The sequence below is a fragment of the Molossus molossus genome, unplaced genomic scaffold (genome assembly GCF_014108415.1).
Source record: "Molossus molossus isolate mMolMol1 unplaced genomic scaffold, mMolMol1.p scaffold_m16_p_17, whole genome shotgun sequence".
Lineage (NCBI taxonomy): Eukaryota > Metazoa > Chordata > Mammalia > Chiroptera > Molossidae > Molossus > Molossus molossus.
In genome coordinates, this window is record NW_023425352.1 from 60,381,337 (window position 1) to 60,453,425 (window position 72,089).

General features: G+C 41.2%; 2 protein-coding genes and 1 pseudogene across 4 annotated transcripts; 2 read left to right on the plus strand and 1 right to left on the minus strand.

Moving 5' to 3' along the window:
- Positions 1-9,946: 9,946 nt before the first annotated feature.
- On the plus strand, positions 9,947-10,887 carry LOC118632577 (annotated as a pseudogene).
- A 5,004-nt stretch (positions 10,888-15,891) lies between these two features.
- DYDC1 (DPY30 domain containing 1) lies at positions 15,892-55,757 on the minus strand. 3 transcript variants are annotated; one of them, XM_036265531.1, is made up of 6 exons: positions 55,601-55,757; positions 55,053-55,154; positions 49,133-49,225; positions 42,743-42,799; positions 41,902-42,006; positions 15,892-15,979 (listed from the first exon to the last, which is right to left on the minus strand). In XM_036265531.1, exons 1-6 carry the CDS (start codon positions 55,745-55,747, stop codon positions 15,962-15,964), a joined length of 522 nt encoding a protein of 173 aa, XP_036121424.1. In that variant the 5' UTR covers positions 55,748-55,757; the 3' UTR covers positions 15,892-15,961. The 3 variants fall into 3 exon arrangements, with proteins under 3 accessions (XP_036121424.1, XP_036121425.1, XP_036121423.1); XM_036265530.1 differs by lacking the exon at positions 15,892-15,979 and adding an exon at positions 35,961-36,041; XM_036265532.1 differs by lacking the exons at positions 15,892-15,979; positions 42,743-42,799 and adding an exon at positions 35,945-36,041.
- A 9,357-nt stretch (positions 55,758-65,114) lies between these two features.
- Positions 65,115-70,666, plus strand: DYDC2 (DPY30 domain containing 2). The gene is given in 6 exon segments (XM_036265706.1): positions 65,115-65,133; positions 66,108-66,259; positions 66,604-66,668; positions 66,670-66,716; positions 68,656-68,663; positions 70,186-70,666. Coding segments are annotated over 5 exon segments (462 nt in total). The 5' UTR covers positions 65,115-65,133; positions 66,108-66,115; the 3' UTR covers positions 70,384-70,666.
- Positions 70,667-72,089: the final 1,423 nt, after the last annotated feature.

The window sequence follows — 72,089 nt, forward strand, 5'->3', positions numbered from 1 at the left end:
GTCTTCCTCTCTCTCCCTCCCACTCTATCTGAACAAAAAATAGAAAAATGTCCTCGGGTGAGGATTAAAAAAAAAGAAAGAAAACAACCCCATTAACAATTGCATCAAAAAGAATAAAATATCTACGAATAAGTTTAACCAACGAGGTAAAAGACCAGTACTCAGAAAACTGTAAGACAGAAATTAAAGAAGATACAAGTAAATGGAATCATATACCAATTTATGAATAGTATTAATTGACATCATTAAAATGCCCATCCCACCCAAAGCAATCTACAGAGTCAAAGCAATTCCTATCAAGATGTCAATGGTATTTTTCATAGAACTAGAACAAATAATCCTAAGGTTTATATAGAATCACAAAAGACCCCAAGTAGCCACAGCAATCTTGAGAAAGAAGAACAAAGTTGGAGGAATCATGCTACCTGATATACAAGGCCATAGTAATCAAAACAGCATGGTACTGGCATAAAAACAGACACATATGTCAGTGGAAAAGAATAGAGAGCCTAGAAATAAACCTATGTCTAAGTGGTCAATTAATCTATGACAACGGAGACAAAACATACAGTGGGGTAAAGACAGTCTATATAGTAAATGGTGTTGGGTAAGGTGGACAGATAAATACACAAAAAAATGAAACTAGGGACTTCTGGTCAAGATGGTGGCGTAGGTAAACACGGTATCACGTCCTCCCACAACCACATCAAAGTTACAACTAATCTACAAAACAACCATCATTCAGAACCACCTGAAATCGAGCTGAATGGAAGTCCTACAACTACGGAATTAAAGCAGCAGCCACATCCAGACTGGTAGGAGGGCGGAGGCGGATGGGCTGGTCCCACACCCACGTGTGGTGGATAAAATCAGGAGGACACCTCGGCTGGGAAGGTCCTCCCTGAGGAGTGAGGGGTCCCCGTCCCACACCAGGCTCCCTGCTCAGGGTTCCAGTGCCAGGAAGAGAATCCCCATAACTTCTGGCTGGAAAAACCAGCGAGAACTGAGGCTCAGGGAGGCTGAGGCTGTGGGAGCCCCAGGTAGCTCCTTAAAGGGCCCACGCACGGACTTATCGGACTCTCTCCCTCTAAGCTTGGAGGGGAGGCAGATCGAGGGGCGCCAAAGACATACAGGAAGAACTGAGCTGTTTGGCATTGGAGCGAGGGCTGGAGAGGGGACTTTCTATGGGACAAACGTGCTGTCAGAGGCCTTTGTTCCTTTGGTGAGCCCTTCCCTGGGATGGCAGACGGCTGCCATATCTGGGACTCCAGCAACCTGGCTCACACTGGTTGCCCCACTCTGGTGATTCCCTGAGGCCCCACCCCACCCAAATTTCAGGCCCACCCAAGCTGTTGCCACTTGCTTAACCATAGGATTGATCTGTCTTGGATCCTGCTTCAGGTTTTCCTAAATTCTTTCAAACAAGCAGCATCTGGTCTCAGCTAGCCCCATACCTCTCAATAAGTAATACATAGAAACAAACACAGGGAGGCAGTCAAAATGAGACAAAGAAACAGGTCCCAGATGAAAGTACAGAAAAAAATCTCCAGGAAAAGAACTAAGCAAAATGTAGATAAGCAACCTAACAGATTCTGAGTTCAAAATACTACTTATAAGGATGCTCAATGAACTTAGTGAGAACTTCAGCAAACTTAGTGAGGGCCTCAAGAACATAAAAAAGGACCAGTCAGAAATGAAGGAGGCACTAACTGAAATAAAGGATAAGTTACACAGATTCAATAGTAGAGTACGTAAAGCCAAGAAGCAAACCATCGATTTGGAATATAAGGAAGCAAAAAACACCCAATCGGAACAGCAAAAAGAATTCAAAAAAATGAGGATAGTGTAAGGAGCCTCTGGGACACTTCAAGCGTGCCAACATTCGCATCTTGGGGGTGCCAGAAGGAGAAGACAGAGAACAAGAAATCGAAAACCTGTTTGAAACAATAATGGCAGAAAACTTTCCTAACTTGGTGAAGGAAAGAGACAAGTCCAGGAAGCACAGAGAGTCCCAAACAAGATGAACCCCAAGAGGCCCACACCAAGACACATCATCATCAAAATGCAAAAGGTTCAAGACAAAGAATCTTAAAAGCAGCAAGAAAAAGGCAGCTAGTTACCTACAGGGGAGTTCCCATAAGGCTGTCAGCTGATTTCTCAAAAGAAACTTTGTAGGCCAGAAGGGAGTGGCAAGAAATATTCAGAGTAATGAAAAGCAACAACCTACAACCAAGATTACTCTATCCAGCAAAGCTGTCATTTAGAATCGATGGCCATATAGTTTCCCAGACAAAAAAAAGTTAAAGGAGTTCATCACGACCAAACCATTATTATGTGAAATGTTGAAGGGTCTTTTTGAAGAAAAAGATAAAATATATGAACAAACAAAATGGCAATGAATACATATCTATCGACAATGGAATCTACAAACAAAATGAACAGGCAGAACAGGAACATTCTCATAGATACAGAGACATTTTGTTGGTTGCCGGATGGGAGGGGGGTTGAGGGAATAGGTGGAAAAGGTGAAGGGATTAAGAAGTACAAATTGGTTGCTAGACTGACAAACCTCAAAGAGAAGGGTTTGGGGGGTGGGAAGAAATAAACCAAAGAACTTATATGCATAACCAATGGACACAGACAATAGTGTGGGAAAAGGCAGAAGCGGGACAGGAGGAGGGAGAAGGGGGTCAATGGGGGGAAAATGAAGAATATCTGTAATACATTCAACAATAAAGATTTTAAAGAAAGGAAAAAAAATGAAACTAGACTACCTTCTTATACCATATACACAAATAAATTAAAAATGGATTAAAATCTTAAATGTAAGACCTGAAACCATAAACCTCCTAGAGAAAAACATAGGCAGTACAACCTCTGACATTGCTCTTAGCAATATTTTTTGGATATGTCGATTTGGGCAAAGGCAACAAACAAAAATAATATCTGAAAAAATCTAGAATACTAATTCAAAAAGATATGTGCTCCCCTATGTTCATTGCATCATCATTTGCAATAGCCCAAATATGGAAGCAACCTAAATGTCCACTGATAGAGGAATGGATAAAGGAATGGTACACACATACAATGAAATATTACTTGGCCATAAAAAAGAATGAAATCTTGCCATTTGCAACAGTATGGACAGACCATTATGCTAAGTGAAATAAGCCAGATAGAGAAAGACAAATACCATATGATTTCACTTATATGTGGAATCTAAAATACAAAAATAAACAAACTCAGATACAGAGAACAGCCCTGGCCGGTTTGGCTCAGCGGTTGGAGTGTCGGCCTGCGGTACAGAGATACAGAGAACAAACTGATGGTTACCAGATGGGAGGTGGGTAAAGGGTGTCTAATCACTATGTTGTACACCCACAAATCTAATATAATACTATATGTTGACTGTAGTTGAAAATTTTAAATTAAATAATAAAAAATAAACTGTCACCACCATCCCCACCAAAAGAGTCAACTTATGTTCTTGGTGATTATACATTTTGCCACCATTATTCCATAATGAGTGCTTATTAATTACATTATTATTATAGATTAGATAGACAAAACTGAGTCATATAAGAACCAATGAACAGTGTTTATAATGTAACAGGATTATGATTAAACAATTTTCATGTAAAGTCCAAATCAAAGCTATTTTAAAAAATTGTCTAGTTCCATAAAGGTCTAAGGGGCTAAGGAGGCTGAGGACCACTTGATAAATGGTGCTGTGCTTCATATGATGTTGTAGCCACAGCACTAGCTCTAGGCCGGACTTACTGTCGGTGAGGCAGAAAAGAGACAGTGAGGGTGGGCACAGGTAAGGATTCATGGTTCTGGACAGTCTTCCAGTCCAAGTGAATTGGCTTCCAGAGCCAAGGGCAACCTTCCAAAACTGGAAAGTAAGACAACATCCCCCAAATCTCTGGGTTTTCTTAGGCTGGTTTCTCACATAGAAATAAAAGCAAAATGTTTCACATTAAACAGTGCTATGAACTTCTAATCATAATATTCAATTGTGTTAGGATTCTTTTTATAAAGAATATTTATTAGATTTTATTCTGGTATAATTTATGGTGACTGTGAAAAAAATTTAGAAATAACATAAAAGAAAAGTAATATACTCTGTTCCTGCTATTCATAGATTGATAAGCAAAATTAATATGTTGGTGTATTTTCCCTTGAACAAAATATATCCATTTGACTATATAGGTAAAGCCCCCTGTAGATATTACTTAGATAAAAATGTGAAAGTTAATTTAACATATAGAGTTCCAGTTCCAGGCGAGACAGAATAAGCAAATAAGCACAGTCCACCCTGTCTCTCCCATTGAATGCAGCTAAAAATCTGGAGAGAATGCATGGAGTAGCTCTTTGAGGACTCTGAAAAGTAAAGAGTAGCAAATGGGAGAAGACCAGAATTCAAAATACTACTGAAAAAGCAATGAGATTCCCAGTTTTTTCCTCCTGTATTCCCTGGCCTGGACCCAAGGCAGCACAGAACTTGGACGTGGGGACCAGGTGCACACAGAGAAAACCCCAATTTTCACCAGGTGCACACAGAGAAAACCACAGGCACCCAAAGAGGTGAGTGAGTGCTGACCTTCTTATTCTGACTCAGGAGCAGGAAAGGGATTCCTAACACTATGAGGGAATGGAGGGAAATCCTCTATTTCTTTCTCTTTTTTCCATTTTCTCAAGCCCCAGTGGGGCCCTGCAGGCACTTTAAATTCTGAAGAAGAGGAAACTTTCTAATTGGAGAAGCTGTGACCAGAGGAAAGTGGAGCCAAAATCCCTGTTGGTTTTTCTTTCACTGTGTCTTCTGCCACTTGGCCTCAGAGACAGGCACAGTTGTGGGAAGTACACAGCAGAGTGGGGTCACTGAAACCCAACTGTCTGGACAGAGGACCAAAAAGGGGAGGCCCAGAGTGGGGAAACAGAGAGAAGATCACAAAGAGAAGAGACCCCCTAATGTTGTGCTATACTAATGTAAGATGCTACTAGTAGGGAAACTGGGTTCAGAGTACACAGAAACTTTGTGTACCACCTTTGTAATAGGTAAGCCTAAAGCCGTTCTAAAATTTTTTAAAAGTTTAAACTAAATATTTACCCCAGCTGATTCATTCATGTAGTCATTCACTTCACTCACTGAATTATTTACTGAGCACCTACTATGTTCCAGGTACTGTCTCTGGAGATACAAATGGCAAAAAAACAAAAAAAACAAAACCCACAAAAAACCCAACAGGATTCTTGTCATCAAGGAGCTTACTGTGCAGTGGAAAATGAAACACCACCAAGGGGCTGTTAAATCATAGAAGGGAGATGTCACATATTTCAAAATTAAAAATTTTGAATTATAAGCATGCCCGTGTCTTATTGTGGAGGGCCTAGCCTATTCCTGACAATTCATGTTTAGGGACTGAATGAGTAGAACATGAGAATGGAAGGATGAATGGATGGGTGGATACATGGATCCCTGTGCAGCTGGAGTGGACCTGTAACAGGTAAGTCACTACTTTCAAAATGAAAAATTATCTCCTTGAGTCTTTGTTATAGAAGGAAAAATCTTTGAGAAGTTAAAGGCCTACGCTGGAGACCATACAATCTGGCAATTTGACAGTCAAGGGGCAGGGTTTCCCAAGAGGAACAAAAGGCAGCTCTGGAACCACATACAGCAAATTGACACCACGAGGCCCAGCCATGTAGCCCCAGCAGGAACAATGATCTGAGTCTAATCTTACAGCAGAGGACCAGGTTAGCTGTTGGTTTCTCTGCAAGCCAGATCTGTGCCGGGGACAAGATACGGATAGGAAGCAATGTGCCTTATGGGGGGCTGTCTCAGTGGCGGCTGTGCAGACAGAAGGGTAGATGGGCAAAATGACTGGGACAGGCTCCGCTCCAGCTGCACAGGGATGCACGCACCACCCTCCTCCATTGTCCATTCACTCATTCTCAGAACATGAACTAAACACCTGCTATATGCCTGGAACAGGGTAGGCCCTCCACAATAAGGACAAACACAGGTACACCAGGTGACACAGGGAGAAAATGTTCCAAGCGGTAAGAACATTAACTGAGGCTCACAAGACAGAGAGAGCAGGAAACCTTCATGACATTGCAAGTGGTTCAGTGAATCTGGGGTGTGGAGAGTGGGCTGGGGACGGCAAGAGAGAAAACTGGAGGTGGTGGCAGAGGCCAGATCATGAAGGGCTCCATGGGTCCTATAAAGACTTTAGACTTTTTCCTGATGGCAAGAGAAGCCAAGAAAGGGTTTTAGGCAAAAGATGTTCATGGGGCGTATGATCAGATGTAGACATTTACAGAAGCCGTCTGTCTAGCAGCTGCTACTGTTGTGTGGACACTGACCTAGGAGAGATACCCTGGAGGCAGGGAGATTACACAGCATAGTCAAAAAGGAGAAGTGGAATTTGTTACTTCACTGGATGTAGGATGTAAAGAAGTAGGAGCATTCAGGGATGACTTTCGAGTTTCTGGCCTGGGTGAATACACAGAACGCCAGAGTAGACTAATAACAACAAACACAAACGCTGTGTGTTCCCAGGATGTGTTAAGCACCACCGAGAGGTGAGTGAGTGCTGGCACTCTGGGGAGAAGCGGGTGCTCAGTGACCTATTCAAGTTTCCTACCCTGCAAGTATTAGTGTTGCCTTCCACACACGTGCTGCTCCAGGCCTTCTTCCACGTAAACATCTTGCTCGACAGGTCAAGGTATATTAAATACGCATCCAAAAAGTTTAAAGGAAATGTTTTTTAGATATAAAATATGAAAACAATTCCATGCCCTGATCAGTAAAGCAATTTCTACAAGGATTTTAAAAATAAATATGTGATTCTATATTAAATAAGCAATATTCTGAAGGCTGTGGTTATCACTAAATAAATAGTTCTCATTTTACATAAGCAAACACACTCACTAAGGTAAATTATCCAACTGAAGTAAAAATGGAGCCAACATGGGTGTGTTTAAAACTAGCCAGTAATTTCAGAGGAAAAATCAGGAAGTTGGGTGGAATAGAAAAGCAGCATATGATTGGCTAGTTGATTTCCCAACAAAGGGTAACCTTGGTGGAGGGAAGAGAGGAGGAGGATTACATAAGCCCAACTGTTTTAGACAGGGAATCACAAATTGAGTGCTACTCTTAAATTTTCTACTCAGCTAATAATTGCTGCTCTAGAATGACTTTTAATATTTTTTAAATTAAAAAATTTTTCAATTACAGTTGACATTCAATATTCAAAATAATACAATATTATTTTCAAGTATACAGCACACGGTGATCTTCCCAATAAGTACTGGACCTACCTATAGTTATTACAATATTATTGACTATATTCCCTAAGTTGTACTTTACATCCCCATAACTATTTTGTAACTGCCAATTTGTACTTCCTTATCCCTTCATCTTTTCATCCAGCCCCCCAACCCCCTCCCATCTAATAATCATTAGATTATTCTCTATCTATGGGTTTGTCTTTCTTGTTCATTTATTATTATTATTTTTTTAGGCTCCACATATAAGTGAAATCATGGTATTTGTCTTTCTCTGCCTAACCTATTTCACTTAGCACAATTCCTTCTAGGTCCATCCATGTTGGTGTAAATGGTAAGACTTCTTTTTTTATGGCTGAGTAACAGTCCATTGGTATACATGTCCTTTCTCTTTATTTCACATATATTTCTGTATATTTTTGGTTTGTGGTTACCATGTGCTTCATGTATACCAACCTATGTTTACAGCAGGCTATTTTAAGCTGATGGTTGCTTAAGTTTGAACACATTCTATAATCACTACCATTTTTACTCACCCCCTCTACATATGTTTATGTCATTATTTGTGTTAGTGTATATCCCTAACTTACCTTTGTAATTACACATGATCATCCTACTTTTGCCTTTTAACCTTTGTACTAGCTTCATCTAATGTATTGATTCCCTCCAATGTAGTCTTCATTTCTGACTGGTTTTTTTTGTTTGTTTTCTATCTTCATTTTATCTTCTCTATCTCTTAATTAAAGTTCTCACTGAGATAATATATTCTTCCCCTAAGTTCATTGAGCATCCTTATAACCAGTATTCTGAACTCTGTATCTCATAGATTGCTTGTCTCCATTTTGTTTAGTTCTTTTTGTCTTATTTTTTCATTTGGAATATGTTTCTTTGTTTCCTTATTTTCACTTCCTCTTTATGTTTGTTTCTATGTATTAGGTAGATATGCTGTGTCTCCCAATCTTGGCAGAGTGACCTTATATAGTAGGTGTCCTATGGGGCCCAGTGGCTCCCTGATCACCTGAGCCAGGTGCTCCAGAGGTGTCTCTTGTGTGGGTTGTGTGTACTTCTCCTGCTGTGGCTGAGTCTTGATTGCTATTGGTACATCAGTGGGTGGGACTGACCCTCAGGCTGACTGGCTGTGAGGCCTGGCCATGACTTCAGCAGACAAGATGTCATGTGGGGGCTGACCCCATGGAGCAGGATTTGTTTTAGTGGGGCTCAGGAGCTTGCTATGTCTACTCTTTGGATGTATCATTTGTGGTACTAACTGGGTGGTGCTCTGGTGTGGTTTGAAGCTAGCCACTGGGTGTGTTGTTTCTGGGGCCTCTTGAGAGGTGTTCTAAGTCAGCTGCTGCCTATGTCCAGCCTAGGGCCACTTGGTAGGAGCTACAAAATGATCTTCAGTTAGTTGATCATGGTATTGGGCTTGGAGGCACCTGGGAGTGGTAAACTGTGAACAAGGCCAGCTGCCACTAGTGCCAGGCTTGGGGCTGCTTAGCAGGAGATGCAGGGCATGCCAAGGCCAGCTGCTGCTTTTGCGTGTTTGTGGACCTTTGAGAGATTTTAGAAAAGCCCATTGCAAGGGCCCAAACTGGTCCCTTGTGTGGGTTAGCCTTCAAAATAGGTTCTGGCTGGGCACATGACTGGGGCTGGGGGATCTCAGAGAATCACCAGGGTAGCATGAGAGTGGTATTAGCCAGATTAATGGAGATTCAGACTTGGTGCCCACCTGCACCAGCAGGCTGAAAGGATGGAGAGCTCAACAAAGAAACAATGGCATCCACAGGCACTGGAGAGAGCTGCCCCTCCAGTCCTCACCCTGCAGCCAGACAATTCAGTTCCTCCCCATATGTCTCTTTGTTCTCTCCTCAAGCTGCGCTCCCTTCTCTGGAGCTTAGGGCAATTGTTATGACTGAGTGACTCTGCATGTGGGCCCTTAGTTTAAGAGGCTGCCTGGGATTCCAGCTGCCCTCTGCCTCACCAGACTTTGTTCCCACTGGTCTTCACAGCCAGCTGGCATGGACTCCTCTTCCTAGCACCGGTACTCCAGGCTGAAGGGCTCCTCAGTGAAGAACTCTGCAGCCGAGATGGCTCTACCGATTCCTCAGCACCACATATGGGTGTGGGACCAGCCTGTTTCATGTCTCCATTCCTCCTATCAGTATTGATGTGGCTTCTTCTTTATATCCTTAGTTATAGGAGTTCTGTTCAGCGAGGTTTCAGGTGGTTCTCAAGGGCAGATGTTCCATAATTTAGTTGCAAATCTGTTGTAATCACAGGAGGAGGTAAGCACAGCATTCACCTACTCTGCCATCCTGACTAGAAGTTCTTAATTTTTAATATTTTTAAAGCACAAAAAAAAATACTGATTCAAACCTATCCATTCATAGCCATCAATATGAATGTTAAATGTACATGGTTTCAAGGAATTAGCCATCACCTCTCAACTCTAAACTTCTTCACTAAGACAGCCAGGATGCAGACATCTGTCAGCATCTCTAAAGACCACATGTACACACATGACTTCCATTTTAAAATAAAAGCATAATGTCCACAGCCAGTCAGCAGCAGTCAGTTTTATCTTAAAAACTGAAGGTTGCAGTCTTCGTTGGATCTACACGCCGTCAATGCCACTGCCCTTCACCTCTGCACCATGGCTTTCATGACCAGGCAGTTTGTGCGCTCCGTGTCCTCTTCGTCCAGGGCCTCAGCCTCGGCAAAGAAAATCATCGTCAAGCACGTGGCGGTCATCAGCAGCGGGCTGATGGGCGCCGGTATTGCCCAGGTTGCTGCCGCAACTGGCTGCACAGTAGTGTTGGTGGACCAAGCAGAGGACATCCTGGCAAAATCCAAAAAGGGAATTGAGGAAAGCCTTAAGAAAATAGCCAAGAAGTTTGCAGAAAACCCCAAGGCAGGTGGTGAATATGTGGAGAAGACCTTGAGCAGCACATCGACCAGCACGGACACAGCATCCATAGTCCACAGCACGGACCTGGTGCTGGAGGCCATCGTGGAGAACCTGAAGGTGAAGAACGAGCTCTTCAAGAGGCTGGATAAGTATGCCCAGAACACACAATCCTTGCCAGCAATACTTCCTCTTTGCAGATCACGAGCATAGCCGATGCCACCACCAGAGAGGACCACTTCACCGGACTCCACTTCTTCAATCCAGTGCCCATGATGAAGCTCGTGAAGGTCATTAAAACACCAATGACCAGCCAGAAGACATTTGAATCTCTCATAGACTTCAGCAAAACCCTGGGAAAGCATCCTGTTACTTGCAAGGACACACCTGGGTTTATTGTGAACCGTCTGCTTGTGCCATACGTCATGGAAACAGTCCAGCTGTAGGAACGAGGTGACGCTTCCAAGGAAGACATCGACGTTGCTATGAAGCTGGGAGCTGGGTACCCCATGGGCCCATTTGAGCTTCTCGATTACGTTGGGCTGGATACTGTTAAGTTCATCATGGATGGGTGGCATGAGATGGATACACAGAACCCCCTGTTTCAGTTCAGCCCGTCCTTGGACAAGATGGTTGCAGAGAATAAGCTTGGCAGGAAGACTGGAGAAGGGTATTACAAGTACAAGTGATGTGCAGGTCCTGTAGCTGCGGGAAGGCCCTGCAAGCCCGCACCAGCAGCTGCCCATGGGCCGAAGGGACGCTCTTGGGTCAGACGCACTCCCACGCAGCACAGTCCTCGATGGAGAATGAATTCCTTTTCCAGTCTGTTCCTTTCTGTGGATTTTCCAAAAAGCTTTACACCCTCAGTGCCTTGGAGCGAACATTTCTTTTGAACCTCGTCACTTTCATAAAGCATTGCCGAGCTGATTCACTCATGGAGGGGAAACCCTTCCTCCGAGGGTGCTGGGCTCCGGGCTGCACGGAGGGCCCAGGCCGTTGGCTTGTCCGGGAGGTGCTGTGAGGAGCTGCCTGCCTCTCACCTCGTGAGAAGGTCCGCTCCTGCAGCCTGGAGCCTCACCTGCCTTCTGAGCTCTAGTGTCATGTGTCTGCTCGCCTCATCATCTGGACGCGGCTGCTGACTGGGGGACCGTCTGCACCTGCTTGGTCTGCAGGAAGAGGCTCCCTTCGCACCCGAAATCTGAATGAGTATGAATGATGAGTATGATCTTTTTCTTAAGAAATCATCACTGCAGACTGTATCTACATCAGCTCTAATAAAAAACAATCTTTTAGCCCTGGCCGGTTTGGCTCAGCGGTTAGAGCATCGGCCTGCGGTCTGGAGAGACCCGGGTTCGGTTCCCGCTAAGGGCGCGTACCTCGGTTACAGTTTGTCCCCGGCCCTGGTTGGTCGTGCGGGTGGCAGCCACTCGATGTGTCCCTTCACATCGATGTTTCTCTCTCTCTCCCTTCCTCTGTCTCCCTCCCACTCTATCTGTACAAAAAATGGAAAAGTGTCCTCGGGTGAGGATAAAAAACAAACAAACAAACAAAAAACCAATCTTTTAATCTGTGAAAATTTAAATTGAAATAAATCTGTATAATTTTAAAAAATAAATAAAAAATAAAAACTGAAGGTTATCTCAACTGACCTCATTGTGTGTGTGTGTGTGTGTGTGTGTGTGTGTGTAAAATATCATGTCCTTCCTCTAAGTCAAACTCAACATAAAAACAATACAGGTGGGAAATCCAGGAAGTGTACAGATTGACAGAGAACCATATGCACTCAGCCCACACTTTACATAATGGGACCAATCCTTGACCTAAGGTTTCACAATAAAGTTTCACAAAAGCTATGGCAGAGACAGAAGTCAAGTCGCCTCCTTCCCAGAATACAGTTTCTTTACCAAACAAATCCCTATCCCAAACAACTAAACAGGGAGTCAGAACATTTTAGAAGCAAAATTTGTAGAGAAAGAAAGTTATAGTCATGAAGTAATCTGGCTCTAGTTTTCTCTTGATATTATGTCTTTTCTTTACTTACCTAGAAAATATTTTGATAACAATAAATAGTGTTTTTAGGGGTCTAAATATTTTTAATGAAATAGAAACTAAAATTGAAAAGAAAAAGCAAAACAGAATTATTTTGGTAATTTTGGACAAACTGACCCTCCCATCCAAGCTTTTATTCCAAAAATAAACAAAATTTGGTCAGAAGTGTTTCAGTTTTAGGAATGCCTGTATCATGGACTCATTTAGGGGTTTGAGAGAGGATTCCTAAGTGGAGGAGACACAAAAAGGTGGCAGAGTATGTAAAAATTACACTCACTTCCTCCCAGGAACAAATCGGAATTACAACAAAATTATACAACAAGCAGCCTAAATAACCAACTGAGGACTAGTTGAACAGAAGTCTTATAACCAAAGATTTACAGAAGGAGCCACGTTGAGACTGGTGGGAAGAGTGGAAATGTGGGAAGGGCTGGCTCTGCACACGTGTGGTGGTAGAGAATCCTGAGGGGTAACTCAGCTGCAAAGGTCCCCCATGAGGAGCAAGGGGGTCTCAATTCCATGCTGGGCTCCCAGGCCAGAGCCCCAGTGATGGGAAAAGAAACCTACATAACATCTGCTGTGAACATCAGCAGGGGTTTCATCTGCCAGGGTGAGATGGGAGACTGCTAGAAATGCAGGTACCTTCTTAAAGGGCCAACACACAAAATCTTGCTTGCATGCTTTACCCAGCAGAGGGATGGCAACTCAGAGAAGACTGGAATCATACTTGGAGAGACGGGGTTGTGTGGGCTCAGAGAGAGGGCTTAAGGGACAGCCGCCCATTTCTCTGTGCTGAATCTCTTCTCATATCACCTACAGGAGCCATCTTTCCTAGGTCAAGAGCTCCTCTCTATAAGGCATTAGCCTGGGAAGATGAATTAGGCCCACTCTCCTGCCTACCTGTGGCTGCACCCTGCCAAGCTCTCATCCTGTGGAGGAATCAGCTAGCTTCCGCTAGCCTAGTCCTGCACTCCAGTCTTTCTTGAAGGGCTCTCAAGAAGGTAAGGGCAGACTCAGGGGGTGTCGCAGATGCACATGGAGAGACTGAGCGAAGTAGTTTTAGGGAGAGGGCTAATTTTCCCTTGGACACCAGACTGATGATGCCCCCTTACAACATCTGCAAGGGGAGATGTACTAGTCCCATCCTTCTGACTCCCTGAGGTCCTACCCTGCCAAATTTGCACCCCGCAGAGGGATCTGCTGGCTGCAGCCAGCCTGGGCTCACATTTGATCTTTCTTAACAAAGTCATGAGGAAATCCAGACAAATTCAGGGGGTGCCAGAGACACACAGAGAGAGACTAAGTTGTTTGGCTCTAAGGTGAGGGCCCCCCCCCCCATGAGCCCTGACTGGCATCACTGCTCCTGTGCAGAGCCCTCCTTCCACACAATCACATCTCCATCTGTTTTAGACTGATGAATTCTACTGGCCTCACCCTGATGACTCCCTGAGATCCTGCCACACCACAACAGTCAAACAGGCCCCAGGCAGGTGACAGCTGGCCTTGGTATGCTCTGAGACTTTTACAGAATGGCCTCAGACCTGGTACTGGCACTGAGGGTGAATCAGTATCAACTTGGTGAACAACACTCACTCCTACCTGCTGACTCACTGAGAACCTGATGCAGTGCCAGAGGCTCTTTCAGTGGCAGAGCTTAACAGGCAGTCAGTAGACAGAGGCAAATCTTGGGGTGCCTTGGGCCATTTGCTGAACAGCCCCAAACTTGTTCCTGGTGGAAGCCAGCCTTGGTACACAGCTCGACCTCTCCCATGTATACCCAGGACCAACAAAGGCAGCCACAAACCATGGATCACATTTTAGCTTCTAATAGGTAGCCTAGGGACAGTCACAGGCAGTGTCTGACATTGGCCTGCCCCAGAGTCCCTCCCAAAAGGCCCCTGAACCAACACACCCAGTGGCTAGCTTCAGACCACATCAGACCATGACCCCAATACCTCAATAAGTGGCACAGCCAAAGGGAGAACTTGGCAGGCACCAGACCCTACAGGGGTGAATTCCACTTTGTGGGGTCAGTCCATGCACAGAAGCTCATACACTGTGGTTGGAGTCAATCCTCACACTCAGCCAGCCTAAGGGTCAACCCCACCCACAAATGAGCCAACAGCAATCAAGACTTAACCACAACAGGAGGGTTCACATAATCCTCATAAGAGACCTTCCTGGAGCACCTAGCTCAGGGGAGCAGAAAGACTGCACCACTGAGCCCCAGGACACCACTGCGTAAGGCCACCCTATGAAGATTGGGAGACACAGCAACCTAACTAATACACAGAAAAAAAATACAGAGGGGCAGACAAAATTAAGAGACAAAGAAACATGCCCCAAGTGAAAGAAAAGGGGAAATCGCTAGAAAAAGACCAAAATGAAATAGAGTCAGGCAATCTACCAGATATAGAGTTCAAAACAATGGTTATAAGGATACTCAAGAAACTTAGGAGAAGAACAGATGAACTCAGTGAGAATGCAAACAAAGAGATAGTAGGCATAAAAAGGTACATAGAAACCATACAAAAGAACCAGACAGAAATGAAGAATACAATTTCTGAAATGAAGAATACACTAGAAGAAATCAACAGCAGATTAGATGAAGCAAAGGAGCATATCAGCAATTTAGAAAACAAGGTAGCAGTAAACACCTAAATAAAACAGCAAAAAGGAAAAAGAATTTAAGAAAATAAGGATAGTGTAAGGGACCCCCAAGATAATATCAAGCATAGCAACATCCATATCAAGGGGTAGCCAATGGAAAAGAGAGAGACCAAGGAATTAAAAACCTTGAAGAAATAATGACTGAAAACTTTCTTAACCTGATGAAGAAAAAAGACACACAAGTTCAGGAAGCACAGACAATCCCAAACAAGAAGAACCCTCTTTATCATCATGAAAATGCCGAAGTTTAAAGACAAAGAGAGATCTTATAAGCAGCAAGAGAAAAATAGTTACCTACAAGGGAGGGACCTTCCATAAGAATATCACATGATTTCTCAACAGAAAATATGAAACAAGAAGGAACTGGCACAAACTATTCATAGTGATAAAAAGCAAGGACTTACAACCAAGACTATGCTACTCACCAGGGCTATTATTTAAGATTGAAGGAGAGCCTTGGTATGGTAGCTCAGTTGGTTAAAGCACCATCCCAAAATGCCAAGGTTGCAGGTTTGATCCCTAGTCAGGGCACACACAAAAATCAGTCACTGAATGCATAAATCAGTGAACAACAAATCAATCTCAATCTCTCCCCCACCCCCACCCCGCGGTCTCTCTCTCCTCCTTCCTCTTTCTCTATAAAATAAATTAAAATCAATAAATCAATTAGGAAGAGAAAGAAAGAGTTTCCCCGACAAGAAAAAGCTAAAGGAGGTCATCAGCAACAAATTAGTATCACAAGAAATGTTAAAGGTTCTTCTTGGGCCATTTGCTGAACAGCCCCAGACTTCCTCTTGTGGAAGCCAGCCTTGGTACACAGCTCGACCTCTTCCATGTATACCCAGGACCAACAAAGGCAGCCACAAACCATGGATCCCATGGTTTGAAGAAGAATAAAGAAAAAAAAAAGATGAACATAAGCATCTATAATAAATTGGCTATAAATACATACCTATCAATAACTTTAAATGTAAATGGATTAAATGCTTCACTCAAAGACATAGAGACCCATATATATGTTGTCCACAGGAGAGTCACTTCAGATTAAAAGACACACAGAGACTGAAAGTAAAGGGATGAAAAAAGATATTTCATAAAAATGAAAACAAACAAAAAAGCTGGGTTAGTAATACTTATATCAAACAAAATAGATATAATTTTATTTATTTATTTATTGTAATAAGTTTTTATTGAATTTTCTTATTTTTTTTAATTTTTTTATCCTCACCCGAGGACATTTTTCCATTTTTTACTCAGATAGAGCGGGAAGGAGAGAGAGGAAGAGAGAGAAACATCGATGTTGAAAGGGACACATCAAGTGGCCACCACCCACACGACCCAACCAGGGCCGGGGACAAACTGCAGCCAAGGTACATGCCTTTAGCGGGAACCGAACCCTGGTCTCTGTGGACCGCAGGCTGACGTTCTAACCGCTGAGCCAAACCGGCCAGGGCTTTATTGAGTTTTTTTAGAGAGACAGGAAGCGAGAGAGAGACAAAAACATCGATGTGAAAGAGAAACATTGATCGACTGCCTCCTGCATGGCCCCCACTGGGGATCGAGCCTGCAACCTAGGCATGTGCCCTGACTGGGAATTGAACTGGGACCTCTCAGTCCATGGGATGATGCTCAATCCATTGAGCCACACTGTCTGGGCAGACAAAATAGACTTTTAACAAAAGGCTATAATAAGAGACAATGATATATAATAATAAGAGACATAATGATAAAGTGATCAAACAGGAGGATATAAACCTTGTAAACACTTATGTACCCAACACAGGAACACCTAAATAAATAAAGCAAATATTGATGGACATAAAGAGAGAGAATGACAGTAATACAGTCATAGTTAGAGACTTTAACATCAACGAATAGACCTTCCAGACAGAAAATCAATAAGGAAATAGCGTTCTTAAATGACACACTAGATCAGACAGATTTAATTGATGTCTTTAGATCATTTCACACCAAAGCAACAGAATATACATTATTTTCAGGTGCACATGGAACATTTTCTAGGATAGACCATATGTTAGGACACAAAACAAGTCTCAATAAATTGAAGAAGACTAAAATCATATCAAGCATCTTCTCTGAACATAATCATATACAACTAAAAATCACAAGATAAACGTGAAAAACACACAAAGGCATGAAAGCTCTGTCTGGACCGCAGGCCGACACTCTAACCGCTGCCAAACCGGCCAGGACGAGACAGGAAAGCTAAATAACACATTACTAAACAATGAATGGGGTAAAAATGAGCTCAAGGAAGAAATCAAAAGATACCCTAAAACAAATAAATATGAGGATATAATGATCCAAAATCTATGGGACACAGTGAAAGCAATCCGAAGAGGGGAATTCATAGCATTACAGGCCTACCTCAAGAAACAAGAAAAGTCTCAAAGAAGCAATCTAACTTTATACTTAAAGAAACTAGAAAAAGAACAACAAATAAAGCCCAAAATGAGTAAAAGAAAGAAAATAATAAAGATCAGAGCAGACATAAACAATATAATCTAAAAATCAATACAAAAGATCAATGAAACCAAAAGCTGGTCATTTGAAAAGATAAACAATATTAAAAAAACCTTTAACCAGCCTCACCAAGAAAAAAGAGAGGACGTAAATAAATAAAATAAAAAATGAAAGAGGAGAAGTAATAACTGATACCACAGAAATACAATGGACTGTAAGAAAATATTATGAACATCTGTATGCTAACAAATTGGACAATATGTTAGAAATGAATAAATTCCTAGAAACATACACTTACAAAACTGAATCAGGAAGAATCCGAAAATTGGAATAGAGTAATTATAACTAATGAAATTGAAGCAGTAAAAAAAAAAACAAAAAACTCCCAACAAATAAAAATCCTGGACTGGATTGTTACACAGGTGACTTTTACCAAACATTCAAAGAAGAACTAACCCCTCTCCTCAAACTATTCCAAAAAATTCAAGAGTAGGAAAGACTCCCCAGCTTGTTTAAAAAGACCAGCATTATCCTAATTCCAAAACCAGACAAGGACACCACAAAGAAAGAAAATTATAGGCCAATATTCCTGATGAACATAGATGCAAAAATTCTCAACAAAATATTAGCAAACCAAATACAGGAATACATTAAAACAAATCACACAGCATGATAAAGTGTGATTTACTCCTGGGATGCAAAGTTGGTACAGTTATTGGCAAATAAATTAACATGATACACCACATTAACAAAATGAAGGATAAAAATCATATAATCATATTAATAGATGCAGAGAAAGCATTTGCCAAAACCAGCAACCATTTATGATTAAAAAATATCACCAATGTGGAAACAGAGGGAACATACCTCAACATAATAAAGGCCATATATGATAAACCCACAACTAACATCTTATTCAACACAGAAAAACTAAAACCATTTCCCTTAAGATAGGAATAAGACAGGGATGTCTACTTTCACCACTCTTTCTCAACATAGTACTGGGAGTCCTGGCCACAGCAATCAAACAAGAAGAAGAAATAGAAGGCATTCAAATTCGAAAGAAAGAAGTAAAACTGTCATTGTTTGCTGATGGCATGATACTGTACATAGAGAACCCTAAAGATTCTATTAAAAAAACTACTAGAAGTGATAAATGAATTCAGTAAAATAGCAGGATACAAAATAAATATTTATAAATCAGTTGTATTTTTTACACCAATAATGAACTATTGGAAAGGGAAACTAAAAAACAAAATCACATTTATAATTGCCTTAAATACACACACACACACACACACACACACACACACACACACACCTAGGAATAAGTTTAACCAAGGAGGTAAAAGACCTGTACTCAGAAAATTATAAGACAGAAATAAAAGAAGATACAAATATGCCCGACCGGTGTGGCTCTGTGGATTGAGCGTCGTCCCATGGACTGAGCGGTCCCAGTTTGAGTCCCAGTCAGAACACATGTCCTGGTTGCAGGCTCAATCCCCAATGGGGGGCATGCAGGAGGCAGCTGATTGATGTTTCTCTCTCACAATGATGTTTCTATCTCTCTCCCCCTTCCACTCTCTCTAAAAAAGAAATCAATAAAAATACATGTATATAAAAGAAGATAAAAATACATGGAAGCAATATTTTTTTTGATATGTCTCCTCAGGCAAGGGGAAAAAAATAAAAAAATAAATAAAAAAATGGGACCCTATCATACTAAAAATGTGTTGCACAGCAGAGAAAACCACCAACAAAAAAGAAAAGACAACCTACTGAATGAAAAAGAAATTTTCCAATGATACATCTGGTAAAGGGTTAATACCCTTTAATTTGGTTAATACCAAAATTCATAATCAGCACCAAAAAACAAACAATTGAATTTTAAAAATGGGCAGAGGACCTGAACAGAAACCTTTCCAAAGAGGACATAAGGATGGCCTAATAGACATATCAAAAGATTCTCTAAAAAAATAAAAAAATGCCCTGGCCGGTTTGGCTCAGCGGTTAGAGCGCCAGCCTGCGGTCCTGAGAGACCCGGGTTCGGTTCCCGCTAAGAGCATGAACCTTGGTTGCAGTTTGTCCCCGGCTCTGGTCAGTCGTGCGGGTGGCAGCCACTCGATGTGTCCCTTCACATCGATGTTTCTCTCTCTCTCTCTCTGTTCCTCTCTCTCCCTCCCACTCTACCTGAACAAAAAATGGAAAAATGTCCTCGGGTGAGGATAAAAAAAAAAAGATTCTCAATGTCACTAATATTCAGATAAATCAAATTAAAACCATAATGAGGTATCACCTCACACCTGTCAAAATGGCTATCATCAATAAATCAACAAACATCAAGTGCTGCAGAGGATGTGGAGAAAAGGGAACCTTGATGCACTGTTAGTGGGAATGCAGACTGGTCCAGCAACTGTGGAAAACAGTATGTAGGGTCCTAAAAAAATTAAAAATGAAACTGCCTATGACCCAGCAATTCCACTTCTGGGCATATATTCGAAGAAACACAAAACACTAATTCAAAAGAATATACGCACCCCTGTGTTCATTGCAGCATTATTTACAATAGCCAAGATATAGAAGCATGGTGATATAGAAGATTTGGTGGTACATATGTACAAAGAAATATTACTTGGCCATAAAAAAGAATGAAATCTTGCCATCAGTGACCAAATGGATGGACCTAGAAGGTAATATGCTAAGTGAAGTCAGACAGAGAAAGACAAACACTACATGATTTCACTTATGTGTGGAATTTCAAGAACAAAATAAATGAATAAACAATAGAAACAGCCTCACAGATACAGAAAACAGATTGATGGTTACCAGAGAGGAGGGTTTGGGGAGATGGGTGAAAAAGGTGAAGGGAGTAAGAAGTTACAAAATAAAGTATAGGGAATGTGGTTAACAATATTATAATAACTATGTAGGGTGCCAGGTAGGTACTAGAAATACCAGGGGGAACACTTTGTAAAGTATGATCGTCTAACCACTATGTTGTATACCTGAAACTAACAAAAAATAATACTGAATGTAAAATAAAATTAAAACACAAACTTTTAAAAAAGAGAATAGGTATAACAAGAAAAAAAAAGGTATTTAATCAATGTTGAATGAATAAAAAAATAAATCTATGTGGAAGCAGTCTCCCATCCCTACTTCGTCTCCAGATGCCGACTTCCCACATTAGTCAATACAGGGTGTCCCAAAAAATGTACACCGGTGTCTGTTGATTTTATTACATTTTGAAAATGAAGTGTATTTTAATAAACACTGGATTTATAATTATTCAAAGTTGTGTATGCATTTTTTGGGACACTATATATATATATACATATATATATATATATATATATAGAGAGAGAGAGAGAGAGAGAGAGAGAGAGAGGAGAGTCGTGCAGTTTGCAAAGCACTTCTATCATTCAGTTCTCACAATGACTCAGGCAGGGTATTGTTAACTTAACAAAGGAGGAAGCTGAGGCCCAGAGAGAACCTGTGATTTATTCTGGTCACACAACTAGTAACACCACACTCCATCCAGTTCAGCACTTCCAAATCAAAGTATTATCTCCTTTTCTCACACTGTGCTCCCTATTAAAACTGCTTCAATTTTTTTCCTAATTCAAATAATAAAAAGTAATTGCCAATAAATTGTTGTTACCCATTTACCTGCTACCAGCTATTCTAATGCTTTCTGCTCGCAGAGTTTAGAAAAGGGCCTTTCAGAGCCTCATTTGCAGAAAACTTGCCACTGAATGTTCCAGAACTGCACCCAAAGGGTTCTTGGGCAATGAAGCAAACCCATCTCTAATGCCACTGCTCAGTGTGATCTGCTTCCACTGGCTCTTGAGCCACAGGATCACTTGTACTACAGTTCTGTCCAGTGGATCATCAGACACCATGAGGAGAGAGGGACACTTCTCAGCCTGGGCTCCGAATGATAGCATGAGCCAAAGGCACTGCCAGCACTGTGCCCACCACCCACCTCCCCTACCACCACCACCCAGGCAGCCTTCCCTCCTTTCCTTATAACTGCAGCACTAACCCAGGTGTCTTCAAACACTTTTTCTTTCCTCTCCAATTCATTCTCCACCACACGCACCTCTGTGTGTACTTAGGGCCCTTGTTATTCAGTACGATACTCTAATTAGGAGGCTCAGCATCACCTGCCCACTTGTTAGAGATGCAGAATCTGGGCTCCACCCTACACCCAGGAATTATGATCTACACTGTAACAAAATCCTCTAGTAATTTATAAGAAATTAAAATTTGAGAAGCACTACTCTAGGAAAAAGGCAAAGTAAATGAACTTATTCCTTTCTGATTGCCACCCCATGCTGTCCTTGGGTACCAGATCTTCAGATCAAGTTTAAACCCTCCAGTACTAGCTGTACTTGTTGGATAGCAGTTCTTCAGGTCAAGTTCAAACCCTCCAGTACAGTCCACCTGCTCATCTATTTCTCTAGGATATCCTATTCAGCTAGTTTTTAGCAAAACAGCTTGGGCTACTTTGCACTAAAGTATGAACAGCTAACAGTGCCTGCAAACAGTGGGCTCTGAGGGAACGTTACTGAGAGAACACTGGTACCAGGAAAGTTTTAAAGTCAGGAAAAGCTGGGTTTGCATCTCAGGCCTCTCATTGATCAGCTGTGAGACTCTCAGAACCTTAAATACTCTCTGAGTTTCCATTTCTGCTCTGTAAAATGGGATAACATCTGCTTTACAGAGGGAGTAGTCACACTGCAAAGTATCTTCCACACCATGCCTGGTACATAGAAAGTGTTCTCTCTTCCTGTTGAATGAATGAGCTATAATATCAGAAACAACTGAATTTCAAAATACTGTTGATACAAATGAATACCTAGCTGGTGTCACCCCAGTCAGTGTTGCCACATAGAAGACATTTTGGAGAAGGTAAGCATTTCTTGTGACTTATAAAATTAATTTCACTGCATACCTCCTGCCTGATAACTTCTCTTGCACTAACTTATACTTCAGAGTTCTCTGATTCAAAAGTCCTTTATTTTCCTCCTTGAAAAAAAAGTGTTTAATCATCAAATTAAAATGCCAAAAATATTAGCAGTAGTGGAAATAGGTTGAGATGTTTAAACTGCAATAGATTTGTTTTTAGCACTTAAAATATCATTTTAGCAATATCATCAATGTAAAAGTTATGAACTACAATTGTTTTTATTAGTCAGTGTAACTGGTAAAATTACGTTTTACCTGATTTCTTAAAATTTCAGTTTGATTACTGACTTTACTTAAAGGAAATTAATTTGAAAAAAAATCTAAATTAAAATACATGAAAATAATTTTTAAACAACCATATTGAATATGTTGTAAGAATGAATGTTTAATTTATTAAAAGACGAAAAGTCACAAAACATGAATGAAAAAGTACATTCAACTAAAGTAAAAGTTAATATTTTTGCCAAATAAGAAACAGCATGAACCAAGCTAAAAGGCAACCTACCACCTGAGATATTTCCCAACACATATAGCCAACAAAGAAAGTCAATAAGAGGACAAATAAATCAATAATGAATATAAGCAAATAATAGGAACATACAATTCCCAGAAGAGCAAACCCATTGTCCAGTAAACATGAAGAGATTTGTAGCCTCACTAATAATCGGGGAAAATACAAATTAAACAACAAAGAAGCTACCACATTACACTCCTATAATGGGCAAAAATATTGAAGCATGACATTACCAAGTACCAGAAGGAAATAGCACGACAGGAACCCACATCCCGCTAATAGAATTGTCTAGAATAACTCACAGGGCCACTTTGGGAAGCACCCAAACACTGTCTGGCAGCTTGAGAACAGGCACTGGGAGCTGCACAGCTGGGCCTCGTTTACCCTGCAGCAGTGTTTTCCAAAGTGACTCTGAGCAATAGTGGGGCCCCTGGGAGCTTATTAGAAAGGCCAATTCTCCACCCCAGAGTAGACTTTCTGCCTTACTGGGGTGCATTTTAAGAAGTCCTCCAGCTGATTCTGACTAGTGCTCAAGCTTCAGAACCACTGCCCCAGAGAAACTCTCTCACTTGACTTCTCACCTGTTTGAACAGGGCATTGTGTCAGGATATTAGGGACATGGTCCTTGACAGTTTCTAGAAAGGCCATCTGACAGACCTTGGTTCACTAGGACAGTGTCACTGAGAGTCAAGGGACAGTGTGCTGACAGTCAGATTTCCTCAATATGTACATCTGCACAAAGAGGTACATACATACAAGAATGTAGGTATAAATATAAAACATTTAAAAGTCTAAACAGCTGCCAACAGAAGAATGGGTACAATGCTACATTATACAGCAGTTAAAATAAATGAAGTAGATATACATGAATCAGCAAGGGTAAATCTTGAAAATATAATACTGAATGAATAAAAACAAGTTGCAGAATGCCACCTATATAGTGATACTATCCAAGTTCAAACCTCACCAAAAAAATTGATGCTATTTTTAAATAAACATTTGTATGAAAACATTAGGAAGTCCATTTACTGACCTCTAGATAATGGTTATCTGTGGGTGGGAAATGAAAGGAATGGGATGGAGGAGTACAAAGAGACTTTAGTTTTTAAAAAGCTATCACACATAGGTACAGACTGACAAACCTCAGAAGAGGGGGTGTTGGGGGGGAGAGATAAACTACAGAACTTATATGCATAACCAATGGACATAGACAACAAAGCTGGGGATGGGGTGGGGGGGATAGGGAGGAGGGTGTCAATGGGGGAAAAAGGAGAAACATCTATAACAAAAACAAATTAATAAAAATAATTAAATATATATATATAAAATTTTAAAAAGCTATCACACATATGGTAAAAGGTTAATATTTGTTGGGGTAAAAGATATTGCTTATATTATTGTGTACTCTTGCATATATTTGGAGAATTTCATAATTTTACATTACAAAAGTATTTTATTATATTTGTGAATGCTAAAAAACCTTATTTCTGTACAAAAGGAAATATTTCAAAATCACAGTCTCAAGAGGTAGGGACATGGTCCTTGACAGTTTCTAGAAAGGCCCCCACCCCAGCTTTATTGAAGTATAATTGACAAATAAAAATTGTACATATTTAAGATGTATTTGATGTTTGATATACATATATATTGTGAAATTATCACCACAATCAAGCTAATTAACACATCTATCACTTCACATATTTACCTTTGTGTGTTTGTGTGTGTGTGTGTTGAGAACACTTAAGATCTACAAGAGTTAGGGCTTTTAAAGACTGAATCTTTGTGACATCTAGTGGTAGCAGAAATAGTTACAATTTAGTACAGAAAAACAACCTTGATTCAACGTATCATTAATATCTGAATTCTAGGTTTAATTAAATTGCCACAAAATTTAAAAGCCTTGTGCTTTTGCTTTTATTTGTGTTTTCAGTGGTCTGTACTTAAATATTTTTAATGAGGATGAAATTTTGGAAAAGGTTATTATCTTGCATATATTATGTGGTTCAGCCACTGGTCTCCTGAAAATGTATTGTCAGTTCTAGAGTCACCCAAATAGTGTCCCCTGCCCTGCCACCCTACTGTCTGGGCCAGTGAGAGCAGCAGGAAGAAGCTTCCCCCTTACATCCTGCTATACACCCAGCTGGCTGGGTGTCCCTCCTTACCCCAGACCTGCACTTCTGCATGATCTTTCTAAACCACATATGGCCCCCTCATTGTTCCAGGTCTCAGGCTCTTCCTACGTCCTTTAAATCTATACAATCAGCTCCCAAGTCAGTCTGTGGAAGGTGTCACATTCACCATTGTTTTATTTATATCCCTACTAAACTGAGAATGACTTGAGAATAGGAACCGTGCCTTGCACACAAGTTCCCCCTAAAAACCTAAACAGTTTTTGGCATGCACTAGGTACACAATAGATGTTCATTAAATGGATTTTCATTGCCACAGCCCAGGTTCAGACCTTTGTAACCTGAAGCCTAGACAATGGCAGTAATGTCCTAAGCCAAAACCACTTTTTTTAAAATTATTTTTTCTTTATTGACTTTAGAGAGAGAGAAAGGAAGAGGGAGAGAGAGATTGAAACATAAACAAGAGAGAACATTGGCCACCTCCTGTATGTCCCCCACTGGGGACTTGGCCCACAACCTGAGCATGTGCCCTGACCGGAAATCGAACGAGTGACCTCTTGGTGCCTGGGTCGATGCTCAACTACTGAGCCACACTGGCTGGGCCAAAACCACCTTTAATACCACCAATTAAGCATCCTAAAATTATCTCTTTGCAACATAACACCATTTTCTCATCTCCCATTCCCAATAAAGTTTTTCAATGCGCAATTCTCATTTGCAATTTCATTGTCAGCAGATGCTGTCTAAACTTCTTAGCTCAGAAATGAATATGCTTTGCAATCTGATCCAGCTTAGCATTGACTCTGCCCCTCTCTGCATCCCTGCACGGATCTGCTGTTTTCAAGAATCCTGCAGGCATTCCCACCTTTGTTTCTCTGCTCATAGGCCGCCTCCTGCCCACAATCAATTTTGTACCTTTGTTCTTTGTTTGTTTGGGGGTGGGAGTCGTTTCCATGAAACTCTAAGTGACTCATCTCCATGTACAAAGTTAGAAGCACTAACTACCAAACTGGTCATTTGGAGCCTGCACCATTATTTATCTTCACTCCTCACCTGGAACTGCTTCTCAATGGCACTGACCACTTCTGTCACCAGTGTGTGCACTCAAAACCAGCTAAACCCTATGGGACATGGTGAAAGCATGCCTGACAGGGAAGTTCACAGCATTACAGGCCTACCTCAAGAAATAAGAAACATTCCTAATAAACTATCTAATTCTACAATTTAAAAAATAGAAAGAGAACAAAAAGAAAAACACAGAATAAGTAGAAGAAATATTGCCTGGCTGGTGTGGCTCCGTGGTTGAGCGTTAACCCAGGCACCAAGAGGTCACCGATTCAGTTCCTGGTCAGAGCACATGCCCAGTGGTGGGCAAAATCCCCAGTGGGAGGCATGCGGGATGTTCTCTCTTATCAATGTTTCTATCTCTCTCTCCCTCTCCCTTCCTCTCTAAAATCAACAAAGAAAAAAACATTTCTTTAAGAAAGAAATAATAAAGATCAGAGTGAAAACAAATGACAATGAGACTAAAAAAATACAAAAGATCACTTAAGCCCTGGCTGGTTTGGCTCAGCAGTTAGAGCATCGGCCCATGAACCAATGAGTCGTGGGTTAGATTCCAATCACGGGCATGTACCTCAGTTGCAATTCATCCCCGGCCCTGGACGGGGTCACTTGGGAGGCAGCCACTCGATGTGTCCCTTTCACGTCGATGTTTCTCTCTCTCTCCCTCCCACTCTATCTGAACAAAAACTGAAAAAATGTCCTCGGGTGAGGATAAAAAAAGAAAAAAAAGATACCTAGGAATAAGTTTAACCAAGGAGGTAAAAGACCTGTACTCAGAAAACTACAGGACATTGAAAAAAGCAATAAAGGAAGATAAAAAAAAAAGTAGAAGCAGTCCGGCCAGTGTGGCTCACTGGTTGAGCGTCGACCCGTGCACCAAGAGGTCGCTGGTTCGATTCCTGGTCAGGGCATATGCCCAGGTTGTGGGCCAAGTCCCCAGTGGGGGTCATGCAGGAGGCGGCCAGTCAATGCTCTCTCTCTCATTGATTTTTTATCTCTCTCTTCCTCTCTCTCTAAAATCAATAAAAGGAAAAAATAATAATAATGAATTTAAAAAAAAGTAGAAGCGTATACCATGTTTATGGATTGGAAGAATCAACATCATTAAAATGTCCACACTACCCAAAGCAATCTATAAATTCAATGCAAATCCCCATTAAAATACCAATGGCATAGTTCATGGATCTAGAACAAATACTCCAAAAGCTTATATGGAACCAAAAAAAATCCCAAATACCCACAGCAATCTTGAAAAAAACAGCAAAGCTGGAGGGATCACAATACTAGATATCAGGTTATACTACAAAGCCATTGTAATCAAAACAGCCTGGTACTGGCACAAGAACAGGCATATACATCAATGAAACAGAACAGTGAATCCAGCAATCGACCCAAGACATGCTCATTTAATATTTGACAAAGGAGGCAAGAGCATACAATGGAGTAAGACAGTCTCTTTAATAAATGGTGTTTGGAAAACTGGACAGATGTATGCAAAAAAAAGAAATTAAACAACCAACTTACACCATACACAAGAATACACTCAAAATAGATAAAGGACTTAAATGTAAGTCATGAAAATATAAAAATTCTAGAAGAAAACATAGGCAGCCTGGCTGGTTTGGCTCAGCAATTAGTGCATTGGCCCATGGACTGAAGTGTCGCAGGTTCAATTATCGGTCAAGGGTATGTACCTGGGTTGCTAGGATCAGGGTCATACAGGAGGCAACCAATCGATGTGTCTTTCTTACATCAATGTTTTTCTCTCTCTGCTTTCCTTCCACTCTATCTAAAAATCAATGGAAAAATATACTCCAATGAGGATTAACAGCAACAAAAAAAGAAAATGTAGGCAGCAAAATCTCAGACATCTCACTTAGCAGAATTTTCACTGATACATTGCTTAGGGCAAAAATTAATAAATAGGACTACATCAAACTAAAAAGGAAACCTTCTGCACAGCAAAAGAAATCAGCATTATATTGGAAAGGAAACCCACTCTATGGGAGAATATACTTGCCAGTGATAAATTGGATAAGGAGTTAAATTCTAAAATATATAAAGTACTCATACAACTCAACAAAAGGAAGACAAACAATCCAATTTAAAAATGGGCAGAGGACCTGAATAGACACTTCTGCAAAGAGGATATACAAATGGCCAAGAAACATATGAAAAAATGCTCAATGTCACTAATCATCAGAGAGATGCAAATTAAAATGACTATTAGGTATCACCTCACACCTGCCAGAATGGCTGCCATCAATAATTCATCTAACAACAAGTACCGTCAAGGGGATGTGGAGAAAAAGGTACTCTATCTAGTACACTGCTGGTGGGAATGCAGACTGGTGTAGTCACTATAAAAAATAATATGGTGTTTCATCAAAAAATTAAAAATGAAACTTCCATTTGACCCAGTGATCCCAATTCTAGCAATATATCCTAAGAAGCCTGAAACACCAATCAGGAAGAATATATGCACCCCTCTGTTCATAGCAGTGCTATTTACAATAGCTAAGATCTGGAAACAGCCCAAGTGCCCATAGTAGATGAGTGGATTAAAAAGCTGTGGTATATTTATGCAATGGAATTCTATGCAGCTGTAAGACAGAAAGATCTCTTACCCTTTGAGATGATGTGGAAGGACCTGGAGAGTATTATGCAAAGCAAAATAAGCTAGTCAGAGAAAGACAAGTATCACATGATCTCACTTATTTGTGTAATAAACAAAATAAGCTGTCAAACAAAATAAATCCAGAAACATAGAAGTAGAGAACAGACTGACGAACCTGAGAGAAAAGGAGAGTGTGGGGTGGTGGGGTGGGGATGGGAAGATATAAACCAAAGAACTTATATGCATATATGCATAACCAATGGACAGAGACAACAGTGGGGTGAAGGCGGAAGAGGGGTGAGAGCAGGGAGAGGGTATCAATGGGGGGAAAAGGAGGGACATCTGTAATACTTTCAACAACAACAACAAGAATGAAAATGGAGTTCTCTAAGAAGAAGAAAGATAAAAAATAATAAAATGGCTGTAACTATATACCTATCAATAATTACTTTAAATAGATTAAATGCCCCAATCAAAAGACAGAGGGTGGCCCGACCAGTATGGCTCAGTGGTTGAGTGTAGACCCCTGCACCAAGAGGTCACCAGTTCAATTCCCAGTCAGGGCACATGCCCAGGTTGTGAGCCAAATCCCCCGTGGGGGGCATGCAGGAGGCAGCCGGTGGATGTTCTCTCTCATTGATGTTTCTATCTCTCTCTCTCCCTCTCCCTTCCTCTCTCTCTAAAATCAATAAAAGAAGAAGAAGAAAAAGACAGAAGGTGGCTGAATGGGTAAGAAAACAGGGCCCATGAATATGCTGCCTACAAGAGACCCACTTCAGATCGAAGACACAGATGGAAGGGATGAAAAAAGATATTTCATGCAAATGAAAATGAAACAAATATGCCAAGGTAGGCAGCAACACTTACATTAAACAAAAAGCCTTTAAAACAAAGTCTATAACAAGAAACAAAGAAGGGCCCAGCAATTCCACTTCTGGGTATTTATCTGAAGAAACCCCAAACACTAATTTGAAAAGACATATCCATACCTATCTTCTCTGCAGCGTTATTTACAATAGCCTAGATATAGAAGCAACCTGGGTGTCCATTGATAGACAAATGGATAAAGATGTGATACATATACACAATGCAATATTGCTCAGCCATAAAAAAAGGGGGAGAAATTTGACTTCCGGTCAAGATGGTGGTGTAGGTAAACGCGGTCTCGCCTCTTCCCACAATCACATCAAAATTACAACACAACCACTACACAACTATCATTCAGAACCACCTGAAATCAAGCTGAATGGGAGTCCTACAACTACGAAATAAAAGAAACAGCCATGTTGAGACCGGTAGGAAGGGCAGAGGCGGACAGGCAGGTCCCACACCTACGTGTGCAGGATAAAAATCAGAAGAACATGTCGGCTGAGAAGGTCCTCCCTGAGGAGTGAAGGGTCCTCGTCCCACACCAGGTGCCTGGTTCAGGGTCCCAGTGCCTGGAAGAGAAGGCCTCATAACTTCTGGCTGTAAAACCGGTGGGAACTGAGGCTGAGGGAGACTGAGACTGCTGGAGCCCCAGGAAGCTCCTCTTGAAGGGCCCATGCACAGACATACGCGGACTTGCTCCTTCTGAGCTCAAAAGTGAGGCAGCTGAAGGGGAGGCAGGGAAGAACTGAGCTGTTTGGCCTCAGGATGAGGGCTGGAGAGGCTTCTCCTGCACAAACGTTTAGGCAGAGGCTGATGTTCCTTTGGTGAGACCTTCTCTGGGGCAGCAGACAGCCACCATATCTGGGACTCCAGCAACCTGGCTCACACTGCTTGCTCCACCCTGGTGATTCCCTGAGACCCTGCCCCACCCAACTTTCGGGCCCACTGAGGCAGTTTCCAAAGGCTTTACAATAGGATTGGCCTGTCTTGGATCCTGCTTCAGAGTTTCCTAAAATCCCTCAAAAAAGCAGCATCTGGTCTGTGAGCCCCATACCTCTCGTTAAGTGGCCCCAGGCCTGGCACTAGAAGCAACCAGCCTTGGTTCACAACTTAGCTTTTCCTTGGCACCTCCAACCCCAGCACAACAAGCAGCCATCTTCAGATCACTTGGTAGCTTATGTCAGGTGGCCCCAGACAGAACACAGGCAGTGGCTGAACTTTCTCCAGAGCCAGCACACCCAGTGGACAGCTTCAGACCACATAGAAACATCACCACCCAAACACCTCCACAAGTGACACACTCAATGAGTGGACTCAGTGGGTACCAGAGCCCTAATAAAATAGGTCCTGCTCTGTGTGGTGGGCCTCTGCACAGCTGATCCTCCAAGGCAGTCAGAGGACAGTGGTCAGTGGGCACAGCCAGTCTTTGCAGCTGATCAGCCTGAGTAAATCCCTCCCATTGACATGCCAACAGCAATCAAGACTCAAATACACCAGAAGAGTGTACAGTCCACACTAGGGGTGCACCTCGAGGGCCCAGCTGAGGTGATCAGGAAGACTGTGTCACTGGATCCTACAGGATACCTACAACAATAGGCTACACTACAAAGCCTAGGAGATATAGCAACTCTACCTAATACATAGAAACAATCACATGGAAGAAACCAAAATGAGGAGACAAAGAGACAAATCGCAAATGAAAGACAGAAAAAAACTCCAGGAAAAGAATTAAACAAAATGAATATAAGCAATCAATAAGATGCAGAGTTCAAAACACAGGTTATAAGGTTGCTCAAGGAACTTGGTGAGACATTCAAGGAACTTAGTGAGACCTTTAAGAAACTTCAGTAAACCTCTAAGGAACTTAGTGAGGGCCTCAAGAACATAAAAAAAAGACCAGTCAGAAATGAAGGATGCACTAACTGAAATAAAGAATAATTTACAGCAAATCAATAGTACAGTAGGAAAAGTCAAGAAGCAAACCATCAATTTGGAATATAAGGAAGCAAAACACACCCAATCAGAACAGCAAAAAGAAAAAAGAATCCAAAAAAATGAGGACAGTGTAAGGAGCTTCTGGGACAATCTCAAGTGTGCCAACATTCGCATCATAGGGGTGCCAGAAGGAGAAGATCAAGAACAAGAAATTGAAAACCTAATTGAAACAATGACAGAAAACTTCCCTAACTTGGCAAAGGAAACAGACAGAAGTTCAGGAAGCACAGAGAGTCCCAAACAAGTTGAACCCAAAGAGGTCCACACGAAGACACATCATCATCAAAATGCTAAAGGTTAAATACAAAGAGAGAATCTTAAACGCAGCGAGAGAAAAGCAGTCTGTTACCTACAAAGGAGATCCCATAAGACTGTCAGCTGATTTCTCAAAAGAAACTTTGCAGGCCAGAAAGAAGTGGCAAGAGATATTCAAGGTGATGAAAAGCAACAACCTACAACCAAGATTACTCTATCCTGCAAAGCTATCATTTAGAATCAATGGACAAATCAAGAGTTTCCCAGACAAGAAAAAGCTAAAGGAGTTCATCACCACCAAAACTGTATTACATGAAATGTTGAAGGGTCTTCCTGGAAGCGAAGAACAAAAATATGAACAATAAAATGGAATCTACAAACAAAATGAGCAAGCAGAACAGAAACAGACTCATAGATACAGAGAACTTTTTGATTCTTGACAGATGGGCGGGGGCTAGGGGGATGGGTGAAAAAGATAAAGAAATTAAGAAGTACAAATGGGTTATTAGATTGGTGAACCTCAAAGAGAAGGGGGGGAGGGAGGGCTGGATGAGATAAACCACAGAACTTCTATGCACATATGCATAACCAATGGACACCGACAACAGTGTGAAGAAGGCAGGAGGGAGGCAGGATTGGGGAGGAGGGGGTCAATGGGGAAAAAAAGGGGGGACATCTGTAAACATTCAACAAAAAAGATGAGTTTAAAAAAATAAATTAAATCAGGTATAAAAAAAAAAGAGTGAAATTTTACCATTTGTGACAAAATGTATAGACCTGGAGGATATTATGTTAAATGAAATCAAACAGAGAAAGACAAATACCATAATTTCATTTACATGTGGGATCTAAAAACAAAACAAATAAGACAAAACAGAAACAAATTCAGATACAGAGAACATTTTGATGGTTGCCAGTTGGGAGGGGGATTAAGATAGGTGGGGTATGGTCGGTGTGGCTCAGTGGTTGAGCGTAGACCCATGCACCAAGAGGTCGCTGGTTCAATTCCCGGTCAGAGCACATGCCCAGGCTACGGGCCCAACCCCCAGTAGGGGGCAGGCAGGAGGTGGCCAATCTATGTTCTCTCTCATCGATGTTTCTCTCTCTCTCTCTCTCTCTCTCCCTTCCTCTCTCTAAAATCAATAAAAATGGAAAATAATTTTAAAAAAGAAAAAAGAAAAAGATGGGTGGGAAAGGGGTAGGGCTTAAGAAGCACAAATTCTGCCTGGCCAGTGTGGTTCAGTGGATTGAGCGTTGTCCCTTGGACTGAGAGGTCCCAGTTCGATTCCTGGTCAGGACACGTGCCCAGGTTGTGAGCTTGATCCCTAGTGGGGGGCATGCAGGAGGCAGTCGATCAATGTTTCTCTCACATTGATGTTTCTATCTCTTCCTTCCTCTCTTTCTAAAAAAAAATCAATAAAAACATACTTAAAAACAAACAAACAAACAAAGAAGGCCCAGCTGGTGTGGCTCAGTGGGTGAGCATCGACCCATGCACCAAGAGGTTGCTGGTTTGATCCCCGGTCAGGACACATGCCCAGGTTGTGGGCCAAACCCCCTAGTGGAGGGTATGTAGGAGGCAGCCAATCGATGTTCTCTCTCAACAATGTTTCTATTTTTCTCTCCCTCTCCCTTCCTCTCTAAAATCAATCAATAAATTTAAAAAAACATTTTTAAAAGAAGTAAAAATTCACAATCACAGAATAGTCATGGGGACATCAGGTATAGCATAAGGAATATAGTCAATAATGTAAAAACTATGTATGGTGTCAGATGGGTACGAGACTTACCAGGGGGATCACTTCATAAGTTGAGTCTAATCACTATGTTGTACCCCTGAAACTAATATAATATTGTATGTCAAATGTAATTGAAAACAAATTTTTAAATTTTAATACGTATTTCAAAGCTCTAAAAAGTAACAAGAGTATGGCCCTGGCATAAAAATCGAGAGATTAAAGAAGCACAGCTCGGAAAGAGGCTAATTACATGGGAAGCTAGAAAGGTTTCAGAAGAGTTAGCTGTGTGATGTGCTGAGGAGGCTGAATTCTAGGCCCAGGGACCTCCGGTTTTTCCCCTGCTCCCTTGTCCCCAAAGATCTCTGCATTCCAGCTGTGGGGTGGCTACACCAGGGCCTGCTGGACATAAAAGGAACTTGCAGCCTGGGTCAGTGGACCAGTGTGGACAGTGGCTGATGACCAGAGGGGCCTCCCTGATGTGCTGGCTCACGTGGAACCTCAGAACAGGAAAAACAAACAGTTTTATAATTCTCAAATTGAAGAAACCTTGTAATGACCAAGACTGAATTTCCCATTAGTCTTGTGGGATGTGTGCTTTAAATCTAATGCAAATTAATTTTCTTATAACTAAGCAGATGCTTTCTTTATTCACAAGATATTTTTTTCATACAAACAAAAATGTGGATCCCTGGCCAGTTTGGCTCAGCGGTTAGAGCATCAGCCCGCGGACCAGAGAGTCCCAGGTTCGGTTCCGGCTAAGGCAGTGGTTCTCAACCTACCTAATGCTGCGATCATTTAATACAGTTCCTCATGTTGTGGTGACCCCCAACCATAAAATTATTTTCGTTGCTACTTCATAACTGTAATTTTGCTACTGTTATGTCTTAGGCGACCCCTGTGAAAGGGTCATTCAACCCTCAAAGGGGTCGCGACCCACAGGCTGAGAACCACTGCTAAGGGCACGTGCCTCGGTGGCGGTTCTTCCCTGGCTAGAGGTCCTGCGGGTGGCGACCAGTCAGTGTGTCTCTCTTGCATCAATGTTTCTCTCTCTTCCTCTCGCGCACGCGCCCTCTGTCTGAAGATAAATGCAAAAATGTCCTCAGGTGAGGATAAAAAAATAAAGAAAGAAAAAAATTTTTTTTTAATGTAGGAATTAAAGGGTAATAAAATTGCTACTTCTGGTCTTACTCCCTAGCCTGAGAAACAGATTATTATCAGTACCTCCACACTCATTATGTACCCCTGATCCACCTAGGAAACATTATTCTGAATTTTATGTTAATGATTCTTTTAGCACATAAATGTATCCCCAAGTAAAATATTTAGCTTTTGCATGTTTTTTCACTTTTTATAAATAGAGTAATATAGTAGCTTTTTTTTTTCCATTCAGCTTTATCTTTTTGAGCTTCAGTTATGATACTGCTGCTGGTATGAGTGTAACACAATTTAATTACCCATACTTCTGCTAATAAAGACTCAGATGATTGTCAGGTTTGGGCTATTAGGAACAATGTTCCTATGAATATTCTCATAGGTGTCTTTCCGTGCACACATGTAAAAGCTTCTCCAGTATACACACTTTCAAATGTGTTTGTGATCAACATTCCTAGGTAATACCTAACTCTTTTCCAAACTGGCTTTACCAGTTCATATCCCTGACAGCAACGTATGTGAACTCCCATGCATCTACCTCCTTAGAGGATTTGAGGTCAGACTTTTAACCTGAAAAAAAAATTTTTAAACAGCCTCTTCCTGGCATTTATGTTTCCATACCCATATCCTTTCTTAAGGAACAGAAAAGACTCCTAATGTAGAATTGGAAGAGTTTTATAAAGGAAGCAAAGTTCCCCCTAAAGTTCTAGGCTAGATGTGAAATTTCCAAGGGACCGAGAGTGCAGTGAGGGTCCAGAGACCATAGGAAGCACCCTGCATGGCCTGTATCCAGTGCAATCGTCCACTGATTGTTCCAGAAGAGAGGAAATGATGTTCTCTGTATCCTTGCCCATCTTAGCTCCTTCAATAAACCTGGTTTAAGTGGTACTAGAAAGCATCACTTCTGAGCAAATGGGAAATCTTTGCACTTCGCTCCCAGGAGGAAATGCCATTATCTAAAGCATACTGAATATTGCTGAGTCCTACACAGTGGCAGCCTCTTCACAGACAGTAACTTTCCTGTCAGACAATCTCGTCCTCACTTAAATACACACATTGTTTTCAGTTTATCTCTCATTTGTCCCTTTTGGTTGCTTTGGGAAACTATCCTGGAATCATATAAATAACCAGTTGCAATAAAGAATCCAAAGCAGTATTTTAAGGCCACCATTTATAAAGCTGTCTTTAGAGGGGGGAAAAAAAAAAGTAGAGTTCAAGTTTGGAAGAAAAAACTACAATTGGAAACTTCATATTTTGAAACTTAAAACAAGCAGAAATTTTATTGCTCTTAGCTTGGTTGATCCTACAAATCTTGATCAATGTTTAATGCAACCTAAAAGCAAAATAAAAAGTAAATTTGTTTTAATACAATTAGAACTGTAAAAGTGTATGAGTCAAAGAAAACAGAGTTTAGACCATTTATATGTGACTATGTAAATGAAACTTTTTCATAGTTTCAAATTATTGCAAATAAAATCCAATTCAATATAACTATGTTCTCAATGTATTTATAACCCACCCTTGCTTCTACTTCTCTTGCTATCCTCTATTGGTATCCTTATCCTCTTTGCAGGAGTCCTCTTCCTGTACCCATCCCTTAAATGCTGGAATTCCGAATGGGTTCATTCACCCTGAGCCCCTCCTTTGTTCTGCATGCTCTCCTAGGTGCCTTACTCGCTCTCCTAGCTTTGCTTAGCATACATGCACATGACTGCGGACTTCCTATCTCGTGCCTGGACCTCTCTCCTGTCCTCCAGACCCGTACTGTACATAAACTGGCCCTTGGCCATTTTCACCTGCACAGCTCAGTGTCACCTGAAATACAAGCTGTCCACAACTGAAGACATAATTTTCACAAAACCTATTTTCTCTTCGTATGTTCCTCAACTCAACAAATGGTAAAGCTCAAAAGTGGTCAAGAGTCCATCCAGCTTCCCAGAAATCTGGGCATCAGCCTTATTTCTTTCCCTCCTCTAACCTCCCAGTCAATATCAAATCCACTCGGTTCTCCCCATCTCTGCTCTTTGCACCCTGGTCCTAGCCTGGGTCACCTTTATGTGGATGACTGTAATAAGTGGTCTCCTGTTTCCATTCCTGCCCATTTAAATCTTCTCTCCACTTTCCAAAAACACAGATCTAATCCTTAGGCCCTTTAGTGACTCCCACTGCACTTAAGTCCAAAATCCCCAACATGACCTAGAGGGCCCAGTGTGATCTGGCCTTCATGCATGTCTCCAGCTCCACACCATTCTCCTAGCTCCATGCAACCAGCCATAACATGGTACTATTTCGGTTCCTTGAAAGCACCTTGCTGTCTCCACCTGCTGGGTTTATCTCAGGCTGATTCTTTGGACTTCACTTCCTTGAGAAGATATACCCAAGCTGGGCCAGGTTTCCCTGCTCTGCCCTCTCAAAGCACCTTCTCCACTGGCCTATGGCCCCCAAAGGGCAGGAACCCAATCTGTTATGTTCACTGGCATTTTCTAGCATCCTGCAGAGTACCAAACATTTAATAGAAGTTTCCTACCGACTCATTAGCACCCAGTATTTCCAGCTCCACTTTCTGAACAGCTTTTAAAAACTCCAGGTCAACATGATAGGACACAAACTAAATCTCTACAAGTTCAAGAAGATTGAAATCATATCAAGCATTCTTCTCAGTGCCATCACAATGGCATGACACTAGAAATCAATTGCAACAAGAACATGCAAAGACATTTGAACACATGGAGGCTAAATATCATGTTATTAAACAATGAATGGGTTACCAAGGAAAGCAAGGAAGAAATTAAAAACTACCTGGAAACCAATGAAAATGAACACACAACAACACAAAATCTATGGTATGCAGCAAAAGCAGTTCTGAGAGGGAAGTTCATAGTACTACAGGCCTACCTCAAGAAACAAGAAAAATTTCTAATTGATTGTCTAACCTCACACCTTAAAGAATTAGAAAGCAAACAAAAAGAAAACCCCAGAGCAAGTAGAAGGAAGGAAATAGTAAAGGTCAGAGCAGAAATAAATGACATAGAGACCAAAAAAACAATTCAAAGGATCAATGAAACAAAGAGCTGGTTTTTCGAAAAGATAAACAAGATTGATAGACCCTTAGCTAGACTCACCAAGAAACAAAGAGAGAGAACCCAAATACACAAAATCAGAAATGAAAGAGGAGAAGTAACAACTGACACCACAGAAATACAAAGGATCATTAACAGCTACTACGAACAACTATATGGCAACAAATTCGACAATCTAAGCGAAATGGACAAATTTCTAGAAACACATAGTCTCCCAAAACTGGACCGGGAAGAGATAGAAAACATGAACAGACCAATAACAACTAAGGAAATTGAAGAGGTAATCAAGACTCTCCCAGCAAACAAAAGCCCAGGCCCAGATGGCTTCACCGGAGAGTTTTACCAAACATTAAAAAAAGAACGAACACACATTCTCCTCAAACTATTTCAAAAAATTCAAGAAGAAGGAAGATTTCCAAACTCGATCTATGAGGCCAGCATAATTCTAATTCCAAAACCAGAAAAAGACACTACAAAGAAAGAAAACTACAGGCCAATATCCCTGATGAACATAGACGCCAAAATCCTGAACAAAATACTAGCAAATCAAATGCAGCAATACATCAAAAAAATTATTCACCATGACCAAGTGGGATTCATCCCAGGGATGCAAGGCTGGTACAATATTCACAAATCAATAAATGTGATACACCACATAAATAAAATGAAGAATAAGAACCACATGATCATATGAATAGACGCTGAAAAAGCATTTGACAAAATCCAGCATCCATTTCTGATAAAAACGCTCAGCAATGTGGGAATAGAGGAATCATATCTCGACATAATAAAGGCCATATATGAAAGACCTACAGCCAACATCATACTCAATGGGCAGAAACTAAAAATATTTCTATTAAGAACAGGAACAAGACAGGGATGTCCGCTTTCACCACTCTTATTTAACATAGTACTGGAAGTCTTAGCCACAGCAATCCGACATGAGGAAAAAATAAAAAGGATCCAAATTGGAAAGGAGGAAGTGAAACTGTCATTATTTGCAGATGACATGATATTATACATAGAAAACCCTAAAGACTCCATCAAAAATCTATTAGACTTAATAAATAAATTTGGCAAAGAAGCAGGATACAAAATTAACATCAAGAAATCGACAGCATTCGTGTACACCAATGATGAACTCACAGAAAGAGAAACTGAAAAAACAATCCCATTTACCATCATGGCAAAAAAATTAAGATACCTAGGAATAAACTTAACCAAAGAAGTAAAGAACCTATTTGCAGAAAACTATAAAACATTGAAAAAAAAAAAAATAGAGGAAGATATAAAAAGTGGGATCACATACCTTGTTCATGGATTGGAAGAATTAACATCATTAAAATGTCCATACTACCCAAAGCAATCTACAGATTCAATGCAATCCCCATCAAAACACCAATGACATATTTCATAGAACTAGAACAAATACTTCAAAAGTTCATATGGAACCAAAAAAGTCCCCAAATAGCCACAGCAATTTTGAAAAAGAAGGACAAAGTAGGTGGGATCACAACACCAGATATCAGGTTATACTACAAAGTGACTGTAATCAAAACAGCCTGGTACTGGCATAAGAACAGGCATATAGACCAGTTGAACAGAACAGAGAACCCAGAAATGGACCCAAGGCAATATGCTCAATTAATATTTGACAAACGTGGCAAGAGCATACAGTGGAGTAAAGACAGCCTCTTTAATAAATGGTGTTGGGAAAATTGGACAGCCACATGCAAAAAAATGAAACTAGACCATCAACTTACACCATATATAAAAATGAACTCAAAATGGATAAAAGACTTAAATGTGACCCGTGAATCCATAAAAATTCTAGAAGAAAATGTAGGCAACAAAATTTAAGACATCATACGCAGCAGAGTTTTCACTGATACATCACCTAAGGCAACAGAAACAAAGAAGAAAATGAACACATGGGAGTACATCAAACTCAAAAGCTTCTGCACAGCAAAAGAAACAATCACCAAAATGGAAAGGCAACCCACTGTATGGGAGAACATCACTGCCAATGATATATCAGATAAGGGGTTAATTTCCAATATATATAGAGTGGTCATACAACTCAACAAAAGGAAGACAAAGAACCCAATTAAAAAATGGGCAGAGGAGCCTCTCCAATGAATAGACACCTCTCCAAACAGAATATACAAATGGCCAATAGACATATGAAGAAATGCTCAATATTACTCATCATCAGAGAGATGCAAATTAAAACAACAATGAGGTATCACCTCACACCTGTCAGAATGGCCGCCATCAACAAATCATCAAACAACAAGTGTTGGCGAGGGTGTGGAGAAAAGGGGACTCTAGTATACTGCTGGTGGGAATGCAGACTGGTGCAGCCACTATGGAAAACAATATGGTGTTACCTCAAAAAAATTAAAAATTGAACTTCCATTTGACCCAGTGATCCCACTTCTAGGAATATACCCAAAGAAGCCTGAAACACCAATCAGGAAGAATATATGTACTCCCATGTTCATAGCAGCACTATTTACAATAGCTAAGATCTGGAAACAAGCCAAGTGTCCATCAGTAGATGAATGTATAACAAAGCTGTGGTACATATACACAATGGAGTACTATGCAGCTGTAAGAAAGAAAGATCTCTTATCCTTTGAGATAACATGGAGGGACCTGGAAAGTATTATCCTAAGTAAAACAAGCCAAGCAGAAAAAGACAAATACCACATGATCTCACTTATATACGGAATATAATGAACATAACAGTCTGAGGAATACGGTAGACCCAGAAACATGGAAGTAGGGCACAGACTGACATCCCTCAGAAGAGGGGGTGGGGGTGTGTGAAGAGGTAAACCACAGAACTTATATGCATGTATGCATAACCAACGGACATGGACAACAGAGCCGGGGACAGGGTGGGGGCATAGGAAGGGGGATGCCAATGGGATAAAAAAGGAGAAACATCTGTAACAAAACAAACAAACAAACAATCAAAAACTCCAGGTCATCTCTGTCTAGATCACCACAATAGTTTTCTCAAGTTCTTCTCAAATCTATCACTCCATTCTCTTCTATGTGCTGTAGCCAGGTGGCCTTTCCAAAATGAAGTTCTGGTCGTATCAGCCTCTACTGCCTTTAGGATAAAATGTAATCATCTGAGCACAGACTTCAAACCCTTTCATGGATGGGCCTCCACGTCGTCCCCTGCCTTATCCCACCCTTTCCTGCTTCACACTCTCTATAGTATTCCCTGGCTGGGTCTTTCCACTTGCTGTGCTCTCAGCCCCCCACCCAACTACTGAGTGACAAATAACTGGCTTCTTCCAGCAAGCCTTCCCTGACCAAGGTGCCTCAACTGGGCGGCTGTTTCTCCTGTCTGCACACTGACAAAGGTTGACTAAATGTGCCATCTGCCAGGACAGTACCAGTTTACACCTGCTGATCTGCTTCAGTATCAATAGCTCCTTCTTTCACTCTCAAAGCATACTCGTTTAGACAATATATTACCTGATTACTCTAACAATGACTATTAATTGCTTGGTCAGTTGTCTGTTTCTCCCCTAGACAAAGTCAAAACTGTTTTATTCACAACAGCATCAGGCATAGTGCTTGGCATGTAAAAAACACTGTAAATTTATTAAATAAAAATTGTATGGACTGTAAAAGTATACACTTTCATTAAGATACTTATTTGGTTCCAGGGTTTGCTACAAAGAACCAAAGTGTTGTCCCCCACCCCTCCAAATTTAAAGATCATGTATTTCACCAAATGGTTTTAAATACATATCTTGAAATTTTCAAAGTCTAACTCCAAAATACATATACCACCTTCTGCACAAGAGGGTACACTGTTACCCCAACCTGAGCTTCCAGCTACTGCCCCATCAGTGCTAATACATTTGGAAGGAGCCAGATGTGTCCCTAGCCTTGCCTTGTAGCCAGCTGCACACATTCACAGAAGGGCAGAAGGCTAAATAGGGATACAGTCAGCACCCATTAGGGAACTGGTTTTCTTTCTATGAAGCAAAAGACCCATATGCCAACCAACCCTGGCCTCATATGCTCAAGGCTTCCCCAAAGTAAAAAAATCTGGGTTTCACAGAACACTCCCCTAATGATACTCACATCAGAGAGCATTGGTTCATCAAGTTCTTCCACTCTGCTCAAGTTAGGTGCCCCATATCGATCACTTATTTCAGCCAGTGTCTTGCCTGAGTCTGTTGCTGTATCCTACAATCATAAAATTCATTTTTACTTTTCTTTCTTTCTTTCTTTCTTTTTCTTCTTTTTTTCAGATAGAACGGAAGGTAGAGAGGGGAGAAGAGAGAGAGAGAAACACTGATGTGCGAGAGACACATCAACTGGTCGCCATCCACACGACCCCAACCAGGGCAGGGACAAACTGCAACCAAGGTATGTGCCCCTAGTGGAAACCGAACCCAGGACTCTCTGGTCCACAGGCTGACGCTCTAACCGCTGAGCTAAACCAGCCAGGGCTCATTTTTACTTTTAAATGACTTAACAATTAATACATTAATTTTATTTTAATTTTGATAAAACATTTCTGAATTACAACATCGAAATTCAGCATTGTTAATTAATGGAACAAACCAATATCTGTTAATGGCAAGAGAATTCTAGGAATAAATGCTAAAACTTGCTTAAAAATACATTCAGAAATTTTAAATATATCATTGTAAGTAATTATGTGGTCAATATCTCACAATATTCTGGTTTTTAAAAATACAAACACAAATTGAATGTCCAATTTTTATCCAATTTTGAGATTTTGCTTTTTAAATTTAAGCACACTATATTTGTGGCTTGTTATTACTAGAATATATATTCAGCCTATCAGTTCTGATAATCTCCTTATTAAAAATTTAGCTACTAATGCGTCAAAATTAAGCTTTAAATTCCAGGATACTCATCTATTTCACGTAACATAGAAAAACTTTTTTCTCACCTCTGCACTTGAAGTACCTTCACCCTTAGCTATATTTTCCATACTCATTTTCATCTCCTATAATATATAAAAAGGAAAATACTTGGAATGTACTTTTCATTTTGATTATGTTTAATTTTCAAGCTTTTTTTGTGTGTGTATGTGTGTGTGTGTGGTATGTGCCCCTAGCAGGAACCGAACCCAGGAATCTCTGGTCTGCAGGCTGATGCTCAACCACTGAGCCAAACTGGCCACGGCATTTTCAAGCATTTTTACTTTCACATATGCTATGATCAATTTAACAGTGAAAATACTGTCACTCTTAAAGGACTGATCTGAATACAATTAATACAAAACTGACACTCAGTCTCATTTAATATTCTATACTAATAGAATATGATCATGTTTTGTTTACAATTAAATAGTTTCTAAAAAAAAATGAAATGGGGAGGAACTTCCGGTCAAGATGGCAGCGTAAGTAAAGGCAGTCTCGCCTCCTCCCACAACCACAACAAAATTATAGAACAACCACCATTCAGAACCGCCTGAAATCAAGCTAAATGGAAGTCCTACAACTACAGAATTAAAGCAGCCGCCATATCAAGACTGGTAGGAGGGGCCGAGGCACGGACTGGTGGGTCCCACACCCATGTCTGCGGGATAAAAATCAGGAGGACACCTCGGCTGGGAAGGTCCTCCCTGAGGACTGAGGGGTCCCCGTCCCACACCAGGCACCCAGCTCAGGGTCCCAGCGCCAGGAAGAGAATCCCCATCACTTCTGGCTGGAAAAACCAGCGGGAACAGAGGCTGGCAGAGGCTGAGGCTGCTGGAGCCCCAGGCAGCTCCTTAAAGGGCCCGTACACACACTTACTCGGACTAGCACCCTCCAGGCTCCAGCATGGGGGAGGCAGTTGGAAAGGCACCAGAGACATACTGTGAAGAACTAAGTTGTTTGGCATAGGTATGAGAGCTGGAGAGGCAGTTTTCTCCTAGACAGATGTGCTGACGGAGGTCGTTGTTCCTTTGGTGAGCCCTTCCCCAATAGGATAGGCAGACAGCCGCCATATCTGGGACTCCAGCAACCTGGCTCACACTGCTGGCCCCACCCTGGTGATTCCCGCCCCACCCAAGCTGTTTCCAAAAACTTTACCATAGGATTGGCCTATCTTGGATCCTGCTGCAGAGTTTACTAAACTCTCTCAAACAAGCAGCATCAGCAATCCCCAACCTCTCATTAAGTGGCCAAGGCCTGGCACTAGAAGCAGCCAGCCTTGGTTCACAACTTGGCTTTTCCTCAGCACCTCCGACCCCAGCACAAGAAGCAGCCATCTGCATATCACTTTGTAGCTTATGCCTGGTGGCCCTGGATAGAACACAGGCAGTGGCTGACCTTGCCCCAGAGCCAGCACACCCAGTGGACAGCTTCAGACCACATAGAAACACCACCACCCAACCACCTCCACAAATGACACACTCAATGAGTGAACTCAGAGGATCCCAAAGCCCTAATGAAGTAAGTCTTGCTCTGTTTGGTGGGCCCCTACACAGCTGATCCTCCAAGGCAGTCAAAGGTCAATGGTCAGAGGGCACAGCCAGTCCTTGCAGCTGATCAGCCTGAGTAAATCCTTCCCACTGACATGCCAACAGCAATCAAGACTAAAATACTACAGAAGGGTGTACAGTCCACACTAGGGGTGCACCTCGAGAACCCAGCTGGGGTGATGAGAGAGACCATGCCACTGGATCCTACAGGACACCTACAACAGTAGGCCGCACTACAAAGCCTAAGGGACATAGCACCTCTGCCTAATACACAGAAACAATCACAGGGAAGAAACCAAAATGAGGAGACAAAGAAACATGTCCCCAATGAAAGAAAAGAACAAAACTCCAGGGAAAGAACTAAACAAAATGGAGATAAGCAATCAATCAGATGCAGAGTTCAAAACACAGGTTATAAGGTTGCTCAAGGAACTTGGTGAGACATTCAAGGAACTTAGTGAGACCTTTAAGAAACTTCAGTAAACCTCCAAGGAACTTAGTGAGAACATCAACAACATAAAGAAGGACCAGTCAGAAATGAAGGATGCACTAACTGAAATAAAGAATAATTTACAGAGAATCAATAGTAGAGAAGGTAAAGCCAAGAAGCAAACCATCAATCTGGAATATAAGGAAGCAAAAAACACCCAACCAGAGCAGCAAAAAGAAAAAAGAATTAAAAAAAAAAAAATGAGGATAGTAAGGAGCCTCTGGGACAACTTCAAGCGTGCCAACATTCTCATCATAGGGGTACCTGAAGGAGAAAGAGAGAAGAAATTGAAAACCTATTTGAAACAATAATGACAGAAAACTTCCCTAACTTGGTGAAGGAAAAAGACATACAAGTCCAGGAAGCACAAGGAGTCCCAAACAAGTTAAACCCAAAGAGGTCCACACCAAGACACATCATCATCAAAATGCCAAAGGTTAAATACAAAGTGAGAATCTTAAAAGCAGCGAGGAGCTTCCATAAGACTGTCAGCTGATTTCTCAAAAGAAACTTTGCAGGCCAGAAAGAAGTGGCAAGAGATATTCAAGGTGATAAAAAGCAATGACCTACACCAAGATTACTCTAACCTACAAACCTATCATTTAGAATCAATGGATATATCAAAAGTTTCCCAGACAAGAAAAAGCTAAAGGAGTTCACCACTACCAAACCTGTATTACATGAACGTTGAAGGGTCTTCCTGAAAGCGAAGAACAAAAATATGAACAATAAAATGGAATCTACAAACAAAATGAGCAAGCAGAACAGAAACAGACTCATAGATACAGAGAACTTTTTGTTGCTTGCCAAATGGGGGGGAGGGGGGCTAGGGGGATGGGTGAAAAAGATTTAAGTAATTAAGAAATACAAATTGGTTGTTAGACTGATGAACCTCAAAGGGAAGGTGGAAGGGAAGGCGGGATGAGATAAACCAAAGAACTTCTATGCATATATGCATAACCAATAGACACTGACAATAGTGTGGGAAAGGCAGGAGGGGGGCAGGATTGGGGAGGAGGGGGTCAATGGGGAAAAAAGGGAGAAACATCTGTAATACATTCAACAATAAAGATGAGTTTGAAAAAAATGAAATGGATTGAAACATCAAATCTGAAGCCAAATTATTAGCAAATATCAAAAAGCAACAAAACAAAAATGTTAATAAACTCTTAGAGTAAACTTTAGAGAGAACTTGCAGTTAAGTAGAATTGTACACATAATAAGAAAGAGGTAAATATTTCTGAAGGAATTAATGTGGCCCAAGTCACAGTCCAATGCACGGATGCTCTCACAGTACCCGAGCAATGCCCTGTATAGTACTCCAAACACACAGGAGGCCTTGCTCTGACTATGGAATTGTTCTTCTAACCGACCACGCCTTGGTATAGCCTCTATCTTTTCATTCTAAGGCAGCACGGTGACCTAACTGATCCTGAGCTGAGTCATTTTGGCTGTTCAAAGGTAGTGATCGTGGACCATATACAGGGTCACAATAATTATAGGAGACATACAGGCATACTTCTCAAGGCCACTCCATTCACCTGTACCATCTGAGCCCACCACACATGGCTGCAGGGGGAAAGGCCATGTTGTCAGGGGCCCTGCTCCCAGCCAGCTGATGAATACCTGACACAAAATAAGCCAGTCAGAACCCTTCCCCAAGACGCTTTTCTGAACTGAAGCCAGGAAAGAATCCACTCCTCTCAAATGGTAGGAGCCACAACATTATGAGATCCAAGAGCCTTTAAGAACCACGTGTCTCACTCATGTGCAGCAAACCAGGCCATTGTGAGAGAGGCTGAAACTAAGGGCCAGAGAACAGCAGAAGGGAGAACCCAGGTATTTGACTCTCGTGCACCTAAGGGTCTGGAAGGTACAGTTGTACCAGAGCCCTTCAGTTTAGTTGTAAAACCCTTTCTTCAACCCAAGATCCTTCCAATAAATTTCCTTTTGCAAGTGATAGTTTAAGTTGTACCTCTGCAGCCACCAGAAGGCCAGGGCCAAAGGACTCATCTCCAAGCAATGGTTTAGGTAGGGGTCCTTTGCATGAGAGAGGTGAGGGGTAATAAGCTAGTAGAAATATGGATTATTGATGTTATTGTGGCTCTGGTTACAAATTCTGATTATGCTTGCAGATAGTAACGAGTGGAGCCATTATGGAGCCACAAAACAGACTGGAATTCCTCCTCTAAATCATAGACTTTCAAACATTCAACTATAGTGTGAATCCTGAGAAAAAAAACACCTACTAAGAAGGGCTCCTAGTCACCAACTGGGCTCAAATTAATAAAAACAAACAAACAAAAAAACCCAGCCTAGCAGGCATTTCTGCACAGGGGCCTCTGCACAAACCACTTCACAGAGAAGCCTGCACTGAACTGCCTGCCTGCACTGTGTTCCTGCCATCTGAGCCAGCCTTTATAAAGGAGTTCCTGAAGTCTTATTTCAACCAATAGGACTGAGGTTTTCTCCATCCCATCAGAGCAGTGCAGCTCCAAACAATCAGAGCAGCCCTATTCTGACCTATTAGGACAGTGCCCTTTGGACAAATAAAACTGAAAGGATATGAAGTCTTCATTTGCATGAGGATGGATCAGTCAGGGACCAGGAGCAGAGACTTCTGTCCATATGACCCAGCTCCTCTGTCTTGGAAAGTACTTTTCCTTACTACCCATGCAATTCCTTGGCTGAGCTGAAACACTGAAGATGTCTTGCCAGGACAGAGTAAAGCAGATGGGGCACGAGGCATGGGGCAGAGCAGAGCTGTCTAGCCAGAGAGGGGCCTGGCCCCAGACCTGTTCTATAGTTGTGCTATTTTCACATTCGTGCTGTATCACAATTGAGCTGTTTTGCACTGGATATAGTCTCCTTCTTCACTGCAATGCAACTGGGGATTCTTGCTGGAGTTGAATTGGCACAAATGACCACTGGTTGACAATAGCAATCAGGGCATCTCAATAAAAAATACTTCCAATTCTCTTATCATTTTGATCACTGTCTTCTTGATATTCCGTTTTTATTTATTTTGTTATCTTTTTTAAAGATTTTTTTAAAATTTATTTTTAGAGAGAGAGGAAGGGAGAGAAACAGAAACCTTGATGTGAGAGTGGAACACTGATGGGCTGCCTCCTGCATGCCCCCCAACTGAGGATTGAACCCACAGCCGGGGCATGTGTGGTAACCGGGAATCGAGCCAAGACCTCTCAGTCCATGGGACAACTCTCAGCCCACTGAGACACACCAGTCGGGCAACCCTTCCAACTTTTTAAAAATTGTTTTAAGTGATGATGCTGTCATCTAAGCTGTTAATAAACATATTCTATAAAATCTGCTTCTGTTTTTATTTTAAATTATGGAACAGAACAGTAACATTTACATAACAGATACTGGCTATAAACATATAGTATGAAATATCCAGTTGAAAAGTATAACTGAGATGTTTGGAAGTTTAGCCTATATGACACATACTTTTGGGATACCAGGAAATACTGACCAAACTAGAGGTTTGACATTGTACGGACACAGTAAATGAAGATGAACTTTTTTATTTAAGTTACTGCATAGTTTATTTAATAAAAGACATAAAAAATACATATTAACAACATATTTTAAATATAAATTATTGTTGATAATACATCTAACATAAAGAGATGCACTACTGTGTCAAAGATCAGAATGCCCCCAATATTACAAAGAGCTTAACCTTGAACATTAACCACCATAATTAGAAACAACTCTTAACTAAAATACTTAATATTGCTATTAAAGAACTATTAATATCACTATTATAAACTGCTCACATAGCAGTTTTGCACACACAATCTTTTTTTTTTTAATCTTCACGCGAGGACATTTTTCCATATTTTGTTCAGATAGAGTGGGAGGGAGGGAGGGAGGGAGGGGGATAGAAAGGGAGAGGGAGAGGGAGAGGGAGAGGGAGAGGGAGAGAGAGAGAGAGAGAGAGAGAGAGAGAGAGAGAGAGAAAACAACGTGAAAGGGACACATCGAGTGGTTGCCCCTGCATGACCCAACCAGGGCCAGGACAAACTGCAACCAAGGTACGTGCCCTTAGCAGGAACCGAACCCGGGTCTCTCTGGACTGCAGGCCGATGCTCTAATAGCTGAGCCAAACTGGCCAGGGCTGCAAACACAATCTTGTTTAATCCTTAAAACAATCCAGTGAGATAATGCTAATAATATTATACCATTACCTCTATTTTTCAGAAAGGTAAACTGAGATTAAAAAGATTCTAAGACTTGTTTAAGTCACACAGCTGTGTCTTTAGACTATGAATCCCATGATACAACATTTAGAAAAAATAGCTTGAGGATTCTAAGAGGTTTTAAATAAAACAGACATTTATAAAACTTTAAATTACCTCCTCTAATTGTTCTTGTGCTTTCTGTAGTTCTTCTATTCTCTGTCTCTCTTTTTCTTGCATTTCCAACTCTAGCTGGAGGGCTAGCTGTTGCTGAGTATTCAGAAAAAAAGTAAGTCATGTTAGAGTCAGATCAATTGTAGGAAAAGGACTCTATCACTCTGAAATGTTCCAGGATAATTAAGTTTATACCCACCGAAATTTCAAAAACTTACAAAAATAAATTATCACAGCCACCTAATAATACATTAGCTTTTACAAATATTTCCTGAAATATAAAATAAAAAAGGAAGCTTCCTTAATTGCTAATTGTAGAAAAGCACAGTCTATGTCCATACCACCCTGAATGCACCTGATCTCATCTGCATCTAAAAAAGTACAATTTGGCCCTGGCCAGTTTGGCTCAGTGGTAAAAGCGTCGGCCTGCGGTCCGGAGAGACCCGGGTTCGGTTTCCGCTAAGGGCACGTACTTCGTTTGCAGTTTGTCCCCGGCCCTGGTTGGTCGTGCGGGTGGCAGCCACTCGATGTGTCCCTTCACGTCGACGTTTCTCTCTCCCTCTCCCTTCCTCTCTCTCCCTCCCACTCTATCTGTACAAAAAATAGAAAAATATCCTCGGGTGAGGATAAAAAAAAAAAAGTACAATTTGTACAAAATAAAGTAATTTTCTTTGTTCTTCTTAAAGCAACCAATGAGAGTAAAGCAATTTTTCAGATAAAAGCTTGTTAAGACCACCAAAACTTGGTTACAGAAAGTGGATGAGAAAATCCTAAGTATACTATCTGAAACCACTGATAATCAACAATATTTTTGGTCCCAACTCAATATGTATGTCATACTAGCATAGGGGTCAGCAAACTAAATTCTGTAGGCCAAATGTGACCCAATTCCTGTTTTTGTATAGCCCTAAAGTTAAGAATGATTTGTACATTTTTAAATGGTTGAAAAATATCAAATAATCATAATAACTTATTATTAAGTGCAATTCAAATTTCAGTGTCTATAAATAAAGTTTTATTAAAACACTGTCATGGTCACTGCTTGAATTCTTTTGCACAGGAACAGTACAGTTGAGTAGTAGCAACACAGACCATAAGTAGTGCTCTCCTCACTTTGCAACGCTGCTCAGCACATTAGGGATCACCGTGATATTGTTATAGCTCAACGGTTCTGCAGTGACACAGTATCACTACACTGAGATATTTATTTTTGATCGTGCATACTCATCACATAAAAACAAGAAGTGAATTCTGAATGTTGCCCTTTTAAGACACAGTGGAGAGTGAATTATTAAATTATCAAATTAAATGACAAAATATGGTTTTTTTTTTAAGCAGTGGACACTATACTAAAAGAATACAGTAAGTATCAACATTACCAGATTAAGCACTCATCACAATATTATCAATTCACATAAAAGCAAAGGTCAGAAATATTTAAAAAGTTTTAAAAAATATTTCAACAGAATTTCTTCACAAAAATTAAAATGAAGCTGCAACAAAAGTAAGTTTCCAAGTGTCTCATTTGTTAGTCAAGCAAAGAAACACATTTTCAAATGTTACTTAAACCATGTTTGATTTCAGTGTCTGGAAACACAAGCTTATTTAACATTGAGCTGATGATATTGGGAGCAACATCAATAGTCAATTAAAAGCAAGGCAAATGATTCTCAGTGGTTTTCCTTGGCTCCTGATGAGTGGACAAATGTTCCCAACACTGCTCAGTTCTCGTTTATTCAAGGAGTCAATGCTGAGTTTGAAGTGACTGAAAAATCAGCCTCTGTGAATAGTCATGAGACAACTATAAGCAATAATATTTTCAAAGAAGTTGAAAAACATTAATTCAGTACAACCAGAAGTGAAATCTGCTAAGATGTGTTACAGCAAATGATGATAAAAATATGTGTGGAATTGTGCAACAGAAAAAGGTTTAGTTAGACAAATTAACAAAGCTTGTAAAAATAGTGTTTTGAAGCCTGTGAGAATTCATTGTATTATTCAATGGCAGCTACTATGCAGAAATAATTGAATCTATCATGTGTATTGAGCCAGCAGTGTCAACAGTGAACTTCATTCACTTTTCTGAACTTAACCATCATCACCTGTGACTTATTGTCAGAAAAAGAAGCTGAATAAATCTTGACTTGCACTACCGTATAGCAGTTTCTGTGAATTTTTGAGCTCAGGGCCAAGACTGAAATTTTTCTGAATGAGAAACCACTATTATCAAAAGTTAAATGGCTCTGGAAATGACCTTTTGCAGACATAATATTGTTTTTTAATCAACTCAACCTAAAATTTTAAGGCCAAACAGCACTTGTGAAGGAAAGACAATAGGGCAATAAAACAAAAGAACATACAGCTAAAGTACTGTGAAAACTTGTAGTTAAAAATTTTCCACTTGGTAGACCTTGCCCTGGACTCTCAGAGGATTACAGGAACTGGGTGGGAGGGAAGGAGAGAGGCATCAGCCGGAGCTGACCACTACACTGTGCAAACAGAACTGCTCACCCCTCAGACACATGGCTAACCGCAGATATTCGCTTCAGTACATGCTTGCTTGCTCGCAGACCCTTAGCCCAATTTCTTAACAGGGGCTAAGAAAACTATGTAAGCAACCCATCCCCTGAGCTCGGGGCTGCTCTCTCCTCTGCGTAGGATGGGACAGTCGCCGTGCGGCTAATAAAGCTCTCTTAATTTGAACCCAGTTCGGTGTCTGAGTCTGGTCTGTCTCATTGGTCTACAACACACTTACATGTAAAACTTACACAGCAGAAAAATCATTTCTACTATTAATTTGAATCACAATGCCAAGCTGCTTTATATACTTCCAGTGCTGTCAAAACCGAAACAAAACAAGGAACTAGACCTCCATTCTCCCACCAATTTGCAGCAGATATATTTTCCAAGCTCAAACTGTAGTTCCAGAGTGTTTTTGAGCCATGATGTTAAGTAAAAAGGAAATTTCCATATTTTAAAATCAATTTCACTGTGTAATTGAGAAGCTTGTACCAACCTTCAACTGTAAGTAATTAATCTACAAAACAATGACATGCTAAAAAGCAAATATCAAGAGAAAAATCTAACAAAATTCTACAAATGCCTTCCAAGAGATGACTATGCTCAAAATTATATGCACATGGACTAACAGCAATATTTGGCAGGACGCATGTGTGAAAAGATATGTTTCAAGATAAATACATAAAATCTCATTTCAGATCAGCACTAAGAGATAAACATTTTCAATCAACGTTGATGATACAGAACATTAACTTTAAACTCCAACTAAACAAAATATCATCTTTAATAAAAGAATTTAATTATTTTCAGTAGTAAGTTTATATTACAAAGAAAAAATATATTCAAGTATTATTTATTTCATCAAAAAATATTTGTAAAAATTTATTTTTCTCTCTTGTTATATCTACATAATGCACCATAATACCTACATAATATCTTCAATTTTGCCTTTAGAATATCTACCTTTGCAGAAAGAGTTTGCCAACCTCTAAGCCAGATAATAAATTCTCACCATCAATCCAGCACTACCTTATAAACAAGCTAATAAGTTCATCCCATTAAGAGCATTTTAAAATGACATTTAAATAATACATTTTTAACAAACAGAGATAATAACCAGTGGCTAATACTTATTCACAAAGGGCTGTTAAGATTAATTTCTTCACATCCCTCTATTATCCCCACTAAGATATGTAGCTGAAATGCATTCCGTCAACTTTCAGGCACTGGTAGAAGAAGTGAAATAACTAATCTCTCAGCAATACTGCAAAGTGCTGTTGTTAAATACCAACCCATAATGGTCAACATAACCAGTTTCTTAACATTCTCGGGAAATTTTCAAAACCCAATTCCTTTCTTCACACAAAGAAAGTAAAATCATTACAAAGATATTCAAACACATTTTTTAAAACGCATTTACTTCTAAAATAAGCTCTTAAGTAGAAAACAGCAATAAAAATACTGGCCTGTTCACAAGGACTCGGGCTTGCTGGAGCGTATCTAAATTTTCAAGGGATTTCCAGTCAATAGTATCACTATAAGAACACTTGCTCTTACAATCAACTGGTAGGTCACCACATTCCTGAACCTCCCACTCACTTGATTCAGGGGAATGAAGAGGCATCTCTGTTTCTCTTCATTTCAGCCTCACTCTCTTAAGCTTTTCTCTGTTGGTCCATCTCTCCACATGTCCCTTCTACTCTCATCTGTGTCTGCCCATCAATCCACGTCTTTAACTGACTATAAAACCATTTGCGGAATATCACTGTATCTTTCAGTCCCAATACAATGCTTACGGTTCGATGCACAGCAGGTTGCTTTTTACTGTTCAACATGACACAGCTAGAGAAATATTTGGTTTCTAGTATTGACAAATTTTATCTAAGTAAGATAAATAGACAAATTAAAGAAAGTTAAGTATCTCCACATTTATGGTGTAATTTTTCTTGGGGAAGAACTGCTGAGAAGTTCTCCTTATTCTGATAGATGGGGGACAGACACCAGCCAAGGGAGCTACTAAGAGGAAGGACAGACCCTCACTCAAAGCTGGGACTACTGCAGCAGCCACTTTCCTGTTTGGATGACTGTTTGATGTCCAACTCACACTTTGCAACTTTCCCACAAGAATAAGCCATATGACTGAAAAATGAAGACTCATAAACAGTAAAGTTTTCAACAGTCATATCCATTTAAGATGCCTAGAAGATGACACCCAGGATCAAGAATGGGAGATCAGATTAAAAAGCTATTTTCCATGCCTGTATTTAACTTTTTATCTACACACCCTAATTGGATTCTTTCCCTTTTTTAATTTGTAGACTTGAGTTAAGACACTGGAGTTAAGTACTATATGGTAGAACTACTGGGGTGACTTAAATTTAGTTGAGAGTCTCTCCATGAATTAAATTAGTCCAGAAGCCACTCTGGAATTCTCTCCTATCTAGTTAATACTCCATGACTCGTCCCTCCAACCATGCTCTTACCAACATCTTCAGTTCCCCAATCCTGCTACCCCAAACCCGTTTCAGTCAAAGGGTCTGCCTCTGCCACATCTTCACTCGGCTATCTAGGTCTAAGTGTAGAAAAGCATGTAATCACAAAACCAAGTCAGATGGAAAGTTTATAAGTGCTTGGTCCCCAACTGTATCAGGGTACTCAATGCTACCAAATAATGCTAAGACTCCCTGATCAACTCTCTGCCATTCTCTAAAGCTACCATTTCAAACTCTTCACCACTCTCTCCATAAAGATGATCATTCCTGAAAGATGATCATGGTCCCTACTTCATAAAGAAGAAAGAGCCACACAGAAACTGCTTTCAACTTTGTGCTATACACCTACATGTACCTACACCATCCTCTCCTCTTCCCTTGAATCAAGGAACCAAAGTCCCCTTCTACCTGCTTAACCTATGTTTCAGACTCAATTTCCTTTGTACTCCATGGAAAGCTGACTCTAGAAATCATCCCCTCCCTTCCACTGTTCCTTAAAAAAAAAAAAAAAAACTCCTTCCCTGAAAATCTGCTTGAAAGCATGACCCTCACTCACCATTGCCCCTTCTAAATCCCACCCACACTGCTCCCACCAAAGTCACCACTAGTGGCCTTGAATGTTCGCCCTGCAGTCCTGCTCTCACTCAGCCAGCACACAGGCGGTTGACCAGAGGTCTCACTGAGACACGCTCCCTTGCCTTCCACGAGAGGTAAGAGCTCCCTCTCTGAGTTTTCCTCCTTCCTCACTGCTGCTGCTTCTCCAGCAAAGATGACACATACATAAAGATGAAGATATAAGAAAACCATATGTAAGTAACCAGAGATGGGGAGATTTTCATCATTTGGGTTGCACCACACCAAGGATGACACTGCTAATTCTAGTCACCTCTGAACTCTCTTGCTTGTCTCACCTGCTGAAACATGAGCTCCTCTGCTTTGAGCCTTTCCATCATTTCCTGCTGGATCAGAGCGAGTTCTCTTTCCCGCTCCAACTCGGCCATTTCCTTTTGTCTCTAGCATTGTTTAAAAGCAATATCACATGACTAATTAGAGATAAAACAACTTGTAATAAAAATCTGAAAAGTATCTTATCCACCAACAGTAGGGAATGGATTAAGCTAAGTAAAGTTTATCCATTTGAAAACTGTATAATAATTGGGAGAATTTTATGTTTTATTTTAATAAAGAGCACAGAATTAAAATTATACATTGAGTATGATCCTAATTATGTAAAAAAAATCTACAGATGAATGTTTAGAAAAATATTATAATAGCTAAAAATCTAAATAGAGGTCATCTTTGGAAATTTTCTTCTTTCTACTTTTTCATGTCCAAGATTTTGTAAAATAAACATATTATTTTTCTAATAGAAATAATAATATTGAACTTTTTGAAAAAGCAGACAAATGGGACCAATTACTTTACTGTTCTAAATTTCTAAAAGAAGATCCATACTTACCAGTTCCTCCATGGTCACATTTTCCTTATACTTGTAAATCCACAATGCTAAATATTCTATTGGATCCACTGGGCGAATTCTTGCCACTTCCGCAAGACCTTGAGTTAGACATGTCCCAAAGTACTTTTGAAGATATCTCGACTCCATTTCTAACTCCTAACATCTAAAAAATGTTTTTGCATTAATGCAGGGAATTTTCAATTATGGCACAACAGAAGTAGAGTCCAGTGAGGCCAACAAAGCATTACATCCTGTCACTAGTCATGGGCACCTTGCATCATGGATGGCACAAGCAAACTGGCCCCAGGAAACTTCTAATGGTTTCCAAAAACAGCTCCATAGAAGTCACTACAACGAAAATTGTTTCAAAATCCTGAAGAAGCCTCAAGTCCAAGAGTCAGAAAAGAGATACTGTCATTATTGATTGTGAGAGGACTATCTGTCAAGCAATGCATGTCTCCCTTACTCTTCACAACATACCTGAAAAATGGATGTCATTTTTCAGATGAGGAAGCCCAGGCACAAAAAGCATAAATGAACAGTCCAGGATCACACAGGTGGTACATGGTGGAGGTGGGATACATACCCCACTCCTGATTCCAGAGTCGTTACCTAACTGTCTGTACTAAGACGCCCCTCCCAAACCATGGGAATCATTTTTAGAAAAGATCACAATAGTCCACCTCAAAAAAAAAAAAAAAAAAAAAAAAAGTCCATGAATCTCCAAGTTCAGAGAATAAAAAATTATTCAACCTTCGAAGAATAGCACATGAGGCTCCATCAAGACACTCTGGCCCCAATTTTCTTTTGAGACTCACCTGCAGACAACTCTTCTGCTCCAACATACCCTGGGCTCTAACTACACAGAACATCCTGCCATTCTGCTGATCACATCTTGCACATTTCCATCTCCATGACTTTTTACAAGATACCTCCCTCTCTCTCTCAGATTGGAAAGTATCTCCTCACCGGCAAGACATAGATCATCTCTCCTTCCCTGAGCTTTCTCAGGCAATGCAAAGAAGTTCCTCCTTCCCCAAGAAGCTCCCACAGCACTTGTCACACTATCTGAGAATTACTGTATATACCCATGTCTGTCCTCCCACTAAAGACAAGCTCCTCTAGCTCCTCAAGGAGTGTTTTAATCACAGGGCTGACACAGCTGGTTCTCCAGCGTGGCAAGTGAATGAGTTTCTCAACTCTCCCAGTAATGTCCCAGTCTATTAGTTATGAAGATAGACAGAAATAACCTTAGACCAGATTTTTTTAAAGAAAAATAATGTAGCAACCACTGTATCTCAAGTACTACAAAAAAACTGATCATCCTCACGTATATAATGTTATTTTTCAATTACAGCTAGCAGTCAATATTATTTTATATTAGTCTCAGGTGTACAACATCGTGGTTAGACATTTATATAATCTACAAAGTGATCCTCCTCAGTAATTCTAGTATTCATCTGGAACCATTCATAGTTATTATAATATTAATAACTATATTTCTTATGTCTATTCTGTAACTACCGATTTGTACTTCTTTTTTTTTTTTTTAATCCTCACCCGAGGATATTTTTCCATTTTTTGTACAGATAGAGTGGGAGGGAGAGAGAGGAAAGGAGAGAGAGAGAGAAACATCGACGCGAAGGGACACATCGAGTGGCTGCCACCCGCACGACCAACCAGGGCCGGGGACAAACTGCAACCGAAGTACGCGCCCTTAGCGGGAACCAAACCCGGGTCTCTCCGGACCACAGGCCGACGCTTTAACCGCTGAGCCAAACTGGCCAGGGTCCGATTTGTACTTCTTAATCCCTGCACCTTTTCACCCAGCTCCCCAACCCCCCTCCCATCTGGCATATCTATCTAACTATCTATCTATCTATGAATCAATCATCTATCGGCATACATCTATGTTTATCTCTATCTATATATCTATATCTATACATACAGATATTGAGTAACTATTACATGACAGGCATGAGCAATTATAGGGGGTAGAATGCCAGTGTGTCTAGACCTGTCCCTAGACAAATGCACCTAACATTTTGTAAAAATTTTTTAAATAATTACTAGAGGGTATTATGTTAAGTAAAATAAGTCAAACAGAAGAAGACAAATACCATATGGTTTCACTTATATGTGGAATCTAAAAAACAGACTCATAGAAACAGAGATTAAACTGATGGTTACCAGAAGGGAGTAGGGGTATAGATGAAAAAGGTGAAGGGGGACATAGACAACAATGCTGTGATAACTTTACAGTGAAGATGTTTACCAGACTTAGTGTAGTGATCACACTGCAAGGTATATAAACATTGAATTACTATATCATACATCTGAATTAATATTGTATTCCAACTTAAATTTTTTTAAGATATGATCTCCTGAGATTCATCTGTAGACCCCAATACTGCTTCTCTCATACTATGGTGGTGAGAGTTTAAAGTGATATATAACCCCTATGGAGAGGAATTTGGCAATATCTAGAAAATTACATACATAGTTACCCTTTGACCATCCAATCTCACTTCTGGATTCCTACCTGACAAAAATATAAGGTCAACTATCCACATGGTTATTTTGCACCAGGACTTAGAACACCCAAACTGGAATCCCATCCAAATGTTTATCATTAGGGGGTTGGTGAGATATAACACAACAGGTGACTTGCGCAGATGCAAAAGGAAAGGCGGAAGATCCCTAAAATAGGGAGTGATCTCTAAGACTAGTGTGAAGTGAAAAAAAGCAAGGTGTAGAAATTGTATATAGTATGCCATCTTTTGTATTAGCAACAGCAGTGGGGAAAGGAATGTATATGAGTGTAGGTAAATGGAATCATAAAAACTGAAACTCTAAAAACTGCCACAAATGAACCTGATTCCTTATCAAGCTGGTATTGGTGTCAACCACACAAAGAAAATAATGATTACAACTGAGTTTGGAACAGGGTATCTTCACTATACTTCTTCAATGGGATATATTCTAAATACAAAAAAAAAAAAAACTACACTGACATCTCAAAATCATTTGAAGTGGAGTAAGATTTAAAAGGAGGGGGTGGGGGGCTGGCAAATGTGGCTCAGTTGGTTAAGGTTGTCCCATAAATGAAGAGGCCCCCTGTAGATAGATTGGAGTCAAAGCACATGCTGGGGTTGCAGGCTCCATCCTCAGCAGGGGGCGTGCAGGAGGTAGCCAATCCATGTTTCTCTCTCTCTCTCTCTCCCTCCCTCTCTAAAAATCAATAAAGACCTGCCTGGCAGGTGTAGCTCAGTGGTTGAGCATTGATCCATGCACTAAGAGGTCCCCAATTCGATTCCCCGTCAGGGCACATGCCCAGGCTGTGGGCCTGATCCCCAGTGAGGGGCATGCAGGAGGCGACCAATCGATGAGATGATCTCTCTCTTCAATGTTTCTGTCTCTCTCTCCCCTCTCTAAAATCAATGAAAAAAATCAATCAATCAATCAATCAATCAAGAGCCCTGGCCAGTTTGGCTCAGCAGTAGAGCATCTGCCTACGGACCAATGAGTTCCAGGTTCAATTTCGGCCAAGGGCACCTGCCTCAGTTGCGGTTCATCCCCAACCCTGATAGGATTGTGCTCCTCTCACGTCCATGTTTCTCTCTCTCTCCCTTTCTCTCCCTCTCTTCCCATCCCACTCTATCTGAAGATAAAATAGAAAAATATCCTCGGGTGAAAATTAAATAAAATAAAAATAAAGAAAAATCAATAAAGAAAAAAACATTTTTTAAAGGTACAGATTCTTGCTGCTGCTCCATAAAGATAATACATGGGAACAGGGCAATGGTCCCCACGGGGAAAAAAAATCTCTGGCCTAAAGGTAGGTCCCCAGCGAGGGTCAGTCTCCGATATGCGGGCGCATCATATTATGGGAAGACCCAGTTGAGCCTCTTTAACTCGCTTAAAATTTCCTGTCTACGAAATCGCGGTAATAGCCATCTCACCAAGGTTGTTTTAAGGAATGTTATTTTTCATGTAGGACAGCGCCGTCCCACAGAACCAGCTGCCTCAAGCCTGGAGAAGTTGTTACGAGACATAGAAAGGGGTCCTTCCCCACGCCATGTGAGTGGGAAAGGAGGGGATTCGTGCACGGTGCCAGGTTTAGCAAATAAAAACAGATGCCCAGTTAAATTTGAACTCCATGTAAACAACGAATGATATTTATTATACTATACTTGCACTAAAAAGTTATTCCTTATTTCTCTGAAATGCAAGTTTACCTGGGCGTCCCGTGTTTCATCTGGGAACCCGCGATTCGGGGCGCTAGGGTTCCTTTCCGATCCCCCGCCGCCGAAGCGTCTCCGCCTCCCCCGCCCCACACCCGGCGCCGCTCATCTCTGCCGAGGGAGCCCGCCCCGAGGTGCCTACCAAGCCCTCGGCGCTGAACTAATCCCCGCTGTGTTCGGGGAGCCTTGGCGTCGCCTGAGCCCTACACCGCTGCAAGGTACAGCTGCACAAACCACCTCTGCCGCGGGACTCCAGCCAAGCCCTAACGACCGGGCTACCTTACTGCGCCTGCGCTCTCCCTACGCACGCCCGGCGCTCCCCTGCGCACACACGGCGCACGCGCACACCCTCTGCCCGCGAGTCGCGCCCCGTCGCTAGGCAACGAGCTAGAGGGCTTCGGGTGCTAAGGGGGCGTGACGCAAACAGGAAAGGAAGCGCCGGCGGGTGAGTGGAGCGCGCGGGGAATGGGATGGTGGTAGGGGTGCTGGGGCGGGGAGGAATACGTGCAGCAGAGAAGAGGGGCTGGAGGGTGAGTGAAACGATAATGCACGGCCTAGAGGAGGGGACGCTAGGGTAGAGCAGAGACTTGCAACTTAGAGGCTGTGAGGATAGGGCTGGAATGAAGAGAGGAATGAGTGGGGCAGGTAGGCCCAGACGCACTGACAGAGATAAAGGGGCAGCTGGCTCACTGGGAGGAGCCTCAACGAGCTACCTGTCTATGAAAGGCGGGGTGGAGGGATGGCAGGGGGGACCTTCCCCCGCCCCTGCCCCCAAGACACCCTCGCTGGAGGAGACAATCACTGCACGCTGTATTTTCAAACTTCCCACCTTTGCACCTGTCAGTGCAGGAGGTGGAAGGGAGCATAAGCTCTTGCTTGGGCCCACAAGCATCAGACCCCTAGCTGATTAAGTCAAATATTTACTGAGCACCTACCGAGTGCCTAGCATGTGAATAGAGTGTGAACAAAGACAATCTCCATGCTTATTGCCCTGCTTACTGAGTGCAGGGCCATGAACAGGGAAGACCAGTGTTAGAAGACCTTCCCAGGAGCTCTGGGAAAATAACCCTCTCCCCCTTGGTGAGTGTGCCCTGAGTCAGTATGAAGTGAGCTGTAAAAACCATTCCTTCACCCTCTCCTCTCTAAGCCTCACATTGTGGTTCTGGTATTGTGGTTCGCCTGTCTTTGCAGCACTTCTTGGTACTGTCAGGTTAGCAATATTTAATTGAGACCATCGTTGAAAACGTATAATTTGTATTAGATGCTTTCTTCAGAAAGGGTTTGCCACACACATGCACACAGGGTGGCAGCCACCCAAGGACTGGGAGTGGAGAGACTTCCTGGGATTCTACCCTCTGGGAAGGGCAGTTCTACAGTGATTACAGGCAAAGTAGATTTGTATCTGTGAGTCACCTGAGGATATTGTTAAAATATAGACTGAATCTGTAGGCCTGGGTGGGACCTGAAATGGTGGGACCTGAAAATCTACATTTCAACAAGCCTCCCGGGATACAGTGCTGCTGATCATGCACCACTCTTGAGTAGACTGGGTGTAGAAGATAATTTATTCAGGTGTATTGGTTCAGGTGGGCCACAAATTGGCAGAAGGAGACACTCCATTCCCACCCTCCACCACTACCCCTGTGGAGGAGGAAGAAGCTTTACCCTCAAGTTTCTTTCTGCTGGTCTAATAAATAATTAGACATGAGACAGATAAACAGAAAATGACCAAATTTAATTACGTACATATGTATGGGAACCCTGCACACTTGAGAGTCAGAGACCCCACATACATGAGAGATTCAAAGACAGAAAGGGAAAATGAGGTATATATGACATCAGGAGCTAAGGATCACCTTGGGACTTAAGAGAAGTAGGGCACTGCAGGACACTAGGAAGAGCAGATGTTCAGTAATTAAAGTTTTCTCTGCCCTGTGCCTAGGTCAAAAAATGTTATCTCTGATAATCTCTTATCATGGGCAAAGCCTCTAATTCAAATTCTTCTAGGTAGTTGTGGGTGTTCACAGTAGGAGAATGGCACCAGGTGTTAAACTGTTGAGGTCAGAACCTCATTTCAGCAACCTTGATACTTGAGTTCTGTCTAGGAAAGAATTCAGAGCCAAGACTCAAACAATAAGAGAATGTTTATTTAGAAATTCACAGAGATAGAATAAATGAGTGCTGGAAGAAGTGGATTCAGGAAACAAGTTCCAGAGGCTTGGGAGTGACGAAGGTAATGGTAACAGCCATGAGGAGGAGCAGAGGGGAAGCAGAGGGGGAAAGGCATGGGTGGCTTCCTGGAGGTATGCTGGGTCCTCCCTCCTAAAAGCTTTTAAAGGTGGACATTTTAGGGGAGATCCCAGGGGAGGATATAAATACAATATTCATCAGCTTTTCAGATATATCCTTTCAGGGTCGTGATCTCCACTGATTGGTCAGTGCCAGGGCAGGGGTTAATATTTATTACAGCTGGTCCTGAGGTCAGCCAGGGCATTGCTTGTCTAGTTTTGCTGCTTTTCTGGGCCTAGAGCTAAAATACCACCGAGGCCTAGTTGTTATCTCTAGGGAGGAAAGGTCAAGGGTTCTAAACCGAATGACCAGCAAGATGAAAAGTCAGGGGATCCAAACTGCATGATCATCCATATACTAAGGGAGGTGAGGTCACCCTAGGGATGTGGTCCCACCCTACAGTTGTCCCTTGCAAGGCACCTGGGGCATTCCACCCCTGTGACCTTCTCTACTGGGCCCTCATCCTTGCTCAGCTCGCATCTGTCTAACTGCCTACCATAGGAGAAGGGTGCAGAAGTTTCTCTTGAGCCCAAAGGGGTCTTGGTTGCCTTAAGCTTAAAACAGTCCTCATATCACAGAGGCACATCTTGGGGTGACTCATTCTGAATACCCCAAACTTAGTGGCTTCAAACACACACTTCTTCTTTTATAGTTTTAAAGTCAGAAATCCAAAATGAGTCTTACAGCCCGGTCAATGTGGTTCAGTGGTTGAGCATCATCCCATGCACCAAGAAGTTACCAGTTTGATTCCTGGTCAGGGCACATGCCCAGGTTCAGTCTCACAGGGCTAAAAACAAAGTGTTGGCCAGGCTGGTTCATCTGGAGGCTGTAGAGGAGAATCCATTTCCTTGCCTTTGCCTGCTTCTAAGCTGCCCACATTCCTTGGCTCATGGTCCTGAATCCACATCACCTTTCTCCCTCTACTTCCATCATCACATTTCTTCTGCCTGACCTTACTGTGCCCCTCCTATGATTCTATTGTGCCTACCTGGATAGTCCAGATAATCTCCCTAATCAAAATTCTTAATTTAATCATATCTGCAAAGTCCTTGCCATATAAAGTAACGTATTTCATAGGTTCCAAATGTCAGGACTTGGACACTTTTAGGAGCCATTATTCAGCCCTACCACACTGTATATTTCCTAAGAACAAGGACACTTTCTTACTCATATTTCAATTACCAAAACCAGGAAATTTGACCCTGATGCAAATTCTATCATATAATCTACAATTCACATTCAGTTTATCCAATTTTTCTAACAATGTCCTTTATAGAAATTTTTTTCTAGTCCAGATCCAATCCAGGATCATGTATGGCACATAGCAGTTATGTCCAGTTAGGCTCCTTTGGTCTGGAATGGTTCATCTCTATTTTGTTTTCATGACTTGGCATTTTTAAGTGTTCAACTCAGTTGTAGACTCTCTCAATTTGACTTTGGTGTTTCCTCAATCAGATTCAAGTTTTGCATTGAGGGAAGAAATCCACAGAAATGTATTATGTCCCACTAAGAAGTGTATTGCGTTAGAAGTCAGGCGATGTCACTGTCCCTTATTGGTGATGTTTACTTTGATCACTTGGTTAAAGTTGTATTGGCCAGGTTTTATCACTGTAAAGTTTCTGTATTTCCCTTTGGACTTAATCTATAATTAGTAGGGAGAAACTTTGAGACTATATAAATATCCTATTCTTTTTTTTAATTAGTGATTTTTTTATTAATTAACTTATTTTTGTTACAGATGTTTCTCCCTTCTCTTGATCCACCCCCCCCCCACACACACACACAGCATTGTTGTCTATGTCCATTGGTTATGCATATATGCATATAAGTTCTTTGGTTTATCCTATTCTTTGTCAAATATTCACAGAGTTTTATTATTCATTGATGATTCTGGCTTGATTCAGTTATACTATGATGGTTATAAAATGGTGATTTTTAAACTTTTTTAAAAATATGTTTTTATTGATATTTTAGAGAGAGAGAGAGAGAGATAAACATTGATGTGAGAGAGATACATCAACGGGCTGCCTCCTGCACACCCCCTACTGGGGATCGGGCGCAATCCTGGCATTTGCCCTGACCGGGAATTGAACCTGGAGCTCAGTCCACGGGATGATGCTCAGTCCCCTGAGCCTCCATCAGCTGGGCTAAAATGGTGATTTTCTAAAAGCTCCATTATTCTTTTCACATTTATTAGTTGGCATTTACTTGTTATCTCTCCTATTCACTTTATTTATTTTTGTATGGACTCATGGATTCTTATTTACTCAATTAGTTATAATCCATTATAGTCATTATGTATTTTGATGATTATATTGCCTCAGATTTGGCCAGTAGCAGCCCCTTCAAGCTGGCTCCTGTGTTCCCAACCATTTTATTTTTCAACATTTTCTTTCTGGGACAACAAAATATTCCAGGCTTATGAGACTTTTCCCGCCCCAACCTTGGAATAAGCCATCTCTCCAAGGAGCCCTGATTCCTTTTAAGTGGTGACAGCTATTTAAAGACAAGTTCTGTATGCTCAGTGTGCTCATTGCTACTGAGGTGCTTTTGCTTCTAGGACTTTGAAGTTGGAAGAAACATGAAATATATATTTTTTTTTCTATATTCATATCTATGTATCTATTTATCTTTCCTACCTTAAACTGAAAAAACAGTCTCCAAAAAATTTTAAGACTGGATCTAAGCCTTTATTAGTCACTTTATTATTAACTCTTTTGGAGTTAAAATACGTAAGCTTTAGGAATATGGAGTTGGTCAGGAATAGGCCAGGTGCTAGGCCATTTCATATCACAATTTTCCACTGTCATAGCTAATATTTATTAAACACTGCCAGGCTTAGTGCTTTATATGTATTTATTATCGCCTTTAATCCTCACAGTTATGAGGCACAAACCTTTGTCATTCTGTTCTGCAGATGAGAAAACCAAGGCTCACAGAGACTGGTGACTTGCTGAAAACCATGCAGTTAATAAATAGCAGAAGCAGGACTGGAACTTGGTCTGTCTGACCCGGAGTCTGCATTCATACTGCTGCACTCCACTGCCACTCCTAACTGTGGTCTAAGTCAGGCTATCTGCCTCTGGCTCTTTAAATCTGATTAATAGTGAATCCAGAGGTATCAACTCAACCTAAAGTAGTTTCTTGCTTAAAAAATAGAGTGGAGCCCTGGCCGGTTTGGTTCAGCGGTTAGAGCGTAGGCCTGCGGTCCAGAGAGACCCGGGTTCGGTTCCCGCTAAGGGCATGTACCTTGGCTGCAGTTTATCCCCGGCCCTGGTAGGTTGTGCAGGTGGCAGCCACTCTATGTGTCCCTTTCACATCAATGTTTCTCTCTCTCTCTCTTCCTCTTTTTCCCTCCCACTCTATCTGAACAAAAAATGGAAAAAAATGTCCTCGGGTGAGGATAAAAAAAAAAAAAATAGAGTGTAATACTGTGTTAAGGACTGGCAGAGCCCTGACCAGCAGTAGCTACAATGCTGGGCATTTTCCCTTCCTCTCCTCCCCAGGGCTTCTCAATGGTCACTTGTGAAATAAATAAGCCTGTCTTATCTATGTCACAGGTGACTGTTGCTTCCAGCCTCACAATAGCACAGCTTGCTGGGTGCGTAGAGCACCTGTGGGGACCTATGCTGGCCTTGTTATTTCTTCTCCACTCAAGGGTAGAAATATGTGGGTAAGTAGAGAGGCCTTAGCCACTCTTAACCACCAATCTATCAAGCTCTTGTCATGCCTGAACATCCCAGGTCCTAGTCTGACCTAGAATAGCTATTGTCTGACTGAGGAGAGCTTTAACTTAAAGTCCCCTTGAATGTAACAACTTATTGGCGTGTGTTTATTTACTGATTCTTTGGGGAAGGGTGGATCCAGAAAAATCTCATATGTATCCTGAAATTAATCCTAATTGGTTAGAATGTGTCTATTTTTAAAATCAAATTGGAGTTGTAAAATAATGTGACTCTTTGATGTGTCCCAAGCCCACAGGATGGAAACTGACTATCTGAAGAGGTGCTATGGAAACTGCCTTTCCCAGGCACTGGCAGAGGTGGCGAAGATTCGGCCCAGTGACCCCATAGAGTACCTGGCTCACTGGCTTTATCATTACAAGAAAATCACTAAAGCCGAAGAGGTTTGTATGTGCACTGAGACAGCTTGAGGAGGGCTTTCCAGCTTTCCCAGAGTATTTTAAAATCCAAGACAGAGTTCTGGAGCTGGCGTGGGGAGGTTTTGGTTTATTCAGCTTGTGAGAGGGGCTTTGGCCCAGATATCCTAGAAGCACAGGAAGTCTAGGGGCTGAAGGAGGACTCCAGCTCACAGGAGTGATAGAGTTGGTGGTGTGGAGCTTCTAGCAGGCTGAAGCACATTCCAGAAGTAGACACAGGAGGCCCGAAGGGCCTGAAGGAAATTCCAGGGAGGAGGGTCCCTTTGCACCTGCTTGCCTGGGGCTGATCTAACTCAGTCACATTGCCCCAGGATAGGCAGGAGGAGATCCAGCTGAAGGAGGAATATGATGATATCCTCAAGGAAACCGGAATGACAAGTACTGAAGCAAGCAGAGGATCAGATTCACCAGGAGTATGAAAAGTGTCCCAGGTACAGAGGAGGAGCTCAGCACTGGGCTTGAGCACTCAGTGACGGATACTAGGAAATACACAGTCAGCCCGGTCACAGTGCAAAGCTTGTTGAGGCCCCCATTTAGCCTACTTTTCTCTCCTTGGGTTTGTATGTTGATATGTAAGCCAATCTTATTGACTATCCTTGTCTATAAGGTCATTGTCAATGAAAAAAGAAAATGTTCAAAGGCAATTCCATTTTAGATGTCAGGAAATACCTTAGATATTACTGGTTTTTAAAAATCTGATTTTTAAAAAATCTAATATGACCCTGGCCGGTTTGGCTCAGCGGTTAGAGCATCGGCCCGCGGTCCAGAGAGACCCGGGTTCGGTTCCTGCTAAGGGTACGTACTTCGGTTGCAGTTTGTCCCTGGCCCTGGTTGGTCGTGTGGGTGGCAGCCACTCGGTGTGTCCCTTTCACATCGATGTTTCTCTCTCTCTCTCTTCCTCTCTCTCCCTCCCACTCTATCTGAACAAAAAATGGAAAAATGTCCTCGGGTGAGGATTAAAAAAAAAAAATTTTTTTTTTTTAAAAATCTAATATGCCACTTGGAACAAATATATTTTTATACAAGATTCTTTGAGCCCTTTTCAAAAATTAGTCAATACTTTTCAGAAACCAAATATGGTTATCATTATATACTTTAGGTTTAATATTTTATTCTATACTATTTACTTAAATATCTTATTTATTATATGCTATTCATTTATGTATCGAGCCGCAGATACCACCTCTCTGATACTGTGATAGTGGGCATCAATTAATAACTTGGAATAGTTGGAAATAACTGAGTATTCATTCTCTGACAAACATATCTTTCATCTCCATCATTTTTGCCACAGTCTTTTGAAAATTGTGTCATTCTGTGTTTTCTACAAAGTACATAATGCCCAGATAGGAAATTGACTTATTGGGCTTGATACCTGACATCTTTATAACTATCACTATATCCTGTGCAATAAAACGTTTAATGCAGTCTCATACAATTAACTAGCTTTTGCCAATTTCCAAAGTCCACTTTGATGAAAACATGAAAGTATTGAGCTTATTTACGTTTATATGAATATGCTCAGCTTTCCTCATAAACAATTAATAGATTTTTTAAAAGTCTGGATGTTTCATAAATGAATCAAAACAAAGATGGTATTGTTAGACAATAGTCTCAGTGAGCCCTCCCACAAGAACAGTCTTAGAATAGTTGTTGGGAGAAGGTAGAGGTGAAATCATTAAGCAAAAGTTTGCATCACCTTGCTGCTCACTCAAATCCTTTTCTAACTATAAGTTTCACTGTTAAAATAAAGACTTCCAAAACCCCACCCTGGTTTTATAGTGCCTATATTAAAGAAAACTTTGTTCACATCAGTATTTTGAATTGTCCCTTTGGGTTGCATTCAAGGAGTTTTATGCCCTGTAGCAATATTCCTTAGAAGGATTTAGATGAGTCCTAGTGCGAGACAAAGGAAATTGTAAGGGAAGATGGGAAATGAGAGCCAGCATGATGCCTACCCTATGTGCAAGACCTCAGTTTTAGGAAAGAGCAAGTTGTAGTTATGGAAATTGATTCCCTTAGTTAGAAGGAAATAGAGAATCCAACAGTGATCTGTTAGTATATGTATATTTTTTTAATCCTCACCCGAGGACATTTTTCCATATTTTGTTCAGATAGAGTGGGAGGGAGAGAGAAAGAGAGAAACATCGACGTGAAAGGGACACATCGAGTGGTTGCTACCTGCACGACCCAACCAGGGCCAGGGACAAACTGCAACCAAGGTATGTGCCCTCAGCGAGAACCAAACCCCAGTCTCTCTGGACCACAGGCTGACGCTCTAACCACTGAGCCAAACCGGCCAGGGCCCAACAGTGATCTGAAACAGAGCTGAATTTATTGCTTACCTGGCCAGGAAGAGCCAGGCCATTCAGTGCTAGTATAAATTGAAAGAAGTACATAAAGGGCAAAGAGGTGGGGACACACCAAATAAGACGAGATTCCAATTTCTGGTTTCTTGGTGACTGAAGATGAGTTGCAAACTATTCCTTGCTATTGATCACTTTCAGATTTTGTGTCATGAGTGCTGGGAAACCTGGTCTTAAACAGACCCAGGAGGGGTTGCGTAAGATTTCAGCAGGCATACTGACTTAGCCGATTGGCTCGTTTGCACATACTCAAAGCTTTACAAGATTTTCCTTAATATCTTAAAACCACCACTACTTGCATATACCTTAGAAAGTCCTTAAGTACCCCAGATTGAATACTACTGGTCTAGTGGATATTTCAAAAGTGGAGTAGAAACAGAGCACTCTGTGTAGTGCAGATCATATCCAATTATAGCAATCGAGATTCACAGAGGAGGTAGCATTTGAGTCAGACCTAGAGGAGAGCTGGCAAAAGTTGCCCTTGCACTGGTTTCTCTTCATTAAGCAGAAGCATCTTTATATAAGTAAACCATAATTCTGTTTCTAAGTCTGAAAGCAACCCCTTTGTTGATAATGATATGAGCCATACATATGTTTTAGAAATACATTTTTGTAGAATCAATACATATATATGTTGCATAGACTCATAGCACTTTGAAGTTAGAAGGGTCTTAGAGACCATGTGGGTAAGTACTTCACAGACTTCTGCAGTGGCCCACACGGTTCATTGCAGAATGGAGTTCTGGGCCTACTGGATAAATCTAGAGGTAGAGTTGGCTAGTAGAGTTAAATCTTGAAGGATTCCTACCTCAACCAGGGACTGAAATTATATGAATGTTAGACTGTTATTATCTCATAGGTCAGAGAGACTGTCCATTTTTTCAATCTTTTTTCCTCTGTGCCTCTGTTTGGATGATTTATATGGATCTGTTTTCAAGTTTACTGACTCTTTCTTCTGCAATGTCCGATATCCTATTTAGAGATTCAGTAAATGTTTTCATTTTTGATATTGTATTTTTCAATTCTAGAATTTCTATCTGGTTTCTTTCTATAATTTCCATGTTCTTTGTTGATATATACTTTATCTTTTCACTCATTATGTTCATTTTTCTCTTTTAAATTTTTGAAAATATTTGTAATAGCTGTTTTAAGTCCTTATCTGCTAATTCATCATCTTTTTCACCTTGGGATCTGTTTCTATTAAATTCTTTTTCTCTAGATTATAGTCTACATTTTCCTACTTCTTCACATGTCTAATAATTATTATTTGTTTGCTGAACATTGTAGATGATACTTTGTGGGAATCTAGATTGTGTTTTCCTTTAAAGGGTGTTTAGTTTTGTTCTGGCAGGCAGTTAAATTGTTGCTGAAGAATCTTGATCCTATCAGATGTTTGTTTTATGCTTTGCTAGAGCAAGTCTCGATCCACTCTGTTCTTACTCTTGAGCATGAAAATGACAATAGTGTATTCTTGCTATACCAAGTGTGCTTTAGTCTCTGCTAATGACTTTCTTGTTTCCTGTTTAGCCACTGATATGTGTAGCTGGTCCTACAAAGAAGACCATATTCCTGCAGAACACAAAACCCCTTGAAAAGGAGTCCTTGAAGCAGGAAGGCCTGCCAGGTACTTCCAGTGTGACTCCAGCAATGCCTCAGCAGATTCCTTCTGACTCATCTGGCCAGACCGACTAGAATGTTGAAACTGCACAAGAAATAAATTACTAGGCTTTTCGGCATGAAGTGCTCCTAAAACATCTTGGTTCCAAATCTCCTTCTTAGGTTATAAGAAGGTAGATAATTTTAACGATGCTTTTCTCAAAGCTGCAAGCTGAGAAAATGGCCATCTAGAAGAGCTTGTACCTAAAGATGCTAACTATCTGGATTAAATTAAGATTTGAGGGGCTGTGGAAGGAGGTGTCTACAGGGAGTCCCCTGCCCAAGTACTGTTCTGATAGCCATGAAAACACCTTATTTATGTGAGGATTCGAACTAGTTATCAGATCAAATAAACTCATAATATAAGGATTTAAAATAACCAAACTGATGAGCTGTTTTCCTTTTGTGCTATCATTTTTTTTTTTTTTTTTTTTGGCAACTGGTGAAAATAAAGCTCTCTCAAGGTTTCATGTCTTGCCCTGGCTGGTTTGACTCAGCAGTTAGAGCATCAGCCTGTGGTCCACAGAGACCCGGGTTTAGTTCCCGCTAAGGGCATGTACCTCGGCTGCAGTTTGTCCCCGGCCCTGGTTAGGTCGTGTGGGTGGCGGCCACTCGATGTGTCCCTTTCACGTTGATGTTTCTTTCTCTTCCTCTCTCTCTCTCCCACTCTATCTGAATAAAAAATGGAAAAATGTCCTCGGGTGAAGATAAAAAAAAAAAAGGGTTCATGTCGTTACTTTACTAAAGGCCCCTCAGAATGTAGCACATGTCTTAGAGTGTACCTGTTGTCAGTGTGTCAGTAAAACTCGAAGGTTTGAACATTTAGAAAATTATTTTCTCAACCATCTGCGTGCCCCGGCCTTCCACCAACTGGTGCAGCGCTGCCAGAAGGCACACACGCAGTACATGCACCACCGCTTGATTCGCCTGACCCCTGCCGACCACGACTTTGTGAATGCGAGCTACAGTGCCCGCAGCGCCTGCTGCCTGACACCCATGGCACGGGGCAGTTCAGCGACATCCTGCAGAGCCTCAGGCGCAGCAGACCAAGGAGCTATGGCAGCAGGTTTCACTGGAGATGACCACCTTCTCTCCCTGAGTTTAGCCACCCTAGGGCCCTATACAGGGACGCAAGCCTGTGGTTATGGGGGCTCCTCACACAGGGGGAGTGAGTCTTGGCTGGACAGATCATCCCCACCCAGTTCCCTAGTAGCCCAGACTGGCAGCTGCTCTTGGGCTATAGCTTGGGGCCAAAATGTCTAAGACCCTAGAAGCCTAGGGTTGGGGGAAACAGCCCTGTCTGGGAGGAGGTGCTGGGGGGCCTCTGGTATTTATTTGGCATTTATAAATATATAAATTTTTTTACTCTAAAAAAAATTATTTTCTATCTGTATTCACTCAACTATCATCTATATGTTGATGACTTCAGATTTATACCTTCAATCAGATTTTCTTGAACTTGACTGCCTGTTTGACATCCAAGTGGATGACCCATGGACATCTCAAAACAAACCTTGTCCCGCTGGAAGCCCTGCTATTCTCCCTGAGCCAGCATCTCTCCCTTCTGTTTGCTCGGGTCAAAATTCTTGGGTTTATTTTTTACTCTACACTTACTTGAGTCACCCTACATCTGGTCTGTTGGCTTTTCATTTAAAAGAAAACCAGAACTCACCCACTTGAATGCCCAAGCTACAATTATCATTTGCCTAGATTATCACAACGGCCTGTTAACTGGTCTTCCTTCTCCTGCCTTGACCTTCTCCAGTCTAACCTCG

What these genes read in the sequence shown, in the direction of transcription:
- DYDC1 (XM_036265530.1), bottom strand. Translation starts at nt 55,747, where the DNA reads ATGGAGTCGAGATATCTTCAAAAGTACTTTGGGACATGTCTAACTCAA. An exon ending in AGGAGCTCATGTTTCAGCAG is followed by an intron (nt 49,226 to 55,052) that starts GTGAGACAAGCA and finishes CTGAATACTCAG; the next exon opens with CAACAGCTAGCCCTCCAGCT. An exon ending in AAGGTACTTCAAGTGCAGAG is followed by an intron (nt 42,007 to 42,742) that starts GTGAGAAAAAAG and finishes TTATGATTGTAG; the next exon opens with GATACAGCAACAGACTCAGG.